Source organism: Dendrobates tinctorius, unplaced genomic scaffold, assembly GCF_039654945.1.
Source record: "Dendrobates tinctorius isolate UK_male_01 unplaced genomic scaffold, ASM3965494v1 ptg000366l, whole genome shotgun sequence".
Classification (NCBI taxonomy): Eukaryota; Metazoa; Chordata; class Amphibia; order Anura; family Dendrobatidae; genus Dendrobates; species Dendrobates tinctorius.
Genome location: NW_027362032.1, coordinates 2,173,763 through 2,245,851, shown reverse-complemented (window position 1 = coordinate 2,245,851; position 72,089 = coordinate 2,173,763). Strand labels below are relative to the sequence as shown.

Here is a 72,089-nt window from a genome sequence, read left to right as displayed (position 1 = left end):
GATTTTCTTGATTTTTTTTTCTCAGTTTGTCTCCCATAGTTGAGGTCTACCTATGATGTAAATTACAGACGCCTCTCATCTTTTTAAGTGGTGGAACTTTCACTATTGCTGACTGACTAAATACTTTTTTTCCCCACTGTATATACTAAATACCCTTAGCTTGTTGCTCAGAGATATTTAGTATAATTACTACACCTGGAAGATGGCTTCCAGCTAATTGCTGGGAGTCATCCTATATAAAAGACTCCCTCTCCCTTAGCGATTCGCCATGCAATGTGTAGAATCATTATCCGTCATCCCCTGGTCCCAGAGCAGCCAGTGTCTGTCCCGTGGTCCTGGTGTGGCAAGTCCTGTATCCATAATCCCCTGGATTCAGAAAGGCCAGGGCCTTAACCTAATTCCCGGAGTGGCCAGTCCTTGAAGCTTGTCCTTGAGTGGCCAGTGCCTGAACATTGTCATCTGCTCTGTGTTCGGCCAAACCCTGTTCCAGTATCATCGACCAGAGTGTCTTAACCTTGCCCTAATCAGTGTCAGTAACCATTCTGTAGAGGTACCAGAACTTACTAGTCTGAACAGAGACGTATCTATGTTCAGTGTCAGCGAACCTGACCTGTTATAAGCTCATTTTCTGCTCCACCAGTTGAGAGTTCTCCTTCCGTTCTCCCTCTGGTGGTGACAGGAGGTAGTGAGGTTGGTTTAATTGGTAGTGATCTGCCACCTGAGGAGGAGGATAACGATTGGATCTCTGGAGTATCAGACTGGATATAAGACAGCCGACGCCCTATCCTGGTGCTGGTGATTCAGTCTGCTTCTCAGGTTTTGGACTCAGCTCTGTTCCAGTCTTCTCAAGTTAAGTTTGTTTTTGCTAATGTTCACACTTGCTCTTGTTGGTCAATTCAGTTTTTTGTGTGGTCAGCCAGCCCGGCTGGGCTGTGCTGAATTTCCACTCTTATTTATCTGTATTTGCCAATTTTCTCTTTTTTGTCCCTTATTAGATTGGCCTCTTTTTGCTCTGTCACAGAATATTTCAGAGTGCTGATATAGTGGGAGAAGTCTAGTGACTTCAGGGTTAATTTTGCTATCAGATGTGTTGGACATTATTTTTGGTAGGGTTTTTGGCAGATTGCAGACAGTGTCTTTCCTTTCCTGTCCTTTCTAGTTAGTTTGGCCCCATCGTTTGCTCAGCCTATTTTCCTGCCTTTGTATGTGTTTTCATCTTGTTTCACCGTCAATACATGTGGGGGGCTGTCTTTCCTTTGGGGTCTGCTCTGGGGCAGTTAGTTTTCCTCTTTTCCTGCTTTAGGCTTATTTAGCTCTTCGGTTGTGATGAGGCATCTAGAACCAACGTAGGAACGCTCCACGACTGCTGCTAGTTGCGTGGTTAGAATCAGGGATCTGCAGTCTGCATAGTTACCAACCTCTCTGGTTTTCTGAGACTTAGCTTGTGTTGTTTTTTTTCCTCGGCGACCCTTTCATAACAGAATCACCAGCCATACCGCAGATTCTAGGGTACTCAAAAGCAGGAAGAAATTGTTTTAAAAAGGGGAAAAAAAAGAGAAAAGAGTGTCGGAATTTTTTTTTTTCCTCTTTTTCTCTGGGGCCGTAGGAGGATTTTTTTTTCTCCTAATGGAGATTAAGCAACTGTCTGATTGTGTGGAGCAACTTGCTGCTGAAGTACAGGGAATTTCCACCTACCTCATTCAGTCACGTGCTGCTGAGCCCAAGATCCCTACTCCTGATGTGTTTTCTGGGGATCGGTCTAAATTTCTGAATTTTAAGAATAATTGTAAAATATTTCTTGCCTTGAAGCCTAACTCATCGGGGAGCTCTGTGCAGCAGGTTAAAATTGTCATCTCCTTGCTGCGTGGCGATCCCCAGGATTGGGCATTTTCTCTGACACCTGAAAATCCTATTCTGACTAATGTGGATGCATTTTTTCAGGCCTTGGGGTTGTTGTATGATGAACCTAATTCCGTTGATCAAGCTGAGAGAACCTTGTTGGCATTAAACCAGGGTCAGGATCCTGCAGAGTTATACTGTCAAAAATTCTGAAAGTGGGCGGTCCTTACTACATGGAATGATAGTGCATTGGCAGCCCTCTTTCGGAAAGGTTTATCAGAGACCGTAAAAGATATTATGGTGGGATTTCCTGTTCCCTCTGGTCTGTATGGCTCTATGTCATTAGCCATTCAAGTTGATCGGCGTTTACGTGAACGTAAAACTACACGAGAGGCGCTGCCACCTTTTGAACAAATGTCAGAACCTATGCAATATGATGGGGTTTGGTCTAGAGCGCAACGTCAGGAGGTTAGAAGGCGTAATAAGCTGTGTTTTTTCTGTGGAGACGCTTCTCATAATATTTCTGTCTGCCCTAAATGAGAGAAACGTTTTGCACACACATTTGCTGTGGGCAGTGTACAACCTAAGTTCCTTTTGGCAATTACTCTGATCTGCTCCTTGTCCACGTTTTCCACTAAGGCTTTTGTGGATTTAGGAGCAGCTCTGAATCTGATGGATTTGGACTTTGCTAAACGTTGTGGTTTGTCCATGACACCTCTGCAGATGCCTATTCCTTTGAGGGGTATTGATGGCACTCCTTTGGCGGAGAATAAACCTCAGTTTTGGACCCAGGTGATAATGCGAGTTGCCCCAGACCACCAAGAAAATTGTAAATTTTTAGTGCTGCATAATTTGCTTGATACTATTGTTCTGGGTTTCCCCTGGTTGCAAACTCATAACCCAGTTTTGGATTGGAGATCTGTGTCTGTGGTGAGTTGGTGTTGTCAGTGTGTTCTTAGGGACGCTCCTGTGTTCTCCACCTCTCCTCAGTCTCATGATATTCCTGATTTATCTGGCTGATTTCTCTGATGTATTTAGTGAGAGTAAGTCTGCGTCTTTGCCCCCTCATAGGAGTTATGACTGTGCAATTGAGTTGATGCCTGGGTGTAAATTTCCCAAGGGTCGGCTTTTCAACTTATCTGTACCCGAACATGATGCTATGCGATCCTATATTAAGGAGTCACTGGAGAAGGGTCATATTAGACCATCTTCGTCACCTTTAGGCGCTGGGTTTTTTTGTGGCCAAGAAAGATGGTTCATTAAGACCGTGTATTGATTATCGTTCCCTTAACAAGATGACGGTTAAATATCAGTACCCGTTACCTCTGATGTCTGATTTATTCTCCAGAGTTAAGAGTGCCTGCTGGTTTACTAAGCTTGACCTCAGGGGGCGTATAATCTTATTCGCATCAAGCACGGGGATGAATGGAAGACGGCGTTTAACCCCTTACCTACAATTGACGTAATATTCCGTCCATGTGACCATGGACCTAATTACCATGGACGGAATATTACGTCACCATGATCAGCGGCGCCCACGTGGTGAGCGCCGCTGATCGCGGCCGGGTGTCAGCTAATTATCATAGCTGACACCCGGCACAATGTGTCAGGGGTGGTCACGGACCACCCCCGACACGTTAACCCCTTGCACACTGCGATCAAACGCGATCGCGGTGTACCGGGGGTTAAAGGGAAGCATCGGCAGGGAGGGGGCTCCCTCCGTGCTTCCCTGAGCCCCCCACAGCAGCGCAATGTGCAGCGCTGCTGCGGGGGGCTCCTTTCCTCCAGGCCCCCGAATCCAAGATGGCGACGGGGGCCTTTGGGGGCCTGAGGAAGCTGGCTTCCTCAGTGCCTGCAAAGCGCAGGCATGAGGAAGTCTGCAGCAATGCCTGTGACAGATCGCTGATCTGTCACAGTGATCTGTGATGTGACAGATCAGCGATTTGTCACAGGACAGTGATGTCCCACCTGGGACAAGGTAATAAAGTAAAAAAAAAAAAAAAAAAAAAAAAGTGTTAAAAATAATTTAAAAAAAATCGCTAAATAAATTAGTAAAAAAAAAAAAAATATTCCCCAATAAATCCATTTTTTCAAAATAAAAAAAAACAAAAACAATAAAAGTACACATATTTGGTATCGCCGCGTCCGTAACGACCCGCCCTATAAAACTGTCCCATTAGTTAACCCCTTTAGCGAACCCCTTAAAAAATAAAAATAAAAAATGAAGCAAAAAATAATGATTTATTATCATACCGCCAAACAAAAAGTGTAATAACGCGCGATCAAAAAGACACATATAAATATCCATGGTACCGCTGAAAACGACATCTTGTCCCGCAAAAAACGAGCCACCATACAGCGTCATCTGCAAAAAAATAAAAAAGTTATAGCTCGCAGAATAAAGCGATACAAAAATAATTATTTTTTATATAAAATTGTTTTCATTGCAAAAAACCGACAAAACATAAAAAAGCGACCTAAATGAGGTATCGCTGTAAGCGTACTGACCCGAAGAATAAAACCGCTTTATCAATTTTACCGCATGCGGAACGGTGTAAACGCACCCCCCCAAAAGAAATTCATGAAATGCTGGTTTTTGTTAATTCTGCGTCCCAAAAATCGGAATAAAAAGCGATCAAAAAATGTCACGTGCCTGAAAATGGCACCAATAAAAACGTCAAATCTTCCCGCAAAAAATAAGACCTCACATGACTCGGTGGGTCAAAATACGGAAAAATTATAGCTCTCAATATGTGGTGATGCAAAAACTATTTTTACAATAAAAAGCGTCTTTTAGCGTGCGACAGCTGCCAAACATAAAAACCGCCATAAATAGTAAATCAAACCCCCCGTTATCACCCCCTTAGTTAGGGAAAAATAATAAAACTAAAAGAAAATGTATTTATTTCCATTTTCCCGCTAGGGTTAGGGTTAGGGTAGGGTTAGGGTTAGGGCTAGGGTTAGGGCTAGGGTTAGGGCTAGGGCTCAGATTAGGGTTAGGGGTGTGTTGAGGTTAGGGTTGGAGTTATAATTGGGGGGTTTCCACTGTTTGGGCACATCAGGTGCTCTCCAAAGGCAACATGGCGTCTGATCTCAATTCCAGCCAATTCTGCGTTGAAAAAGTCAAATGGTGCTCCTTCCCTTCCAAGCTCTGCCATGCACCCAAACAGTGTTTTACCCCCACATGTAGGGTATCAGCCTACTCAGGACAAATTACAAAACAACTTTTGGGGTCCAATTTCTCCTGTTACCCTTAGGAAAATAAAAAATTGGGGGCAAAAATATAATTTTGCGGAAAAAAATGTTTTTTTTATTTTCACGCCCAGGCGTTATAAACTTCTGTGAAGCACTTGGGGGTTCAAAGTGCTCTCCACACATCTAGATAAGCTCCGTGGGGGGTCTAGTTTCCAAAATGGGGTCACTTGTGGGGAGTTTCAATAGTTTAGGTACATCAGGGGCTCTCCAAACGCACATGACACCCGCAGACCAATCCATCAAAGTCTGCATTCCAAAACATCACTACTTCCCTTCCGAGCCCTGACGTGTGCCCATACAGTAGTTTTCTCCCACATATGAGGTATCAGCGTACTCAGGCCAAATTGGACAACAACTTTTGGGGTCCAATTTCTCCTGTTACCCTTGGGAAAATAAAAAAATTGGGGACTAAAAGATGATGTTTGTTGAAAAAATACGATATTTTTATTTTCACGCCCGGTCGTTATAAACTTCTGTGAAGCACTGGGGGGTTCAAAGTGCTCACCACACATCTAGATAAGTTCATTAGGGGGTCTAGTTTCCAAAATGGGGTCACTTGTGGGGAGTTTCCACTGTTTAGGTACATCAGGGGCTCTCCAAAAGCAACATGACACCCGCAGACCATGCCATCAAAGTCTGCATTCCAAAACGTCACTACTTCCCTTCCGAGCCCTGATGTGTGCCCATACAGTAGTTTTCTCCCACATATGAGGTATCAGCGTACTCAGGACAAATTGGACAACAACTTTTGGGGTCCAATTTCTCCTGTTACCCTTGGGAAAATAAAAAAATTGGGGACTAATTGATCATGTTTGTGGAAAAAATACGATTTTTTTATTTTCATGCCTGGGCATTATAAACTTCTGTGAAGCACTGGGGGGTTCAAAGTGCTCACCACACATCTAGATAAGTTCCTTGGGGGGTCTAGTTTCCAAAATGGTGTCATTTGTGGGGGGTTTCTACTGTTTTGGTACATCAGGGGCTTTCCTAACGCGACATGGTGTCCGATCTCAATTCCAGCCAAAAACGTCAAATGGCGCTGCTTCCCTTCCGAGCTCTGCCATGCGCCCAAATAGTGGTTTACACCCACATGTGGGGTATCAGCGTACTCAGGATAAATTGCACAATATCTTTTAGGGTCCTGTTACTTTTGGAAAAATAAGAATTGAGGGTGAAAAGATCATTTTTGTGGAAAAAATATGATTTTTTAATTGTACTGCTGTACGTTATAAACTTCAGTGAAGCACTGGGGGGTTCAAAGTGCTCACCACACATCTAGATAAGTTCCTTGGGGGGTCTAGTTTCCAAAATGGTGTCATTTGTGGGGGGTTTCTAGTGTTTTGGTACATCAGGGGTTTTCCAATCGCGACATGGTGTCCGATCTCAATTCTAGCCAAAAACGTCAAATGGCGCTGCTTCCCTTCCGAGCTCTGCTATGCGCCCAAATAGTCATTTACACCCACATATGGGGTATTAGTGTACTCAGGACAAATTGCACAATAACTTTTAGGGTCCTGTTACCCTTGGAAAAATAAAAATTGGGGGTGAAAAGATCATTTTTGTGGAAAAAATATTATTTTTTAATTGTACCGCTGTACGTTATACACTTCTGTGAAGCCCTTGTGGGTTCAAAGTTCTCACCACATATCTGGATAAGTTCCTTGGGGGGGTCTAGTTTCCAAAATGGGGTCATTTGGGGGGTTTCCACTGTTTAGGTACATCAGGGGCTCTCCAAACCCGGCATGGCGTCCGATCTGAATTCCAGCCAATTTTGCATTGAAAAAGTCAAACGGCGCTCCTTCCCTACTGAGGTCTGCCATGCGCCGAAACAGTGGTTCCCCCCCACATATCAGGTATCAGCGTACTCAGGACAAATTGCACAATAACTTTTGCAGTCCAATTTCTCCTGTTACCCTTGGTAAAATAAAGAAAATTGAACCTGAAGTATTTTTTTTGTGAAAAAAGTTAAATGTTCATTTTTTTTTTAATATTCAAATATTCCTGTGACGCACCTAAAGGGTTAATAAACTTCTTGAATGTGGTTTTAAGCACTTTAAGGGGTGCATTGTTTAGAATGGTGTCACTTTTGGGTATTTTCTATCATATAGACCCCTCAAAGTGGCTTCAAATGTGAAGTGGTCCCTAAAAATAAAATGGTGCTGCAAAAATGAGAAATCGCTGGTCAATTTTTAACCCTTATAACTTCCTAAGAAAAAAAAATTTTGGTTCCAAAATTGTGCTCATGTAAAGTAAACATGTGGGAAATGTTATGTATTAAGTTTTTTGTGTGCCGTATCGCTGTGATTTAAGGGCATAAAAATTCAAAGTTGGAAAATTGCGAAATTTTCAAAATTTTCGCCAAATTTCCGTTTTTTTCACAAATAAACGAAAGTTATTTGAATGCAATTTTACCACTAACATGAAGTACAATATGTCACGAGAAAACAATGTCAGAATCACCGGGATCCATGGAAGCGTTCCAGAGTTATGACCTCATAAAGGGACAGTGGTCAGAATTGTAAAAATTGGCCCGGTAGTTAACGTGCAAACCACCCTTGGTAGTGAAGGGGTTAATACTCCGGAGGGACATTTTGAGTACCTGGTGATGCCTTTTGGGCTCTCTAATGCCCCTTCTGTCTTCCAGTCCTTTATGAATGATATTTTTCGAAACTTTGTAGATAAGTTTTTGATCATCTATCTGGATGATATTTTGATCTTTTCTAGTGATTGGGATTCCCATGTGGAACATGTCCGGACTGTGTTCCGGATTTTGAGGGAGAATTCCCTGTTTAAGGGATCGAATTGCCTCTTTGGTGTACAGAGGATTTCATTTTTGGGATTTATCTTATCTCCATCGATTATTGAAATGGACCCGGCCAAGGTACAGGCCATTTATGATTGGGTTCAGCCTACTTCTTTGAAGGCTCTCCAGAAGTTTTTGGGTTTTTCTAATTTCTATCGTAAATTTATAGGTAATTTTTCTAGTATTGTCAAACCACTGACTGAACTGACCAAGAAGGGTGCTGATGTGCTGAATTGGTCTCCTGAGGCTGTCTCAGCATTTCAGCAGCTTAAGCAGAGATTTACTTCAGCTCCAGTTCTATGGCAACCTGATGTCTCACTTCCATTTCAAGTGGAGGTAGACGCTTCCGAGATTGGTGCAGGAGCTGTTTTGTCCCAAAAAGACCCTGTGACTTCTAAGATGAATCCCTGTGCCTTCTTTTCTCAAAAGTTCTCCCCATCTGAACGCAACTATGACGTGGGGAATCGGGAATTGTTGGCCATGAAATGGGCATTTGAGGAGTGGAGACATTGGTTGGAGGGAGCTAGACATCAATTTGTGGTCCTCACCGATCACAAGAAACTGATTTATCTGGAGTCGGCTAAATGCTTGAATCCTAGACAGGCTAGATGGGCCTTGTTTTTCACACGTTTTAATTTTGTGGTCTCTTTTCTTCCGGGCACTAAGAATGTTAAGGCAGACGCCCTTTCTAGGAGTTTCTTTGCTGATTCTCTTAATGTGACTGAGCCTACTACTATCATAGGTGAGGGGGTAATTCTATCTACCATTTCGCCCGATTTGAGACGCGCCATGGAGGAATTTCAGGAGGATAAACCTGAGCGTTGCCCTATGGGAAGATTGTATGTTCCTGACCAGTGGAGAAAGAGAGTGATGTCTGAAGTCCATTGCTCCGCATTGGCTGGTCATCCAGGCATTTTTGGTACCAGAGATTTGGTGAGTCGGTCGTTTTGGTGGCCTGCCTTATCTCGTGATGTCAGGAATTTTGTACAGTCCTATGGGACTTGTTCTCGGTCTACACCCTGTTCTTGTTCTAGTGGGTTGTTGATGCCCCTCCCGGTGCCCAAGAGGCCATGGACCCATATCTCAATGGATTTTATTTCTGATCTTCCTGTCTCTCAGAGAATGACTGTTATCTGGGTGATTTGTGATAGATTTTCGACGATGGTCCATCTTGTACCACTCCCAAAGTTGCCATCTTCCTCTGAGTTGGAACCCTTGTTTTTACAACAGGTGGTTCGGTTACACGGGATTCCTGAGAACATTGTGTCCGATAGAGGGGTCCAGTTTGTTTCCAGATTCTGGAAAGCCTTTTGTTCCAATCTGGGAATTCAGTTATCCTTCTCCTCTGCGTTTCATCCCCAGACCAATGGGCAGACTGAGAGAACAAACCAGACCCTGGAGTCTTATTTAAGATGTTTTATATCTGCTGATCGAGATGATTGGGTCTCATTTTTGCCCTTGGCCGAATTTGCGCTGAACAATAGAGCTAGTTCTGCCACTTTGATGTCACCCTTTTTCTGTAATTTTGGGTTTCATCCTTGATTTTCTTCATGACAAGTGGAATCTTTGTCCTGCCCAGGTGTGGACACTGTGGTTGTGAGAATGCAGCAGATATGGGACCAAGTGGTGGATAAGTTGTCACTCTCTCAGGAAAAGGCCCAGCGTTTTTCCAACCGGCATAGGACCATTGGTCCCCGGTTTAAAGTGGGTGATATGGTTTGGTTGTCGTCTAAGAATATTCCTATGACAGTTGCATCTCCAAAATTTAAGCCAAGATTTATTGGACCTTATAAGATTTTGGAGATTCTTAATCCTGTTTCTTTTCGATTGGCTCTTCCAGTTACGTTCAAAATCCATAACGTATTTCACAAATCACTGTTGAAGAGGTTTGTTGAGCAAGTAGTTCCTGTGGCAGCACCTCCTGACCCTGTTTTCATTAAAGGCAATGTGGAATATGAGGTAGAGAAAATATTGGATTCTCGTTTGGTCAGACGGAGATTCCAGTATTTGGTCAAATGGAAGGGTTATGGCCAGGAGGATAATTCTTGGGTCTCTGCCTCGGATATTCATGCCAATAAATTGGTTCGTGCTTTTCACCGGGCCCATCCTGATCGGCCTGGTGGCGTGGATGAGGGTTCGGTGACCCCTCCTCAAGGGGGGTACTGTTATGAGCACATTTTCTGCTCCACCAGCTGGGAGTTCTCCTTCCGTTCTCCCTCTGGTGGTGACAGGAGGTGGTGAGGTTAGTTTAATTGGTAATGGTCTGTCACCTGACGAGGAGGATAATGATTGGATCTCTGGAGTATCAGACTGGATATAAGACAGCCGACGCCCTATCCTGTTGCTGGTGATTCAGTCTGCTTCTCAGGTCTTGGACTTCAGCTCTGCTCCATTCTTCTCAAGTTAAGTTTGCTTTTTGCTAACGTTCGCACTTACTCTTGTTGGTCAGCTCAGTTTTTGTGTGGTCAGCCAGCCCGGCTGGGCTGTGCTGAATCTCCACTCTTATTTATCTGTATTTGCCAATTTGCCTTTTATTAGATTGGCCTCTTTTTTTGCTCTGTCTCAGAATATTTCAGAGTGATGATCTAGTGGGAGAAGTCTAGTGACTTCAGGGTTAATTTTGTTATCAGACGTGTTGGACATTATTTTGGGTAGGGTTTTTTGGCAGATTGTAGACAGTATCTTTCCTTTCCTGTCCTTTCAAGTTAGTTTGGCCCCATCATTTGCTCAGCCTTTTTTTCTGCCTTTGTTTGTGTTTTCATCTTGCTTCACCGTCAATACTTGTGGGGGGCTGAGAAGAGAAGAAAAAGAACCACTGCAAATAGCACACACTGAACCAATACAAAAACAATGTTTTATTGATGCAGCAATACAATTAAAAACATAATAAAAACATATGAAGCATCCCACAATATATAACAGTGAAGTATGGCATATGACACTTATAGATTATGCTGTAATAACCTGTATATCAACCATGTGGTCCAACCTCACTGCAATTAATCACAACAACCACCCCATAAACCTGCTCATGGAGACCAAGGGCCCTAATATTGCAAAGTCACTGCATGAAATAATTCCATGCATGTGTCCCTAAATATTCACTGGTTAGGGCACACAGGCCATAATAAGCCAACAGCAATATGGCCAATGCCCACAATCCAATATTCAATTGTACCACACAAAAATTACTCCAGAGCAACCAATAATAAGGTCGCAGTGAAAATACAGCTATAACCAAGTGGGTGCTACACCCAGGATCATACCCCACGCGTATTGCCGCAACCCATGCGGCTTCATCAGGGGAGGGGGGGCTGTCTTTCCTTTGGGGTCTGCTCTGGGGGAGTTAGTTTTCCCTTTTCTTACTTTAGGCTTATTTAGTTCTCCGGTTGTAACGAGGCGTCCAGGACCGTCGTAGGCACGCTCCACGACTGCTGCTAGTTGTGTGTTAAGATCAGGGGATCTGCAATCTGCATAGTTACCAACCTCTCTGGTTTTCTGAGACTTAGCGTGTGTTGTTTTTCTCCTCGGTGACCCATTCATAACAGTAGGTCCAGGGAACAGGCCCTCACTCCTGTCCCTTCACTATAAAGCCTGGGCCTCATTATACAGCTGTCCAGGGGTCTAGTGAAGGCTTTTTAGCTCTTTCCTCAGTCTGTAGCTCCTGAGAACAGGCCCTCTCTCCTGTCCCTTCACTATAAAGCCTAGGCTTCATTATACAGCTGTACAGGGGTCTAGTGAAGGCTTTTTAGCTCTTTCCTCAGTCTGTAGCTCCTGAGAACAGGCCCTCTCTCCTGTCCCTTCACTATAAAGCCTAGGCCTCATTATACAGCTGTACAGGGGTCTAGTGAAGGCTTTTTAGCCTATTCCTCAGTCTGTAGCTCCTGGGCACAGACCCTCACTCCTGTCCCTTCACTATAAAGCCTGGACCTCATTATACAGCTGTACAGGGGTCTAGTGAAGGCTTTTTAGCTCTTTTCTCAGTCTGTAGCTCCTGAGCACAGGCCCTCACTCCTGTCCCTTCACTCTAAAGCCTGGACCTCATTATCAAGCTGTACAGGGGTCTAGTGAAGGCTTTTTAGCCCATTCCTCAGTCTGTAACTCCTGGGCACAGACTCTCACTCCTGTCCCTTCACTATAAAGCCTGGACCTCATTATACAGCTGTACAGGGGTCTAGTGAAGGCTTTTTAGCTCTTTGCTCAGTCTGTAGCTCCTGAGCACAGGCCCTCACTCCTGTCCCTTCACTCTAAAGCCTGGACCTCATTATCAATCTGTACAGGGGTCTAGTGAAGGCTTTTTAGCTTTTTCCTCAGTCTGTAGCTCCTGGGAACAGACCCTCACTCCTGTCCCTACACTATAAAGCCTGGGCCTCATTATACAGCTGTACAGGGGTCTAGTGAAGGCTTTTTAGCCCTTTCTTCAGACTGTAGCTCCTGGGAACAGGCCCTCACTCCTGTACAGGGGTCTAGTAGTGGGAATGTGGACAGAGCAGGAGACATTGCCGGACACACATCAGGGGATCAGCTGATGTTACTGAACCCCAGTAACACAGGAACAAGCGTTGATTGTGCAGATGCCACTTCTGAGCAGCAGCTGGTGGTGTTGGTGGCCAGGGAAAATACTAGAGACAGAGTGGAGCCAGAGGCCTAGTTGGAGCAAGTTTGAAATCAGCAGTAGTGTGAATGTAAAGGCAGCAGTAGACTTTGCCACCCACACAGCAGGGGAGCAGCTGGCGTTACTGAACCCTACTAACACAGGAGCATGTGTTTTTCTCTGTGCAGTTGGCACTTCTGAGCAGCAACTGGCAGTGTTGGAGCCCAGGGTGAATCATGGAGCAGGCTGAGGCCTAATTGCAGCAATTGAAAATCTGATGTAGTTTTAATGTAGAGGCAGCAGTAGACTTTGCCACCCACACAGCAGGGGAGCAGCTGGCGTTACTGAACCCTACTAACACAGGAGCATGTGTTTTTCTCTGTGCAGTCGGCACTTCTGAGCAGCAACTGGCAGTGTTGGAGCCCAGGGTGAATCATGGAGCAGGCTGAGGCCTAATTGCAGCAAGTTTTATATGTGATGTAGTTTGAATGTGGAGGGAGCAGCAGATATTGCCGTCCACACAGCAGGGGAGCAGCTGGCGTTACTGAACCCCACTAACACAGGAGCTAGTGTTTTTTTCTGTGCGGACGGCACTTCTGAGCAACAACTGGCGGTGTTGGAGCCCAGGGTCAATCATGGAGTAGGCTGAGGCCTAATTGCAGCAAGTTTTATATGTGATGTAGTTTGAATGTGGAGGCAGCAGGAGATATTGCCATCCACACAGCAGGGGAGCAGCTGGCGTTACTAAACCCCACTAAAACAGGAGCATGTGTGCGGACAGCACTTCTAAGCAACAACTGGCGGTGTTGGAGCCCAGGGATTACAGTTCAGGTGGTAGAAACATGAACACAACAGGAGACCTGGATACTGTTGCCAACCAATTATTTATTCTGGAAGAGGACTGGCAAATTCCTGCGAGATCCAGGCCTTGTTCATTTTCAGAAAAGTAAGCCGGTCAACATTATCGGAGGATAGTCGCGTGCGACGGTCTGTTAGTACACCACCTGCGGCACTAAAGACGCGTTCTGATAATACACTGGCAGCAGGGCAAGCCAGCACCTCCAATGCATACTGGCTAAGCTCTGGCCATGTATCTAGCTTAGAGACCCAAAACTTGAAGGGGGAAGAGCCGTCTGGGAGTACACTGACAGGGCAAGACATGTAGTCTGTCACCATCTGACAGAAACGTTGCCTCCTGCTTACTGGAGCCGTCTGTGATGGTATAGACATTTGTGGCGGGCACGCAAAACTTTGCCACATTTGGGCCATACTGGTCTTGCCTTGTGCTGAGGCACTGCCTCTGCTCCCTCTTTGTGCAGAGCTTCCTCCACTGCCTCCACGCACAGAGCTGCTTTGTAAAGCACTAGCAGCACTGCTCTCGGCTGGAATGGAGAACATGATGGAATGCACCAATGTCTCTTGGTACTCCCGCATTTTACGCTCCCGGTTCTACGGTGTTATGAGGCTTTGTAAGTTGTCCCTGTAGCGAGGATATAGGAGGGTGTACACCCAATAATCTGCCGTGTTGAGAAGTTGAGAATGTGGGCGATGCGCCGGTCGTTTCTCAGGCACTGCGGCATGAAATCAACCATGTGCTGCAGACTCCCAACTGCCCAAGAAACGCTGTTCCCTGCTTGAGGCGTCATCTCTGCCTGCTCTGCATCACCCCACCCTCGCTGTACAGTCATGGCCAAAAGTTTTGAGAATGACCCAAATATTATATTTTCACATGATCTGCTGCCCTCTGGTTTTTATGTGTGTTTGTCAGATGTTTTTATCACATACAGAAATATAATTGCAATCATATTATGAGTAACAAAAGGTTATATTGACAGTTAGAATGAGTTAATGCAGCAAGTCAATATTTGCAGTGTTGACCCTTCTTCTTCAGGACCTCTGCAATTCTCCCTGGCATGCTCTCAATCAACTTCTGGATCAAATCCTGACTGATAGCAGTCCATTCTTGCAAAATCAATGCTTTTATTTTGTCTGAATTTGAAGGTTTTTGTTTGTCCACCCATCTCTTGATGATTGACCACAAGTTCTCAATGGCATTAAGATCTGGGGAGTTTCCAGGCCATGGTCCCAAAATCTCTATGTTTTGTTCCCTGAGCCATTTAGTTATCACCTTTGCTTTATAGCAAGGTGCTCCATCATGTTGAAAAAGGCATTGTTGATCGCCAAACTGCTCTTGGACGGTTGGGAGATGTTGCTCTCGGAGGACATTCTGGTACCATTCTTTATTCATGGCTGTGTTTTTAGGCAAGACTGAGAGAGAGCCCATTACCTTGGCTGAGAAGCAACCCCACACATGAATGGTTTCAGGATGCTTTACAGTTGGCATGAGACAAGACTGGTGGTAGTGCTCACCTCGTCTTCTCCGAATAAGCCGTTTTCCAGATGTCCCAAACAATCGAAAAGGGGATTCATCAGAGAAAATGACTTTACCCCAGTCCTCAGCAGTCCACTCCCTGTACCTCTTGCAGAATATCAGTCTGTTCATGATATTTTTTCTGGAGAGAAGTGGCTTCTTTGCTGCCCTCCTTGAGACCAGGCCTTGCTCCAAGAGTCTCTGCCTCACAGTGCATGCAGATGCACTCACACCTGCCTACTGCCATTCCTGAGCAAGCTCTGCACTGCTGGTAGCCCGATCCCGCAGCTGAAACACTTTTAAGAGACGGTCCTGGCGCTTGCTGGTCTTTCTTGGGCGCCCTGGAGCCTTTTTGGCAACAAGGGAACCTCTCTCCTTGAAGTTCTTGATGATGCGATAGATTGTTGACTGAGGTGCAATCTTTCTAGCTGCGATACTCTTCCCTGTTAGGCCATTTTTGTGCAGTGCAATGATGACTGCACGTGTTTCTTTAGAGATAACCATGGTTAACAGAAGAGAAATTCTGGAGTATATGCAAATTGCCATTAGAAAAAATGAAGCAGTAGACTTTGTAAAAATTAATATTTGTGTCATTCTCAAAACTTTTGGCCATGACTGTACATACTGACTATAGCATTGTGTACCTCCCTCCTCTGGAGAGATGTCTTCCTCCTCCATTGTCTCCTCCTCATCCTCCTCACAAAGTGTCCCCTGCCTAGGCCTTTGTGAGGAACCACGTAGCGCAGACTGTCCAGAAGCAGATGGCATTTGTGACTCCTCATCCTCCACCTCTTCCAAAACCTCCTCCCTTAGTGCTTGCAGTGTTTTTTGAAGCAGGCAGATAAGGGGGACAGTCATATGGACTAGTGCATCATCTGCACTCGCCATCCACGTGGAATCATCGAAGGCACGCAAAACAAGGCAGATGTCCTTCATGGAGGCCCACTCAGTGGTGCTGAAGTGTGACCGGCGCACAGTGCGACTTGTTTGCGCCTGATGCATCTGGTACTCCATTACTGCTGCCTGCTGCTCACACAACCGCTCCAATATATGTAACGCTGAATTCCACCTGGTGGGTAGGTCACATATGATGCGATGTTCCGGAAGGCGTAATCGGCGCTGCTGAGCTGCAATGCGCGATCTTGCCATGCTGGAACACCGCAAGTGAGCGCACTCTATGCGGACCTTGGGCAGCAGTGCATCAAGATCCGGATAGTCCCTCAGAAAGCTCTGCAAGACCAAGTTGAGCACATGTGCCAGACATGGGATATGAGTGAGGTTGCCTAGGCCCAGAGCTGCCACCAGATTTCGGCCATTGTCACACACTACCAAGCCTGGCTGGAGATTCGCTGGCACAAACCACACGTCGCTCTCCTGCTTGATGGCATTCCAGAGCTCCTGCGCTGTGTGGCTTCGATTCCCCAAATTAATTTCAGGACGGCCTATTGACGTTTGGCCACGGCTGTGCTCATATCGGTCGTAACAGGCTCCTGCAGCGCTGATTCAGAGGAACTGGAGTATGAGGAGGAGTCAATGTGTACAGACTGGATTCCTGCAATCCTTGGAGTTGACAGAACACATACAGCGCCACTCTCAAGATCTGTACCCGGCTCCACAACATTGACCCAATGGGCAGTGAGGGAAAGGTATCGTCCCTGTCCATGGTTACTGGTCCACGCATCGGTGGTCAGGTGGACCTTGCTACTGACGGCGTTTAGTAGCGCATGTTTAATTTTTCCCTCCACATGCTTTTGCAGGGCAGGGACGGCTTGCCTGCTGAAATAAAAGCGGCTGGGCATGGTGTATTGTGGGACTGCCAATGCCATGAAGTTCCGGACGGTGTCTGTCTCCACCTGCCTGAATGACAGCATTTCAAGGGCCAGTAGTTTGGCAATGCCAGCAATCTGAGCCTGTGCTCGGGGATGGTTTGCCGAGTATGGCCACCTTTTTCTCCCATGCCTGTGCTACCGATGGCTATAGAGTGGCCTGGGAGTATGAGGATGAATGGGGACGTGGTGCTGTGGGTGGAATATCACTGGGTCTCTGGACAACAGTGCCAGAGGTTCTTCCATTCCATGGCGATCCTGTGAGGAAGCCGAACCAGCTGTGTGTGAGCTGGAGGAAGAGGCTACAACACGAGCTGAAGAGGTGGTAGGTGGTGCTGTAGGTTGGCCTACGTCTTCAGTGTGTCTTTGTAACTCCACCACGTGCTTGGTCCGCACATGTTTCCACATATTTGTGGTATTGAAGTTGCTGACACTTTCCCTCTTTTTACTTTCTGGTGACACAGCTTGCATTTGACAAAACAAATGTCATCTGCAACTGTGTCAAAAAAGGACCAGGCACTGCAAGTCTTGGGAGCGCCCGTTTTGGCTTTTGGAAGAGGAATGCTCCTAACGGGTGCTGAAGTGGAGGCTACAGGCAACCAAGTCTGCCCCTCCCTCTCCCTCCTGTTTTGGCCGTTCGGGGAATCTCTTCCTCAGAGCTGCTCCCACCACCTTCCTGTTCCTCACGCCATGATGGGTCAAGGACCTCATCATCTACACTCCCCTCTTCAAACACCTGCTTCTCTTGGGTAGTCTCAGCAGCACTGTACGCACCAGAAAGTGGCACCTGAGTCTCATCATCTGATGCGTACTGAGGTGTGCTGAAAATAGGCACGGGCCCACCTGCCTCTTCAGATTCAGAGGGACAAAGCAGTTGCGCATCACTGCATACTCCCTCTTCTTCACATTCTTGAATGCTGCTTGGCTGGCCCCCTCTTCCAAGCCAACAGATTCAGGGAACAGAAGTAGAGACTGAGATGGCTCCTGTACAGGGTTCTGACTGCCTGGGCAATTTGGCAGGTGGTGAAGAGACAGATGGTTGCTCTTCAGTGCTCTGGCCCTGAGAGGATGTGGAAGTCATTGAAGTCGAGGCGTTAGCTGCCATCCATCCAACAATGGCTTCAATTTGTTTGTCCCGCAGCAGTGGGGTACGGCGAGGTCCTACAAAGCTGCGCATAAAGGACTGTTGCCTGGTAAAACTGGGGGATGCTCTCACTGGTGCCCGCAGCAGGCACAGAATCCCCACGTCCTCTCCCTGCTGAATCCCCACGTCCTCTCCCTGCTGCAACTCCACGACCATGTGCCTTACTCCCTGCCTTCTTCATCTTGGTAGACTGATAAAGATAGGCAGAAAAGTACAAAGGGTGCTTAGTGTGCTTATTCCTGAACAGCTGCTAACAGGTATAAGAAACACTAATTTTATAAAGTGTGTGGACTACACTTTAATATGAGCTAATGTGGCCTACACAACTGTCAAGTGGACTGTTTGGTGAACTTTATTTTGTTTTTTTTCAAAAAAACAAAAAGGATGTGACCAAAGATGTGAAAGCGATAGTATCACAAACTTTTTGGAGCTATTACAATGCAGGAAGGTAACCTACAATGCAATAACTGAGGCTCCAAAAAATAGGGTAATACTAATCTGGCCGTGGCTGCAGGGCACAAGCCAGAAAAAAAGCTCCTCTATGTACTCCTATATAGTGTTTGCAACCAACCAATGTAGATGGATACGGATGGATGCACACTAATAGGAGAATTAATGAAAAATGAGCTGCAATAAAAGAAAAATATGTGTGAGGCATTGACGCACGCTGAGCGGCCTACAACCAGACGTGGCTGCAGGACACACTACAGCGTGAGCTGCACTCACACAGAGACCTCTCAGACAGCCATGAGCAGTGCAGATAACTGGGCACTAGCACTGAAAGGCTGCAGAAAGGCTCCGCTGTCTACTCCTATAGTGTTTGCAACCAATGTATATGGATACGGATGGATGAACACTAACAGGAGAATTAATGAAAAATGAGCAGCAATAAAAGAAAAATATGTATGAGGCAGTGACGCACGCTGAGTGGCCTACAACCAGACGTGGCTGCAGGACACACTACACAGCGTGAGCTGCACTCACACAGACCTCGCAGACAGCTGTGAACAGCACTGCAAGGCAAAAGAAAGCTACACTGATTGATAATGTAGCCTGGGTAAAGCACAATATTATTTAGAAAATCGCTATCGCTAACTGTCCCTCAGAGTCTTGAACAGCAGCCTGTTCCTAACTGAATTCACAGCAGAGTGAACCCGAAATGGAGGCGGCGGCTTTTATAGTGCATCATGACATCATTTCAGCAGCCAATCACAGCCATTCCATTAGTTAACATGCCTACATGCCTAACAGGATGTGCCCACACTCCTGAGGATTGCCATTGGCTGAATCAAATCAAACTGGCTCATAGCATTATGGGAACTTCCGATTCCGGTATTCAATATGCAAAAAGTATCGGAACTCAGTATCGGAATTCCGATACCGCGAATATCGGCCGATACCCGATATTTGCGGTATCGGAATGCTCAACACTATTAAGCAGGCTTAATGTCACCTTTAAATAGCAAGATGACATTAACCCATTATTATTAATCCATGAGCCACCGCTAAAGGCAATGGGAATAGAGAGGCTAAGTGCCAGAAAAGGCGTATCTTTTAGATGTGCCTTTTCTGGGGTAGCTGTGGGCAGACTTTTGTAGCCGGGGGGGCACAAAAACAATGGTCCCTCTCTAGGCTATTAAGATCTGCCCTCACTCACTGGCTTTCCCTCTCTGGCAGTGAAAATACCGTGGCAGCCAACGCAATTTTTTTCAATGAATTAACCCCTTAATTTAACACCTACACTGTGTGCAGTATTATTAGGCAAATGAGTATTTTGATCACATCATCCTTTTTGTACATGTTGTCCTACTCCAAGCTGTATAAGCTTGAAAGCCAACTGCCAATTATGTAAATCGGGTGGTTTGCATCTCTAATGAGGAGGGGTGTGGTCTAATGACATCAACACCCTATATAAGGTGTGCTTAATTATTAGGCAACTTCCCTTCCTTTGGCAAAATGGGTCAGAAGAGAGATTTGATGGACTCTGAAAAGTCAAAACTTGTGAGATGTCTTGCAGAGGGATGCAGCAGTCTTGAAATTGCCAAACTTTTGAAGCATGATCACCAAACAATCACGCGTTTCATGGCAAATATCCAACAGGGTCGCAAGAAGCGTGTTGATAAAAAAAAGGCGCAAAATAACTGCCCATGAATTGAGGAAAATCAAGCGTGAAGCTGCCAAGATGCCATTTGCCACCAGTTTTGCCATATTTCAGAGCTGCAACGTTACTCGAGTAGCAAAAAGCACAAGGTGTGCCATACTTAGGGACATGGCCAAGGTAAGGAAGGCTGAAAAACGACCACCTTTCAACAAGAAACATAAGATAAAACATCAAGATTGGGCCAAGAAATATCTTAAGACTGATTTTTCTAAGGTTTTATGGACTGATGAAATGAGAGTGACTCTTGATGGGCCAGATGGATGGGCCCGAGGCTGGATCAGTAAAGGCCAGAGAGCTCCACTCCGAGTCAGACGCCAGCAAGGTGGAGGTGGGGTACTGGTATGGGCTGGTATCATCAAAGATAAACTTGTGGGACCTTTTTGGGTTGATGATGGAGTGAAGCTCAACTCCCAGACCTACTGCCAGTTTCTGAAAGACACCTTCTTCAAGCAGTGGTACAGGAAGAAGTCGGTATCGTTCAAGAAAAACATGATTTTCATGCAGGACAATGCTCCATCACATGCATCCAAATACTCCACAGTGTGGCTGCCCAGTAAAGGTCTAAAAGACGAAAAAATAATGACATGGCCCCCTTGTTCCCCTGATCTGAACCCCATAGAGAACTTGTAGTCCCTCATAAAATGTGAGATCTACAGGGAGGGAAAAAAGTACACCTCTCAGAACGGTGTCTGGGAGGCTGTGGTGGCTGCTGCACGCAATGTTGATCGTAAACAGATCAAGCAACTGACAGAATCTATGGGTGGAAGGCTTTTGAGTCATCGTAAAGAAAGGTGGCTATATTGGTCACTGATTTTTTTTTGTTTTATTTTTGAATGTCAGAAATGTTTATTTCTAAATTTTGTGTTGTTATATTGGTTTAAATAAGTAAGCTAGATGGGTATATATTAGGTTTTTATTTTATTAAGTTGCATAAATTGCAATGGCGTATCAGCGCCGTGAATTCACGGCGCTGTGGAAAGTGTATAGAGCCTCCCAGAGTCGGATTTTCTCCGGGGTCTCGGCTGCTGGGGGTAGCCGAGACCCCAGAGAACATGATTCAGGTCGGATTTACCGACCACGCTTTTGTGATTGCCATTATTAACCGTATAACGGCGACTGCAAAAAAAGTCGCGATTTTGCTTTCACTTTCTCGCTCCTCTGATGTGATCACACATTAGAGAAAAGAGAAATACGATCCCCGATCCCCCCCACGGTACCTCCCGGTGGTCCGCGGGCCCTCCTGCCTCCTCCGGTGGGCGCCGCCATCTTGATCCGGGAAGAAAATGGTGGGCGCATATGCAATGCGCCCGCCGAATCTGCCGGCCGGCAGATTCCATTCATTCATTCAATGTACATTTTGATCACTGTGATAAACCCTGTCACAATGATCAAAATAAAAAAATAGTAAGCAACCCCCCCCTTTATCACCCCCTTAGGAAGGGAAATATAATGAAATAAAGAAAATATATTTATTTTCATTTTTCCATTAGGGTTAGGATAAGGATTAGAATTAGGGTTAGAATTAGGGCTAGAGTTGGGATTAGGGTTAGGATTAGGGTTGGGATTAAAGTTAGGGTTGGGATTAGGGTTAGGGGTGTGTTGGGGTTAGAGATGGAGCTAGAATTGAGGGTTTTCCACTAATTAGGCACATTAGGGGTCTCCAAACGCGACATGGCACCACCATTGATTCCAGCCAATCTTGCGTTCAAAAGTCAAATGATGCTCCCTCCCGTCCGAGCCCAGATGTGTGCCTAAACAGTGGTTTACCACAACATAGGGGCATCAGCGTGCTCAGGACAAATTGCACACCAACTTTGGGGGTCTATTTTTTCCTGTTCCCCTTGGGAAAATGAAAAAATAGTAGGCTAAAAAATAATTTTTGAGAATTTTTTTTTTATTTTCACGGCTCTGCGTTATAAACTTCTGTGAAGCACTTGGGAGTTCAAAGTGCTCATCACACATCTAGATAAGCTCCTTTGGGGGTCTAGTTTCCAAAATGGGGTCACTTGTGGGGGGTTTATACTGTTTAGGCACATCAGGGGCTCTGCAAACGCAACATGATGCCCGGAGAACATTCCATCAAAGTCTGCATTCCAAAATGGCGCTCCTTCCCTTCCGAGCTCTCCCATGCACCCAAACAGTGGTTTCCCCCCCCACATATGGGCTATCAGCATGTTCAGGACAAATTGCACAACTTTTGTGGTCCAATTTCTCCTGTTACCCTTGGAAAAATAAAAAATAGTGGGCTAAAAAAATCTTTTCTGAGGAAAAAAAAGATTTTTTATTTTCATGGCCCTGCGTTTATAAACTTCTATGAAGCACTTGGGGGTTCAAAGTGCTCACCACACATCTAGATAAGCTCATTTGGGGGGGTCTAGTGTCCAAAATGGGGTCACTTGTGGGGGGTTTCTGCTGTTTAGGCACATCAAGGGCTCTGCAAATGCAATATGATGCCCGCAGAATATTCCATCAAAGTATGCATTCCAAAATGGCACTCTTTCCCTTCCCTTCCGAGCTCTCCCATGCATCTAGACAGTGGTTCCCCCCACATATGGGGTATCGGTGTACTCAGGACAAATTGCACAACAACTTTTGTGGTCCAATTTCTCCTGTTAGCTTTGTGAAAATAAAAAATAGTGGGCTAAAACATCATTTTTCAGGGAAAAAAATGATTTTTTATTTTCACTGCTCTGCGTTATAAACTTCTGTGAAGCACTTGGGGGTTTAATGTGCTCACCACACATCTAGATTAGCTCCTTGGGGGGGTCTAATTTCAAAATGGTGTCACATGTGGAGTTTTTTCACTGTTTAGGCACATCAGGAACTCTCCAAATGCGACATGGCGTCCGATCTCAATTCCAGCCAATTCTCCATTACAAAGGTCAAACGGTGCTCCTTCCCTTCTGAGGTCTGCCGTGCACCCAAACAGTGGTTTGCCCCCACATATGGGGTATGGGTGTATTCAGGAAAAATTGCACAATAACTTCTGGGGTATAATTTCTCCTGTTACCCTTGGGAAAATAAAAATTTGGGGGTGAAAAGATCATTTTTGTGGAAAAAAAATTATTTTTTATTTTCACGGCTCTACGTTATAAGCTTCTGTGAAGCATTTGGAGGTTCAAAGTGCTCATCACACATCTACATAAGTTCCCTAAGGGGTCTAGTTTCCATAATGGGGTCACATGTTGGGGGTTTCCACTGTTTAGACACATCAGAGGCTCTCCAAATGCAACATGGTGTCCGATCTCAATTCCAGCCAATTCTGTATTGAAAAAGTCAAACGGCGCTACTTCCCTTCCGAGCTCTGCCGTGAACCCAAAAAGTGGTTTTAACCCCACATATGGGGTATCTGCGTATTCAGGAGAAATTGCACAACAAATATTGTGGTTCACTTTCTCTTTTAACCCCTTCACTACCAAGGGTGGTTTGCACGTTAACTCCCGGGCCAATTTTTACAATTCTGACCATTGTACCTTTATGAGGTCATAACTCTGGAACGCTTCCATGGATCCTGGTGATTCTGACATTGTTTTCTCGTGACATATTGTACTTCATGTTAGTGGTAAAATTGCATTCAAATAACTTGCGTTTATTTGTGAAAAAAACAGAAATTTGGCGAAAATTTTGAAAATTTCGCAATTTTCCAACTTTGAATTTTTATGCCCTTAAATCACAGCGATACGGCACACAAAAAACTTAATACATAACATTTCCCACATGTTTACTTTACATCAGCACAATTTTGGAACCAAAATTTTTTTTTGTTAGGAAGTTATGAGGGTTAAAAATTGACCAGCGATTTCTCATTTTTGCAACACCATTTTATTTTTAGGGACCACTTCACATTTGAAGCCACTTTGAGGGGTCTATATGATAGAAAATACCCAAAAGTGACACCATTCTAAAAACTGCACCCCTTAAGGTGCTTAAAACCACATTCAAGAAGTTTATTAACCCTTTAGGTGCGTCACAGGAATTTTTTGAATATTAAGAAAAAATGAACATTTAACTTTTTTTCACAAAAAAAATACTTCAGGTTCAATTTTCTTTATTTTACCAAGGTCAACAGGAGAAATTGGACTGCAAAAGTTATTGTGCAATTTGTCCTGAGTACGCTGATACCTGATATGTGGGGGGGAACCACTGTTTCGGCGCATGGCAGACCTCAGTAGGGAAGGAGCGTCGTTTGACTTTTTCAATGCAAAATTGGCTGGAATTCAGATCGGACGCCATGTCGCGTTTGGAGAGCCCCTGATGTACCTAAACAGTGGAAACCCCCCCAAGTGACCCCATTTTGGAAACTAGACCCCCCAAGGAACTTATCTAGATATGTGGTGAGAACTTTGAACCCACAAGGGCTTCAAAGAAGTTTATAACGTACAGCGGTACAATTAAAAAATCATATTTTTTCCACAAAAATGATCTTTTCACCCCCAATTTTTATTTTTCCAAGGGTAACAGGACCCTAAAAGTTATTGTGCAATTTGTCCTGAGTACGCTGATACCCCATATGTGGGTGTAAATGACTATTTGGGCGCATAGCAGAGCTCGGAAGGGAAGCAGCGCCATTTGACGTTTTTGGCTAGAATTGAGATCGGACACCATGTCGCGATTGGAAAACCCCTGATGTACCAAAACAGTGGAAAACCCCACAAATGACACCATTTTGGAATCTAGACCCCCCAAGGAACTTATCTAGATGTGTGGTGAGAACTTTGAACCCCCACGGGCTTCACAGAAGTTTATAACGTACAGCAGTACAATTAAAAAATCATATTTTTTCCACAAAAATGATCTTTTCACCCTCAATTCTTATTTTTCCAAAAGTAACAGGACCCTAAAAGATATTGTGCAATTTATCCTGAGTACGCTGATACCCCACATGTGGGTGTAAACCACTATTTGGGCGCATGGCAGAGCTCGGAAGGGAAGCAGCGCCATTTGACGTTTTTGGCTGGAATTGAGATCGGACACCATGTCGCGTTAGGAAAGCCCCTGATGTACCAAAACAGTAGAAACCCCCCACAAATGACACCATTTTGGAAACTAGACCCCCCAAGGAACTTATCTAGATGTGTGGTGAGCACTTTGAACCCCCCAGTGCTTCACTGAAGTTTATAACGTCCGGGCGTGAAAATAAAAAAATCGTATTTTTTCCACAAACATCATCTTTTAGTCCCCATTTTTTTATTTTCCCAAGGGTAACAGGAGAAATTGGACCCCAAAAGTTGTTGTCCAATTTGTCCTGAGTACGCTGACACCCCATATGTGGGAGAAAACTACTGTATGGGGACACGTCGGGGCTCGGAAGGGAAGTAGTGACGTTTTGGAATGCAGAGTTTGATGGATTGGTCTGTGGGTGTCATGTGCGTTTGGAGAGCCCCTGATGTACCTAAACTATTGAAACTCCCCACAAGTGTCCCCATTTTGGAAACTAGACCCCCCACGGAGCTTATCTAGATGTGTGGAGAGCACTTTGAACCCCCAAGTGCTTCACAGAAATTTATAACGCCTGGGCGTGAAAATAAAAAAAACATTTTTTTCCGCAAAATTATATTTTTGCCCCCAATCTTTTATTTTCCTAAGGGTAACAGGAGAAATTGGACCCCAAAAGTTGTTTTGTAATTTGTCCTGAGTAGGCTGATACCCTACATGTGGGGGTAAAACACTGTTTGGGCGCATGGCAGAGCTTGGAAGGGAAGGAGCACCATTTGACTTTTTCAACGCAGAATTGGCTGGAATTGAGATCAGACGCCATGTTGCCTTTGGAGAGCACCTGATGTGCCCAAACAGTGGAAACCCCCCAATTATAACTCCAACCCTAACCTCAACACACCCCTAACCCTAATCTGAGCCCTAGCCCTAACCCTAGCCCTAGCCCTAACCCTAACCCTAGCGGGAAAATGGAAATAAATACATTTTCTTTTAGTTTTATTATTTTTCCCTAACTAAGGGGGTGATAACGGGGGGTTTGATTTACGATTTATGGCGGTTTTTATGTTTGGCGGCTGTCGCACGCTAAAAGACGCTTTTTATTGTAAAAATAGTTTTTGCCTCACCACATATTGTGAGCTATAATTTTTCCGTATTTTGACCCACTGAGTCATGTGAGGTCTTATTTTTTGCGGGACGAGTTGACGTTTTTATTGCTACCATTTTCGGGCATGTGACATTTTTTGATCGCTTTTTATTCTGATTTTTGGGACGCAGAATGAACAAAAACCAGCGTTTCATGAATTTCTTTTGGGGGGTGCGTTTACACCGTTCCGCGTGCGGTAAAATTGATAAAGCGTTTTTATTCTTCGGGTCAGTACGGTTACAGCGATACCTCATTTAGGTCTTTTTTTATGTTTTGTCGGTTTTTTGCAATGAAAACAATTTTATATAAAAAATAATTATTTTTGCATCCCTTTATTCTGCGAGCTATAACTTTTTTATTTTTTTGCAGATGATGCTGTATGGCGGCTCGTTTTTTGCGGGATAAGATGACGTTTTCAGCGGTACCATGGATATTTATATGCGTCTTTTTGATCGCGCGTTATTGCACTTTTTGTTCGTGGTATGATAATAAATCATTATTTTTTGCTTCGTTTTTTATTTTTATTTTTTAAGGGGTTCGCTAAAGGGGTTAACTAATGGGACAGTTTTATAGGGCAGGTCATTACGGACGCGGCGATACCAAATATGTGTACTTTTATTGTTTTTGTTTTTTTTTATTTTGAAAAAATGGATTTATTGGGGAATATTTTTTTTTTCAGCGATCTGTCACAGGCACTGCTGCAGACTTCCTCATGCCTGCACTTTGAGGAAGTCAGCTCCCTGCAGGCCCCCGGAGGTCCCCGTCGCCATCTTGGATCCGGGGGCCTGTAGGGAAAGAGACCCCGCAGCAGTGCTGCACATTGCGCTGCCGTGGGGAGCTCAGGGAAGCACGGAGGGAGCCCCCTCCCTGCCGATGCTTCCCTTTAACCCCCGGTACACCGCGATCGCGTTTGATCGCGGTGTGCAAGGGGTTAACGTGTCGGGGGCGGTCCGTGACCGCCCCTGACACATTGTGCCGGGTGTCAGCTATGATAATTAGCTGACACCCGGCCGCGATCAGCGGCGCTCACCACGTGGGCGCCGCTGATCGCTGGGACGTAATATTCCGTCCATGGTAGTTAGGTCCAGGGTCACATGGACGGAATATTACGTCCTTTGTAGGTAAGGGGTTAACACTTGTGAAAATAAAAATAATTGGTTCTGAAGTAAATTTTTTGCAAAGAAAAGTTAAATGTTAATTTTTTCCTTCCACTTTGCTTCAGTTCCTGTGAAGCACGTAAAGGGTTAATAAACTTCTTGAATGTGGTTTTGAGCACCTTGCGGGGTCCAGTTATTAGAATGGTGTCACTTTTGGGTATTTTGTGCCATATAAACCCCTCAAAATGACTTTAAATATGATGTGGTCCCTAAAAAAAAAGGTTTTGTAAATTTTATTGTAAAAATGAGAAATCGCTGGTCAACTTTTAACCCTTATAACTTCCTAACAGAAAAAAAATTTGGTTCCAAAATCGTACTGATGTAAAGTAGATATCTCTCTGATTTAAGGCCATAAAAATTTAAAGTTTGAAAATTGCAACATTTTCAAAATTTTCTCCATATTGCCGTTTTTTTCATAAACACAAGTCATATCGAAGAAATTTTACCACTAACATGAAGTACAATGTGTCACGAAAAAACTCTCTCAGATACAGTGGGATCCGTTAAAGCGTTCCAGAGTTCTGACCTCAAAGTGACACTGGTCAGAATTGTAAAAATTGGCATGTTCATAAAGCTGCAAAATGAAGGGGTTAAAGCATGTAAAAAACCTTTGCCTCAATGACACCTCAGCTTTGGTTGGGTGTTAGTAGTCCTTTGGTGTGACAAATATGTCAAGGTCTAAACACCTGGCTTGGAAACAATTTATTTCAGGCCGTGTACCCACGTAAGCGTTTTTACCGACAAAGACGCTTGAAAGAAGCATCCCATTCATTTTAATGAGTTCTGCACTTTTTGTGCATATTGATGCGATTTTTTCAGCAAAAAAAACGCATGGCGGTAAAAAAACGCAGCATGCTCATTAATTTCACTGAAAAATCCGCATTTCTAACTATTTTCTATGAGACTGGGGATGCTCCGGAAAAAAACACGCGTTTTCTGGAAAGGAGCCTGGTTTTCAGTCAGGATTTTTCTGCATACGTGGGTACATAGCCTCAATGTTAACCCTATGGGTAAGTTCACACGGGGTTTTTTGCTGCTTTTTTTATGCAGCAAACCTTGTTTCTTGGCAGGAAAGAAGCAGCATTTTTGGTGCATTTTTTCAAAGCCTATTCAAGTCAATGGGTGAAAAACGCAGCAAAAACGCTGAAAGAAATGACATGCAAAGCACAAAATCCTGATGACACAAAGAACCAATGTGCGTGTATGAGATTTCTGAAATCTCGTAGGCTTTGCTGGTAATGGAAAAAGCAGCTGAAAATTAGCATAAAAAGCAACAAAAAAGCCCTGTGTGAACTTACCCTATAATTTTAAAAACGCAAACGGACGGCATACAGACCCGAGTGTTCAGCTGCATAGAAATACATGCAGCTGCACACTCCGGTCCCGAGTGCCGGCGGCAGGGTCGGGTATTCAGGTGCGAGTTTCTCATAGGTGTGACCTTGTCTAAGGGCAGAGACACACTGCCATATTTCTCGTGTGAGAATCGCACCGTAAAACTTGCACTGGCTGTCGGCTCTCCTGACCGAAACTGGACATAGTAATCTATCATGCGGTCATGCTGGGGTCAGGATCGGTGCCGGCCAGTCCGATGCGATTATCGCACGAGTTATAGGGCCGTGTGACTGCAGCCTAAGGCTACATGCACACATTCAGTATTTGTAAGTCAAAACCAGGAGTGGGTGATAAATACAGAACCTAGATCATTCATCTTAGCAGCATATATAATGGTATACAGTTGTCCCCTTATGCTATGAGGTCAAGTAACTTTTCAAAGTGGATTATGATCCATGTAGGCCTGGACACTTCTTTATCTGCTCAATACATTTATTGTGTCCTGCTGTCTTAACTTAGTTTGATTGATTGCTAACGAGTGAGGGGAGAAAAAAAAAAAGGAAGATCTTAGACCTGGCCTGCTATATATTCAGACATAGCAGTTGGGCAGGAGACAGGTAAGACAAATAAATCTATTCGCTGTACATTTGGATTACAACAAATATATACCATGTGCATTTGTACAATTTATATCCTAGCTGCTGCATTCACTCACATACACCGCCCTTGCATTAACTCTTTACACGCCATCCATATCAGCCCTTCTCTTCTTTCCTCTCCTATGTATATCACTCATGCTCTTTTCACATTGCTAAACAGCACAGATCCATTCACTCACACCATCCAACACACAAGACGCTCTCACAAATCACTTAACCATCTGCTCACTCTTTCAATCCTCCTTCTCCTAGTCGCAGGAGATATCTATCCCAACCCCGGCCCCTCATGTTATAGTAAGTCAAACCCCTCAACTGCTACACTCAGAAACCCCTCTAATCTTATTAATGTTCCCTGCATGCCTTCTATCTCTTTTAATTGTGCCCTATGGAATTCTCGCTTAGTGTGTAATAAACTCTCCTTCATCCATGACTTCTTCCTTTCTGATTCTCTTAACCTTCTGGCTCTTACTGAAACCTGGATTCAGCAGTCAGACACTACCGCTGCTGCTGCTCTTTCATATGGTGGATTACACTTCTCTCATACCCCAAGATTGGACAACAGAGCAGGTGGAGGCGTTGGTCTGCTCCTATCACCCAAATGTACCTTTCAGGTTATCCCTCAAGCACCCTCACTTGTCTTACCTTCTTTTGAGGTCCATGCTGTCAGACTCTACGTCCCCTTCTCCATGCAAGTGGCGGTGGTGTATTGTCCTCCGGGCTCCTCCCATCTGTTTCAGGATCACTTTGCCACCTGGATTCCACAATATCTCTCCTGTGACATCCCCACCCTCATCATGGGAGACTTCAACATTCCCATTGCCCTTCCCCTCCCACCATCTGCTTCTCACCTTTTATCTCTAACCTCCTCTTTCGGCCTCTCACAACATACTAACTCCCCCGCACATAAAGACAGAAACTCCCTCGACTTGGTCTTCTCCCGGCTTTGCTCAGTGGATGATTTCACAAACTCCCCTCTCCCGCTCTCTGACCACAACCTTCTATCATTCTCTATCAAGAACTGCCATCCCGCTCAGGTCACCCCCACTGTCCATACTTATAGAAACATACAGGCCATTAACACCCAGAAACTTATGAAGAACTTGCAGTCATCATTGGCCCCTATCTCGTGTGATGTAAGAACCTCACATAAGCCCCAGGACAGCGAGTCTCGACACCGCTGAAGTGGAGCCGGCATGCCAGCGGAGTATGAGTGTTTTTATTTTAATGAGGCCAAACATGAGGAATGAGTTCACTGAGAAAAAAAAAAGATATATAAAGTATTTTTTGGACTATAAGATGCATCTAGGTCTTAGAGCAGGAAATTAGGAAAAAAATTAGAGCAAAAAATGTGGTCAATTCTGTACTTAATATCACCTATCGTGGTATATATGGTCCCCTCACCTTCATCCTGATACACATGGCCCCCTCATCCCTATCCTGGTATGACCCCATCCCTATCTTGGCAGGAATGATCGCCCTCATCCCTATACTAGTATGCATGGTCCCATCCCTATCGTGGCATTCAGGGACTCCATCTCATCGTATTATGCATGGCCCCTCTCCTTATCCTAGTATGCCTACTATGCAGGACCCCCATCTCATCCTTGTATGTAGGGCCCCATCCTGGTATACATGGCCCTATCAGAAAACATAAAAAAAAATTGCACTTACCTACCCGGTGCTCCCTCACAGCGTCCTGCTCCGGTGCCAGCAACTGCTTTATGCTTGTAAGCAGCACATAACAGGGACGTCATGCACTGCTCACAAGCAGAGCACAGGTGCTGGAGTACTCACCGTCGTTGTTCATGGGAGATCGCGGTCAGTATTCATTGCTCTTCAGTAGCGCACAGTGTCAACCACCGGCGGTCACGTGTGCCGCTACTTAAGAGAAATGAATATTCACTGGATTCATCATTCATTCATCAGGAGACTATTTAATATTGAACTATATTAAAGAGGGACTAGACGAAGAAAACCCTAAAATCATGTATCATGTTATCCAAAACAAAAAACTAGCCACATATTGGCAGATCCCAGACCTCAAACTATATACTTCGTAAGTTTATAAGGCTGGTTTCACATTAGCGCTTTTGCACGCAGCGCATCGTGCGCATGCGCCATACGCCCCTATGTTTAACATGTAGGGTGCATGGTCTAGCACTTCCACGCATTCATGTGCGAATTTGTGCAGGTGTGCGCCTAGACGCGTTAGACGCTACATGTTGCATTTTTTGTTCCATCCAACCTCGTAAAAAAACACATGCAATCATGTGCGCATGGAATGCACCAAAAAACACATTAGTCTATGAGGTCGCAGGCGTGCGCATGGACATGCGCCCACCTGCGCTTTTGAGCGCATGCGATTTTTGATTAAACAATGTCTAGACACTTGTTTAAACCACCCCCTACACAAGAAACATTGTTTGGGGGGTAGTTTTTCAGCAAAAATTGAATGAGCCATGGCGGAACACCTTAGTTCAGATCTCCAGAGTGCTACCACTGACTCACTTCACCGCACTACCGACTTCTGCTGCATACCACAGCACGGCCACCTACATTCCAAGCACTACACCACCCCAAGTCCGAGTGCTGCTGGAGACTCCAACGCCACCACCATGGCAAGCGCTGCTTCTGTCTGGACCATCACAACTGCTTGGAGCACTGCCACCGCCACCACTCCTCCAGCCTGGACCAGCACTGCTGCCACCACTCCTCCAGCCTGGACCAGCACTGCCGCCGCCACTCCTCCAGCCTGGACCAGCACTGCCATCGCCACTCCTCCAGCCTGGACAAGCACTGCAGCCACCAATCTGCCTGCAAGGAGCAGCACTGCCACCACAAATCCTCCTGCAAGGACCAGGACTGGGAACTCAACCACTGAACAGCAGCAGCATCAACGTGGGGAACCACATTTGATTTTTGCTCCCACGCAGCCAAGGTCACCAAGCTCCAGGCAGTGAGAAACATCAAGTCGTTCACCCAGCGCTAGGCGGTCAGAAACATCAAGGCGGTCAGCCAGCTCCAGAGGGTCCAGGCAGGACACACAGACACAAGAGACACAAAAAAAGAAAAAAAAAAACTTTAACTGTCCCTCCCCCTCACCTCCCACTGTGTCTCAACCTGCCTCAAGTTCCATCCCTGAGCTCCTTTCCGCCCCACCTTTTGTTTCACCTTCCCCTAGAACCCCTTCCTCGCCTTCCAGCCGTTTCTCGTCTCAGCACAATGTGGAACCATCTTCCTCCATACGTTGCTCCAAATAAAAAAAATTTTTTGTTAAAAATAAATTTATGGTTTACCATAATGTTTGATTAATGTCTTTCGCCGCCTACACACACCGCGTCGTACTGTTTTTGCCACTACATAGCTCCATTAATGACATGTTTCTTGTGTTAATCCTGGAGATATGTGTAGTCAAAACCACAAATATATGACTTGTACTTTCACCTCCAGTCTCTTCAGTCTGCTAATATTGCACAGACTGAATAGAGGATGGTGTTGAGTGCAAGGCACTATTGTTACCTTGCCAGGTATCAAAGAGTGAAATGAGGATTGGTGTTTTTACCATCCTCATTTCACTCTTTGTGACACAAGGCCAGGGGATTCTAGCTATACCTTGTAATGAAATACATCCTCTATTCATGTGTGGTGAATAAACTGAGATGATGGAGAAAATACACGTCATATGCACAATACCCTGGCCTTGTATCATAAGTATTTATCACACCTGGGCAGGTGAATACACATGAGTTAACCTGCAGCGTTGCTTCAGTCTGCATTATCTATTGCACGCAGACTGGAGCGATGCTGGAGTTTAAATCATGTGTATTCAACTGCCCAGGTGTGATAACTTCACCATGACACCAGGCCTGGGGATTGTAGAACTTGTATAAACTTTATCATCGTTATAGTCTGCGTTCATACTAAAGCCACAGTGGAGATCCTATATTAATATTTATTCTCACATGGTCAGGTGTCATAAACAGTGAAGGATGCTATTGCATCCATAAATCACTATTTGTAACATCAGGCCATGTGATACAAATATGTATTATCTCCACTGTCGCTGCACATTGAACACAACCTGTAGAGCTAATACACGTCATACAACTTAATACAGCTTGAAGAAGCTGCAGCGTAAGGTGCGTAGGGGCGGCAGGCTGGGGCAGCACTCTACCTCATGTAAGTTAATTACAGCACCTTAAATTGTTTGACTTCTCTATGCATCTCACACTTTTGATGGTGGGTAATCCCCACTATGCTGTGCACTCCTTGTTCATGCTATTTATGCTAATAGGCTAATCTTGAACTTTATATTTATGGTAGTGGGCTAATCCCCGCTCTTGTGTGCACTCTTTACTTATGCTAATTTTGCTAATGAGCGAGTTATATACTGTATGTAGTATAGCACTGATGCACTTTTTTTTTTTAGCACTAGAACACTTTATCCCGTTTTCCACTTGTGGTTAAATTGCCTATAGTAGGTTATAAAATTAAACAGGGTTTTTTTCTGTCATTTTTTCTTGTGGTTTAGTAAGATTTTTTACTGATTGTCTACATCTGTTAAGGTGCAGTTGTTGTTACTTATGCCCATATATGCCTGCATTAGCAGTGATGCTGTTTTTTAATTCTTTTGTAATACAATTTATTTGGTTTTGCAAAAACTCTGTATCCCTAGTTCCTGCATAATTGTCTCGACAAAGCGAATTCGGTGTATTATGTTGAATTTTGAGTTGTGCTATAAATTTTGGTTCCTATGATTGGGGAATTTTTTTGTGTTTAACGTCATACAACTTGTGTGTATGTAGTCACCTGGCCAGGAGTGCTAGTAAATTAATGATGCACAAAACACAGCATCATGAATTCACAAGTACACCTGGGTAGGTGACTATTGTGTTGGAGTGTATAAAAAAAAAAAAGAGTGCACTCAGAACCGGTATCCAAACAAGTTTTTTATTAACATACACACTTTTTTACACCAATTGATCTTGCTATTCCACACGTCCTACATCAGAGATAAAGTAGGCTGCAAATTGGTCCCTCATTTGGTCAACTTCAACTGATGACCTGAGAGGGTGCTGAGTGAATTCAGGCAGTGGGATTGCAGCTGGTTCTTCGAGTTCAAAGTTAGGGTGCTCTTTAGCCATAACAAAATTATGAAGAACCACACAGGCCTTCACCACCTCATCCACTGTTTCCAGCTTTAGATTAATGGCTGTGCTCATAATGCACCATCTGGAGACAATACCAAAAGCGCACTCTAGTTTTTCGGGCCCTGGTCAGTTTGTAATTAAAGATTTTTTTTTAGTGTGGTCCAAGTCACGACTGGCGTAGGGTTTCAGCAGGTTTTGGCACATTTGGAATGCCTCATCCCCAACCATTACAAATGGCTGTGGCAGACCTTTGGTGTGGGGAAGTGGCCGTGGCATGGGGAAATTAAAATGGTTGCCAATCTACGGCCCATGTCAGAGTTCTTAAAAGCCTGAGTCATTCCCCCGGCCAAATGCCCCACCGCAACAAACAGACAGTCTGCATCCGCAATGGCCATGAGTACTGTTGAAAAGTACTTTCTATATAGTACTCAGAGCCTGTTCTTTTGGGTTTTATTATCCGGATGTTTCCCATCCACAGCTCCCAAACAGTTGGGGAAATTGCAGACTGTCCAGAATCTTTCAGCGATTTCCATCCACTTTTCCGCAGTGGGCAGGGGCATAAATTCTGGACAGAGAACATCCCACAAAGGTGTCTGCAACTATTCCCAACAAGGTGGATATTCCAATCCGGTACTGGAAGTGGAGTGAAGATAGGCTCTCTCCAGTACCAGGAATCTGCGAAACAGAGAAAGAACAAAAATTAATATTTACACTGTGTTCCAAATTATTATGCAAAAAATATTTCCTCATATGTTCTCTAAATTCACCTATATGAATTGCAGTCATTGTTATTTTCCAGTCATCTACTATTCTAGTATAATTGCAATGTTTCTGAACAAACAGCCTATGAAACCAGTATATTTTTAAAAATAATAAACACTCAAAATGCATGTTCCAATTATGCACAGCCGATTTTTCAACTTTTTTATTTTTATTTTGAACAAAAAAATGGTCAATTGTGAAATTATCGCATTATCAGCTTATTACAAAATGAAATCAAACAGTTTTCAAGTCAAAACTTTATTCTCGGTGATGTTACATTTGCACATAGGACCCCTTGTTCGAAAGAAGCTTCTGAAACTCTCTCGTCCATTGAATGTCAGTTTTTGGATGGTTTGTGCTTCAATTGTTTTGCCTGTGGACAGAATACCCTCCCAGAGCTGTTGCTTAGATGTGAACTGCCTCCCGCCATCATAGACACTCTTTTTGATGATTCTCCAGAGGTTCTCAATGGGGTTGAGGGCAGGGGAAGATGGTGGCCACACCATAAGTTTGTCCTCTTTTATGCCCATAGCAGCCAGAGATGCAGATGTGTTATTTGCAGCATGAGACGGTGCATTATCATGCATGAAAATGATCTTGCTGCCGAAAGCTCGGTTCTTCCTCTTGAACCATGGCAGGAAGTGCTGCTTTAGAAACTCCACATAGATTATGGAGTTCATCTTTACCCCTTCAGGGATCCTAAAGGGGCCGACAATCTCTCTCCCCATGATTCCAGCCCAAAACATTACTCCACCTCCTCCTTGTTGGCGCCTTAGCCGTGTTTTCATGGGGTGTCCATCAACCAGCTATCCTCCACTCCATCCATCTGGAACATCGAGCGTTGCACAGCACTCATCGGTGAACAAAACAGTTTGGAAGTCAGTCTTCATGTATCGTTTGGCCCACTAGAGCCGTTTCTGCTTGTGTGCAGTGGATAGAGGTGGTCGACAGGATGGCTTACGCACAGCTGCAAACCTCTGAAGGACCCTGCATCTTGTTGTTCAAGGGATGTTGGAGGCACCAGCAGCTTCAAAAACTTGTCTGCTGCTATGACAAGGCATTTTTGCAGCTGCTCTTTAAACCTGACGCAATTGCCTGTTGGAAAGAGTCCTCAATTTTTCCTTATCAGCAGGCACACGTGTGTGCTGGGAATAAGCTACATACTTCTTGATTGTGAGATGATCACGATGAAGTGTCTTGGCAATGTTGATTGTAGTCATGCCTTGACCTAAATACTCCACAATTTGTTGCTTCTCAGCAGCCGACACATCCTTTTTCTTTCCCATTTTGGCAAAAAATGTAGGCTTGCTTAATAATGTGGAACAGCCTTCTTAAGTAGCCTTTCCTTTATTTGGACACACCTGCCAAACTAATTTCCACAGGCATCTGCAATTGCTTTCAGTGATATAAAGAGCCCTGACACACATCGCCATCAATGAGTTTAATTGACAAACAAAAAAATTCTAACCTTATCACTCCTAAACTCTTTTTGCATAATAATTTGGAACACAGTTTAGGTCTAGGCTTTTTAAAACAATAACATAAAAAAGCATTAGTACCTGGCATAACAATAATTCAGCAGGCTTTTGTTTAATACATGGCAGAACAAAAACAATTATGCAGGCATTGGTTTGTAAATATTACGTACCGTAATGTTACCAGGAGCCGTTCCTCAGGAAGAATCGTACGACGGAGCTGTGTGTCCTGTCTCCGAATGGCTTCTTGAACACGATCAAGCAAATTCATGAAGCTTTCTTGGGACATCCGGGTATAGTCAGTAAATTTCTCTGGGTTTCGCTGGAGTTCGCTGTAGAGGGTGTGGTGCGCTCCACGGCTCTCCCGGAGTTCAATACTCGGATGTATCCACAAACGCCGCCGCTGCCGTCTTCGCTGTGTCTCTCTCTCTCCCTTTGTTGCTGGCAAGCAAATGCAAAAGCCTGAGCCAGCGTGATGTCCAAATCCAAGTTAAAGTGAAAACTCTTCCAACGCAGATCCATGTTCACAAAGGAAAAAGCAAGCAAATCTGAAGAATTTAGCTGTAAACAGTGTCTATATAAAAAATTCCCAGGTCATGTGTCCCATTGGTGGAGTATGTTTCAAGAATTTTTCCAGGATTTTCCCCCTGTGAAATGGGACATCTAGACAACGCATCTGCATAAAAAATGCAAACGCATGCAAAAACGCATGAAATCGCATACAAACGCTGCATTTTTGTCGTCATGCGCACACTGATGCGTCGAAAAAAAAAAAATCGCTGCGTTTACATGCGTTTGCAAGCATTTTTTCATTGCGTTTCAAGTGCGCCCGAAACGCTGAGCAAAAAGGCGCAAATGTGAAACTAGCCTTAGCCACTCCAGTCCCAGGAATAGATAGTATATGAAAATACCGTATAAACCCCTCAGAGAACACAACTTTCAGAGATAATTTCCATATTCATACTAAATAATGGCACAGATCTCCCAGACATTATGACTGCACATAACCCTAGTCTTTATACCGATATTGCACTCATTCCCTGACAGACCGCAGCATGGCCATTAGTTAGAAGCTGCAAATGATCCTTGGAGCAGGTAAGTTTTCCCTGAGTGGTACATATTGGGCCGTCTGAAGACTGAGTTTAGTCTGGACAATTTGTCTGCACTACTAATTAACAGCTGTTACATTACCAAACTAGGGCAGTCCCTATAGGAGAAAACACAAGAATTATACTGTATTGTCACATACTATCTATTCCTGACACTGGAGGGGCTTATAAACTTACACAGTATATAGTCTGAGGTCTGGGATCTGCCAATATGTGGCTAGTTTTCTGACTGTTTCGGATAACATGATTTTAGTTTTTTTTTTGTCTAGTCTCCCTTGAATATAGGTCAATATTAAATAGTCTCCTGATAAGTCATCTTTTTATTGAGGACGATGAAACCCGTAGAAATGAGAGGCTTGGAGAGTGAGTATATATACATCACCTCACCCTATATACTGAGATGTGGGGTACATGTTTTTTCTATTAGTCACCTATTGACTAACCTTCAGGGGGTGAATTATGGGTAAAGTTTTACATTTGGAATTAATCAAGTTTAGTTTTATCCTTTGTCAGCAAACATGAGGAATGACAAGAGACAACCCATTTAAGAAGATTCAATTTTGGTTAAAACTATTCCAAGACTATGAACATAAAAAGTCTTCTCCCCTATGTGACATCTCTGATGTTTATTAACAGGTGATTTCCAAGTAAAATATTTCCCACATTAAGAAAATGAAAAAGGCTTCTCCTCTCTGTGACTGCTCTGATGGCGATCAAGAAGCACTTTCTGGTTAAAATATTTCCCACATTAACATGAAAAAGGCCTCTCTGTGTGAGTTCTCTGATGCTTAACACAATCTGATTTCTTGCTAAAACATTTCCCACATTCTGAACATGAAAAAGGCTTCTCACCTGTGTGATTTCTATGGTGATTAACCAAATCTGATTTCCGGTAAAAACATTTCCCACATTCTGAACATGAAAAAGGCTTCTCCCCTGTGTGACTAATATGGTGATAAACCAACTGTGATTTCCGGTTAAAACATTTCCCACATTCTGAACATGAAAAAGGCTTCTCCCCTGTGTGACTTCTATGGTGATAAACCAATTGTGATTTCCGGTTAAAACATTTCCCACATTCTGAACAGAAATAAGGCTTCTCTCCTGTGTGGGTTCTTTGGTGTTCATCAAGATCCCTTTTCTGGCTAAAACATTTCCCACATTCTGAACAGGAAAACGGCTTCTCCCCTGTGTGAGTTCTCTGGTGCTTAACCAAATCTGATTTCTGGCTAAAGCATTTCCCACATTCTGAACAGGAAAAAAGCTTCTCACCTGTGTGAGTTCTATTGTGATTAACCAAATTTGATTTCCAGTTAAAACATTTCCCACATTCTGAACAGGAAAAAGGCTTCAACCCCGTGTGACTGCTCTGATGTCTAACAAGAATCGCTTTGCGGCTAAAACATTTTCCACATTCTGAACAGGAAAAAGGCTTCTCCCCTGTGTGAATTTTTCGGTGCCTAACCAATTGTGATTTATCGATAAAACATTTCCCACATTCAGAACATGAAAAAGGCTTCTCCCCTGTGTGAGATCTCTGGTGAATAACAAGACCCCTTTTCTGGTTAAAACATTTCCCACATTCTGAACATGAAAAAGGCTTCTCCCCTGTGTGAGTTCTTTGGTGTTTAACAAGATTCCCTTTATGGTTAAAACATTTCCCACATTCTGAACAGGAAAATGACTTCTTTGCTTTAAGAGCAGTTTGTTTTTTAATGCCTCTTTTGTGACTTTGATTTTCCTTAGGAGTCAGTAATGAAACAGAAGATGGGACCTGTTTCATAGGATCAGATAACAGATCTTTGCTGTGAATGGATGATGATATATCTGGAATAATAGCAATCACTTCGGTTGTATCTTGTAGGATCTCAAGATCATCAGATTTAAAAATTGAAGATGTCAGCAGTCCCTCTGATCTCCTGGTACAGTCATCTGCTAAGATAAAAAAAAAATTAATAAAATATCCTTGAGTTTTCTATTTTTGAACATTTCTACTTAAAGTGTCCTTAAAAATGGCAAGCTATGTAAAAAACTTTATTTACCAAGACAATGACAGTTCACAGTCTAATAGAAAACCTTGTTGGATGAGCCAGTAGTGTGTGGTCAACTGTTTGCTCATTCTGCCTCCCAAATATTGAATAAAAAGAAACCAATCAATGTTATGTAGGCGAAAATAATACCAATTCTCATCTCACAAAAAATAAGTCCCCACTCAGGTCCATCATCTGTCAATGGAAAAACAGATAAGGCAGGTTAGAGTTAATGCTATAGTTAGGGTGAGTGTTTGGGCTAAAGTTAGGGTTAGTTATGCTAAAGTTAGGGTTACTGTTAGGCTAAAGTAATGGTTAGGGTTTATTCTAAACTTGTGATTAGGCTAAAGAATTAGGCTTTTCTCAATTGTCTCCCCAATAATTTGGTCACGTCAGAGTTTTCTATTTCTGTAAAAAAAAAAAAAAACAAATAAAATGGCCGGTCAGTATTATAGCGCAGAGGAGGCTTATGCACTTTTATGTTCTGACAGCGAAGAAAGTGCAGTGTCAGATGGAGATGAGGATTTCGAGGGCTTTAGTAGCAGCGACAGTGATAGCTCAGAAATGAGCAGTGATTCTGGTCCATCCTCACACACAAGGACCAGTACAACAAGAAGGACAAATAGCGCTTCTGGAGAAATGTCTCCAACTCAGGGAACAATGCCCAGTACTAGCGCTGTCCCTAGTGCTCGTGAATTGGCGCACACCAATGTCCAAGGGGCTTTGCCTCTTGATGTAGCATTTCCCAGATGGGAGGCTTCGGATTCGGCTACTCCATTCATCCCTAATTTTAAAGCCATTCCTGGTATAAATGTGGAGGTGGAACATTTTGGACCAATTAATTTTTTAAATTTGTTTCTGACAGATATCTTGCTAGAGCATGTTGTCCTACAAACAAATTTATATGGGTCCCAATTCATCAGCCAGAATCCACGATCTTATTATGCTAGGCCAAATTTATGGACACCAACAAATGTCCTAGAAGTGAAAACATTTTTAAGACTTACATTCGCTATGGGGCTTGTTAAAAAAATGAGCATTCGGTCCTATTGGTCAAACTGCCCTGTTTAAGCCACCACTATGTTTTCTGCCATTCTTCCTAGGACCCGTTATGAGATGCTCATGAGATTTTGGCATTTTAATGACAATAGTCAATGCCTGCCCAGAAATGTCCCAGAACATGACAGACTATTCAAAATCAGACCCATCATCGAAGACTTGACAGAAAAGTTCTTAAAGCTCTACACCCCAACAGAAAACATTTCCATTGATGAGTCCCTTGTGACTGCACCTCAAGCAATTTATTCCTTCTAAGAGGGCAAGATTCAGAATAAAGCTCTATAAAATGTGCGAGAGTTCAACCGGATACACATCAGCTCTTCACATTTATGAGGGGAAAGATAGACAACTAAACCCACCAGGAGGCCCTACTTATCTGGGGACATCTGGAAAAATCGTTTGGGAGCTGATAACTTCATTTTTACAAGAAGGCTACAATCTGTATGTTGACAACTACTACACCAGCATACCTTTATTTAAAAGTCTGGTTGAACATAACATAGGGGCTTGTGGGACCATTCGCAAAAACCGTCAGGGGTTTCCACAATCACTGGTCAACAAAAAGTTCTGAAAGGGGCCGTCATGGGCTTTACGCAATGGAGAGCTGCTTGCCCTTAAGTATAAGGATAAAAAAGATATTTTTATCCTGCGCTCGATCCACACAGATGCCACAAGGGCCACTGCAGACCAACAGGGATCCACTACTCCAAAACCTGTGCCCATCATTGCCAGCCTTATGCCTCCATGACTGCTTTACAATCTTCCACACAGAACCACGTTTTTCAACTGTTTTGACATTCAAGCATTTGGATTATTCAGTGACAGACACATTTGAGTAGAGCTGACTTAATTTCCGGGGGTAGGTGGGGGGAGGTCTCCAGAGACACAAGCTGGGCACAATATATTGGGCACTACAATGAAATTTTTGCAATTTTTGCTCTGAAACTTCTACTACGTGTTTCTGGAAATCATCCATGTAGTGAAAATGGTCACTATATCCATAGATGAATTCCCAGAGGGGTGTCATTTCCAAAATGGGGTCACTTCAGGGGGGATTCTGTTGTTCTGGCACTTAGCGGCTCTCCAAAGTGCCATAACAGCAGAATTCCCCCTGAAGTGACCCCATTTTGGAAATGACACCCCTCTGCGAATTCATCTATGGGTGTAGTGACCATTTACCTATCTACCTATTTTCCAATGTAATATCTGGGGTTAAAACAACATTTTAGTCGTAAAAATGTACCATATTATTCGGACTATCAGACGCACTTTTTCCCAAATATTTTTTGGGAGAAATGGGGGTGCGCCTTATAGTAGGAATATACTTACAAATGCTGCAGTGGTGCTCTGTGCTGCATGGAGGGCTCCGCCGGCATTTTGTCAAAGCCCAGAGGGCCCTGCAGCTCCATTGCTGCGATGTGGTGGTCTCCATAAAAATGGCCGCTGTGGGCGACTCATGCTCAGATTCAGATCTCGTCCCGAGATCTGAATCTGAGCATGCACCTCCCCCAGCTACCATTCTCCAAGAGGCCACCGCATCGCAGCAGTGGAGCTGCAGGGGCCTCCAACTTTGACAAAATGGCGGCGGAGCCCTCCGCACAGCATTGAGTGCCGCTGCTCCAGCATAGAGTGCTGCTGCCGCCCCAGCACAAAGCACCGCTGCCGCACCAGCCTGGGATGGGATTTTCCGGAGCCAACGCACCAGCCTGGACCACCGAACAACCTATGTGACCACTCTTGCACCTGTGCTGATCCCTGGTAAGCTGAATTCGGACTGGAAGACGGACCCCCATTTGGCACTTTTTTCCCCCTATTTTCCTTTTGAAAATTTGGGGTGCATCTTATGGTCCAAAAAATACAGTAATAATTTTTTCTTCACTGCCCAATGGTATAATTTTCTATGGAACAGCTGTGGTGTCAGTATGCTCACTGCACCACTAGAATTCATTCAGGGAAGTATTTGGTAAAATGCAGTCACTTTTGGGGGCTTATGCTGTTCTGGCGCCTCAGGGGCTCTGACAATGTGACATGTCACCCACAAACAATTCCAGCAAAATCTGCTCTCCAATACGGCGCTCCTTCCTTTCCAAGCTCTGCCATGCGCCCAAACAGTGGTTTCCCTTTTTATTTCCACGGCTCTACATTATGAACTTCTGTGAAGCACCTGTGGGTTCAAAATGCTCAATACACATCTGGATAAGATCTCTAAGGGGTCTAGTTTCCAAATTGGGGTCACTTGTTGGGAGTTTCCACTGTTTAGGCACATCAGGGGCTCTGCAAATGCGACATGGCAATCGCTAATTATTCCAGCATATTTTACATTACAAAAAATGAGAATTTGCAAAACAAAATGTATCGTCCATTTTCTCCTGTTACCCCTGCGAAAGTAAAAAAAAAAATTAGGTGTAAAGGAAAATTTTTGTGAAAGAAAAGTAAATGATTATTTTTTCCTTCCACTTCCATTCATTCCTGTGAAGCACCTGAAGGGTTAATAAACTTCTTGAATGTGGTTTTGAGCACCTGGAGGGGTGCAGTTTTTAGAATGGTGTCACTTTTGGGTATTTTCTATCATATAGACCCCTCAAAGTGACTTCAAATGTGATGTGGTCAGTAAAAATAAAATGGTGTTGTGAAAATGAGAAATTGCTGATCAACTTTTAACCCTTATAACTTCCTAACAAAAAAAATTGATATAGTTGATATAGAGGCTACTGTGCAGGCGCCGCCATCACCGGTGACATTTTAATGGATGTAATTTTTTTCTAAGCCTCCCAATAGCCACAATATTATAGGCATTATCACCAATAATATCAATGCTATTATATGCATTATGTAATAATGGGGGCAGGTCAGTGAGGGATCAGCGACCTGTCATGAGCCAATACAGAGGAATATGTAATCAGAGCACCACATAAAGCCCCGCCCACAGCCCCGCCCCAGAGCACGAGAATCTCATTAACTGAAAACTACAAATACAGATTACACAACAGTAAACCAGAGTTGCCCTCATTTATGGTGGATCATTGGAGCTACTATGGATCCTGAGCAGAAGATCAGAGAAAATAATATTGCTCCCCATTTCAGGAGAGATTGTGCAGTAATCTGAATTCCTTAGGATCAAAAACAATGTAATTGGTTGTAAGTTCTATAGAAAAGGGATTTCACTGCCCAAAGTTATTTGAACAGTTTAGGGTGGAGGAGAATGTTTTGGTCTAGAGGCAAAATGGTGATCATGGTAATACGGCCGGACTACACCACCGATAAAGCAGCCACAGCCGGTGACTGAGAGGAATCTGTGACTTCTCTGCTTTCAGTGGTTACTACTCACCTGGGTAGTCATATGTGGGAATCTCCTCTTTACACCGCTCATCATCTCTCACATATGTCTCTGTAGTATTAATATGGGTCAGATCTTCACCCTGAAACAAATATTGTAAAAGTCACCGACAGATGGAGAAGTCCCATCTATGATCAGCTCTAATCCTGCCATCTCCACCGCTCTCATTACACAAGTACAAAACATATAATACTGGTGGATAAAACAAGACTGAGCACAAGACCTTCACAGCCGTCTACACATCACAGGGGAGATCTCCTGACACCTTCTCTCCATCTACCTGATGATCCTGAGGAGCACTGGGATCTTCTTGCTTACAGTCCTGTGGAAGAAGAGGACGGGGACATCTCTCTGGTGTTGTCCTCTTAGTGGATAGATCTGGAGGAAACACATACAGGGACTGAATTCATTCTCTACATACAGATAATTATAGGCCGTGTGTATTTAGTCCTGTCTATTACCTGGAGATGTGAGGGGCTGGGGAACCTCCATTATGACGTCCTTGTACAGATCTCTGTGTCCTTCTAAATACTCCCACTCCTCCATGGAGAAATAGACAGCGACATCCTGACACCTTATAGGAACCTGACACATACAATGATACAGTCATCCCCCCGATCCCTTCATAGTGTTACTGTATAATGTCCCAGCATTCCCAGCAGTGTCACCTCTCCAGTCAGCAGCTCAATCATCTTGTAGGTGACTTCTAGGATCTTCTGGTCATTGATGTCCTCATGGATCAGGGGGTGAGGTGGAGGCCCCGTGATCGGGCTCAGGGGTCTTCCACATCCCTGAGACATAGGGTCCTGACAGCGATCACTAGAGGTCTTCTTTACCACTGTGTAATCCTGGTTATGGAGAGACACATTAATAAATCTCACTACAGACATTTCCAGAGTCCTCACCTCTCCAGTTCTGTCCATCTGTTATTCCCATAGATAAGAATGATGGAATGTGACGTCATCAGAATCTCTCACCTCTCCAGTGAGACGGAAGAGGATCTCTAGGGTGAGGTGTAATATCCTCTCCGCCATCTTGTCTCTGTCCATATCCATCCTTGATGGGTAAATCAGGAAAATTCTCTTCTGTAGAAGATCTTCACTGAGAGGATCCGATATTGTAGAGACCTGAATGAGAAGATGATCCGATGTAACATCATAAGAATCCTGTGTAATAATACAATTACTGGAGATAATAAGGGAAACATATGAGATTTATTATCTTACAGGGTTTAGTTTTCTCCCCTGACATCTACTAATAAAACCTATATATTTAGGCCACAGACAACAAGCAGTTTCCTCCTCGGAGTCGGCAGCTGAACACGTTCCTCATAGACTCATCTTCCATAACGCTAATTCTCGTCTCATTACCGACACTGGAATCGGCATTAGCAATACTGCAGGAGATATTCATTACACGCGACAGGAGAAATAACTCCTTCATGATGAGAACGACATCTTCATCTCCTACTGCGGCTCTAGAGACAGATTTGGCCAGAGTCGGTCACTGACTCCATCCCCACCGGCCGTCTATATGAAGGTTTCCTGTCTTCCCCGCACTGGAATCTTCTATCACGTTAGATCTCAGCTCTGAGTCACACACAGTTTGAGGCTTTTAGAAAAGATTTTTAGTTTCCACAATCACAACGGACAGAAATGATCTGATCCCAAAGTCTCCATGTACAGTGATTTATGGGGTTTATTTCTGGCCTTAGGCTTTCCTATATTACAAGAAAAACTCCAGAAAAAGTCGATATTAAAATGTTTCTAAAGAAAATTGGCGCCAACAATTCTTGTAAAAATAAAAAATAAACAAAAGCAAAAAAGCAGAAGACACCAGGGCTGTGGAGTCGGAGTCGTGGAGTCGGAGTTAGTTTTGGTTGGAGTCGGAGTCGGTAGAAATGTACCGACTCCAGCTTTAAAAAAAATGTATTAATATTTCATAATTGAACTTTCATATGAATTTTATAAATGTTACTCAAATATATATGTTCTATCAAACTATGAACAACAGTGATAAGCAGTTCTGCTGGAGATAGAGACATTTCTTACTTCTTGTGTGTCACTGTTCTCCACTGCCCTTATCTAATCTTATACTTGGTTAACCTCATGCTGCCCCAACCCCCCTACTTACAATGTATGAAACTGAAAGTGAAAATGTGTTGCAAATTCTTAGTAGTAAAGCTCCTCCTCTAGACTAGATCATACTAGGTGTGCGTCTTCCAAGCATCTCACAGCTGCCTGCTACTCAGAAGAGGAAGACTGTAAGAAGTATTATCCTTTCAACAAACTTTGCATCAGTTAACTGTGAGTACATGAGGAATAATAACAGTATTACTGACCACTATATCAGTTGTACGACCTGGCAATAATTTTGTACAATTGTTTTTAGGAAAAACAATTGTCATTTGGATTGTGAATGCAGAATTAAAAACCTGAGAATGTCAAAGAAGCATCACATTAAATCAGCTGTATTTGAACATTTCACCATCACTCAAGATAGAAAACATTATGTCTGTCAGTGTATGACAAATGATCCAGACGAAAACAAATGCTGTGAAGCCAAGATGAGTGCATATTCAGGCAAAGCTAAAAATGCTCCTACCAGAGCTTCTAATCTAAAAAGACATTTACAGCGCTTTCATCCAGAAGTACTGAAAGCAGTGGATGAGAAAGACTGCATCCAAACCAATGCACCAGTGCCCAGCTCTTCCAGCCAAACAAAGGAGCAGAGAACTTTACAGCCATCAGTTGCAAGATATTTTGTCAGTGACAAAGTTACTGTGACAATGACAGTAGATACATTTAAAAAACAGATCATAGAGCTTGTTGTAAAGGATAGTGTGCCTATTTCATTATTTTCACGACCAGCTTTTATTTGTCTGAATGGGGAAATGGCCCGCAAGCTTGGTGTTTCTCTGGAGAGAGAGACTATTAGAAAATTAGTAATCGAAGAAGCTTTTAAACAAAAGGAAGAACTTAAAAAAACTCTCAAGGGACGCTTTCTGTTTCTTAAAATGGATGCCTGCACATGTCACAGAGTGAACTATTTTGCCATCAATGTCCGATTTGTTTGTGACAAAAATGAAATAGTTACCAAGACATTGGCAGTAAAAGACACCAAAGCTCATCACACCAGTGAGTTTCTCCAGGTCTTGGTGGAAAAGGTTCTGCAAGACTATGAGCTTAAAAAAGAGCAAGTTCTTTCTGTCGTAACTGACAATGCTTCAAATATGATAAGTACTATTAAGCTATTGAATGAGTGTAATGATGGTGACCAGCAGCTAGAAGAACATTCTGGGTCCACAGACACAGAAATGTTTGAAATAGAGGAACACAGTATTGTAACTGAGGAGCAAACTGAAGTTGCTTCAGATGAACAGCAACATGATAGTTTAGATGATCTTGTTGAAACTGTGTCAATACGTTCTTTCATTCATCTCATGCGCTGTGTTGTGCATACTCTACAGATGGCTATAAGAGACAGTCTGCAAGAAGGACATGCTGCTGCACTGATTGGCAAGGTGAGAAAATTGGATACTGTTGCCAGAACCCCTAAAGTTGACTCAATTTTGAAGAGACGTGCTGGAAAAGGGGCAATTATTGATCAAGCCACACGATGGGGCAGTACTTACTTAATGATTCAGCGCTTGGTTGAACTGAAAACCTTTCTTGTAGACATGGCTAACCCTCAACTGACGCTAAATGAAAGTCAGTGGAATCAGGTGACTGAGCTGGAAAAATTGCTACAGCACCCATTTACAGTGACTAAAAAATTACAAGCAGAGGACTTAACTCCAGGTATTTTCTTAATGGAGTGGAAGAACCTGATGTTTCGCCTGCCCCAAAGAGGAGGGTTAATTGCAAGTGGCATTGCTACATCAATGAAACGGAGAGAGGAGCTACTATTACAAAATAACATTCTTTTGGCAGCTGTTTATGTAGACCCAATGCATCGGATTCTTCTAGATGATCAACAGCTAAGCAAAGGAAAAGAAGCTCTGTTTGAAATAGCAGTAAGGATGAAAGGGTTGCAGAACAGTCAGGAGGAACAAGAAGAATTTGGTCGTCCTGCCACATCTTCACCCTCATCATCAACTGATGAAGAATTTAATTTCGAAAAATATTTGGATCACAAGGACCGTGCAAAGCGTTCCTGCATAGAAGAAGAGTCATCCCCATCAAGGAACACAGCCAGTACATTTCAGCAGAATTTTTCATGTGCACTAAAAGAAATTGAGAAATTTGACCGTTCATCAAAAATAACAGTGCAACAAGCGATTCCTCTGTATCCTGACATTGTCAGAGATGTTGCCCGAGTGGTTACTGCTTTGCCACCAACACAAGTTAGTGTAGAGAGGTTGTTCTCTGCTCTCAAAATAATTAGATCAGATTTGAGGGCATCCATGAAGGAGGATCTGACAGAGGCAATACTTTTTCTGAGGACAAATTTATAGATTTCTTCTTATTAACTGCATAAAAGTGTTTATTGCATATTTACTTACAGTTTAGAAAAGTTTATAAAAGTTATTTGCTATATTCTAATTGTATTCTAATAAATGTAGTTTTTGCTCTAAGTGGTCTGATTACTTATATGATGGTGAGAAACTGAATAAGCACGATGTTTAATATTTTACAACAGTAAATTTGTTGTTATGAATTGGCCATTTATGAAGGAGTCGGAGTCGGAGCCGGAGTCGGAGTCGGAGCCTGATAAAATCCAGGAGTCTGAGTCGGAGTCGCAACTGTGGCTTACCGACTCCACAGCCCTGGTAAAGGTACAAAAAACACAACACTTGGTAAAGTACACAGGTGGTATAAAGGTAAAAAAACACAACACTGTTATTACCCTCAATTGGTGTAAAGGTATCAAAACTAAAAGAGGAAAAATTGCTAAAGTTTTTCAAAGGAACCTTGGTAAAAAAAAAAAAAAAATTATACCTTGTCATCTTGCCAGTCGACTCTTCCTTCTGGTGACAGAAAATAATCCACAAATGTGTCCCTCATTCTTGCCACTGAGCCAGTACTCCGAACACTTGTCTGCTGATAATCCCACAAGGTGGTTTGGCAAACATTTTCTTCCATGGAAACAGGTTCCTTTGAATGTACAAATTTGTGCAGGATGACACACGCCTTCACCACCTCATCCACAGTCTCAGTTTTAATTTTTATGGCCGTAAACAGCACTCTCCATTTTGCAGTTAAAATCCCAAAAGCGCACTCCACCACTCTGCGCACTCTTGTCAATCGATAGTGAAATATTTTTTTGCGGTGTGTCAATCCACGACTACCATATGGCTTGAGAAGATGTTTGGAGAGTTGAAATGCGTCATCACCAACACACACAAATGGCATTGGTGGGCCTGTTGTTCCAGGGAGTGGTCTTGGAGGTGGGAAATCAAAATTGTCTCCATACAAACGACGGCCCATTGCGGACATCTTGAATCAAATCAAATCAATCAAATCAAATTTATTATCGCCAAGTACATATTACATATATACAAGGAATTCTTTGTGGCAAAGAGGCAACATAATATATAACAACAGATACAACAAGTAACATCTAACAAGACAGATACAGTATATAGTCTACACATGACGATTTAATTGTTGAACAGAGAGTGGATAGAAGCTGTTCATATGGCGGTTGGTGCTGCATTTGGGGACTCTGAAGCGACCTCCTGAAGGGAGTAGTTGGAATGAGGAGTGTCCCGGGTGAGAGGGATCGGATGAAATTTTCAATGCGTGGGATCGAATACTCTTATGATAAAAATCCTGGATTTTAGGCAGGGGGGAACCTATAATTCTCTCTGCTGTTCTGAAAGTCCTTTGTAAGCGGAGTTTGTCATGCGCAGTGGCTCCCCCATACCAGACTATCAGAGAGGAACAAATCACAGATCTGATGACAGCATTAAAGAATAAGATCAGCAGATTCTTAGACAAACCATATCTTTTCAGCTGACGCAGGAAGAACATCCTCTGTTGTGCTTTTCTTATAACAGCATCCACGTTTTTCCCCCATTTAAGATCATGAGAGATGATAACACCAAGGAATTTGGTCTCTGTGACCCTAAGAACCACTTCGTCATGGATGTAGATTGGAAGTATCTCATGTTGATCTTTCCTAAAATCCACAACCATCTCAGCAGTTTTTTTAGTGTTGAGTACAAGATTATTGGCTTTACACCAGTCACATATTCTTTCCACCTCACTCCGATACAAGTCTTCAGCATTTCCCCTGATGAGACCAATCAGTGTCATATCATCGGAAAATTTCAAGACTTTTACCGAGTCTGCTGAAGAGATGCAATCATTCGTATAGAGAGAAAACAGTAACGGGGACAAAACACACCCCTGAGGTGCCCCGATGTTTGTGACCAAGGTGTCCGAAGTGAATGGTCCAACTTTTACACTCTGTATCCTGGCTGTCAGGAAGTTATAAATTCACAAGCATAAGTTAAGAGGGACTCCAAGAGCTACCATTTTCTTATGAAGTAAATTCGGATCAATGGTATTGAACGCTGAGCTAAAGTCCATGAAAAGAATCCGGACATATGAGTGCCGTTCATCTGTATGATCCAAAATGTACTTCAGTGCCAGATTGACAGTGTCGTTTGCTGAACGATTCTCCTTATAGGCAAACTGAAGCGGGTCCCATGGCTTCTGCGTGAATTTTATCAGGTGGGACATCATAATTCTTTCGAAGACTTTCATAGCTACAGATGTGAGTGCTACTGGTCTATAGTCGTTCAACTCAGAGGATCCCACTTTCTTGGGGACAGGGATAATTGTGGAATTTTTCCAACACTGAGGTACAACGCACTCTTTCAGTGACATATTGTATATATTTGTCAGTATAGGGGCAAGCTGGGTAGCACATACTTTCAGACACATTGGAGATACACCATCAGGGCCAGGTGCCTTTTTGACCTTAAGTCCCTTCAGGATGCGTATCACCTCTGCCTCGGAGATCACTACTTGGGTGTTGCACAATGAATGATCACCTGAGAATCATTTGATCGACCATACGCACCAATGTCCACAGCAATAAATTTGCATTTGGAGTCTGCAATGGCCATCAGTACAATGGAGAAGAATTTCTTGTAGTTGAAAAATTCTGATCCAGATCCAATGGGTTTCACAATCCTGATATGCTTCCCATCCACGGCACCAACGCAAATTGGAAACTGGCAGATTTCTTGAAAGCTGTCCGCAATCTCCAGCCACCTCTCCTGTGTTGGCTCTGGGATGTACTCCTGGTGTAGACAATCCCACAAAGCCCGGCAGGTCTGTTGGGTAATTCCAGATATTGGTGAAATCCCAAGGCGGAACTGGTAATGGAGGGAGGTGAAGGATTCTCCAGTTGCCAGGAATCTGGTAAAAAAAGGGAAAAAAGTAAAATTAATACAAACTACAAGCCATAACATAACAATAAAAGCCTGCAGAATCTGAAAACATGTAAAAAATAGATCACTTACCGAAGGGTCACCATCAAACGCTCCGCTCTGCGTCTCTTTTGCGTTGGAGATGCAGGATTCGCAGTCTTCTTTTCTCCCTCTGGAGAGCAATAATTGCCAACCGATTGCAGTGAAAATCAAATTCCACACAGAAGCTGTTAATATTCGCAATAACTCCTTCCATCGCTGCCACTAGCTCTAAAACCTTTCAAAGATATTGTATTACAACACCATAGATATATTTCTCCCTAGTTTCCAGGAGCCAATCACATTTGGGAGCATTTTCCAAGAGCCAATCATATCTGGGAGCATCCCATTTTGGAGGTGTGGAAAAACGGATCCATCAGAAAACGGATCCAACGGATGCCAGCGGATGGTACGGATCCGTACAAAAATCAGTCTAGTGGATCCGTCAAAAAACGGATCCGTACCATCCGCTTGCATCAGTTTTGACACATTTTTAGCGGATCCGCCATTTTCACTTTTTGGCGGATTTTGACTGATCTGGAAAAACTGATGCGTGAAACAGGCCTTAGGGATCGTGACACTGTGGAAGAGGTGATAAAAATCTTGGAGGATATGCATGGTGACGCCACGGAGCTAAGGCACCTCAGCATGCCTTTTTTCTAGCGGGTCCAAGGGAAAAGTGAGACCATAGCTTAGTATGTTACTTCATGCTATGCACTGACGGTCCATATCACCAAAAATACCCAAGATGGGAACTGAAGGCTGGGTCCCTTGGACGAAGTGATGCGGGACCAACTTGTTGCTGGACTGAAGGATCCCTCTCTGAAGCAGACTGTAATGCAGCTGCTCTGCATGTATGTACAGACTCCACTAGGGGGTGTTGGTGAGAGAAGAGAGGTCGCACCTGCAGCACAGTGCAGCTGCACAGCGCCACCAGGTGGCGATAGAGAGTGGTCAAAACGAGCCAAGTCAGTAAAGGTCAGTAAGGGTGGTGTTTAAAGGGGAAAACAGAACTCATGGTCAAATACAAGCTGAGGGTCTAAACTAGATGGAAGCAGAAGTACCAGAGATGTGAGACAGAGAGCGATGTCAGAGTTCAAGCTGAGTCATACACAGAGGGGAATACACCCCAGAATAACACTAAGTCTGGTATAGAGAACAGTCAGGCACAAGTAAGGGAAGGCAGAGGTAATAAGAACACTGGGGTATAACTGGAAGGCTGCTCAAGCCAAGGATCAAAGCTATCACTGACACGAGCTTCCTGCAAGAACACCACAAAATAGCCACCCCCAAACCAAAGAGAGGCAGAAATAGTTATCCCCGCCATGAAGAGGAAAAGAAGAAAGCAAAACCCGACCTGGGTCAGTACAAAGATCTTAAAGGAGCACCCATGCCTGAATTCCGGTCTGGGCTTTATTGAGGTCGGGGCCAAAGTTAGAGTCTTGGAGAGAAAGGCTCCAGTTCTCACCCTCGTGGTCTGGAGTCATGAAGGGGTCATGTCTGAGTCAACACGTACTGAGTCCGACTGGGTACGGGAGATATGTTAAGAGATTTGGGACATTCGAGGTGAGCTGTGCAGCAACAAGGGGACCCTTGCCGCCAATCCTCTAGCTGATAACCAGACCTCACGTGAGGGGAGGTCAGAGCGGGAAAGTCGCTCCTTTCAGAACACATCATGTCGCGTACGTAGCCCATCGGCGGAACGCAAGCGCGAGTGTTGAACCTGTGGTGGAAGGGGACACATTTCAAGACACTGTCCGAATCAAGAAAGGAGGAGATGGGGTGTCCATTAAACTAATGCAACCCACGGTTGTGGAGAATATTGTGGGGTTTCGAGACTCAGAGGGAGAAAAGAATTCTGAGGATATTGTCTCTGAGAGACCCATTGTCTGGGCTGAATTCAATGGGCAACGCATTCACTGTTTGATGGACACGGAGGCATATTTCTCGAAGTTGCTTGCTCCAGAAAAGAACACGGCATCCGAATGGTGGCATCTAATCAACTGCCTATCCCAGGAGCAGGAGTAGTGTGGATGTCTGTCCGGGTGTGCGGGAAGGATCTGGGCTGAGAAGGAATAGTGTTGACAAAGGGGTCCGGAGGCGGAGGACCCACTATTACCCTGGGCATGAATGTGCTAAAAGAAGTGGGCAATTCTTAGCTGAGGGCCCAGATAAACAATTGGACCCGTGCCACACATGACCTGGCAAGAAAGAAGGTGTTCCAGCAACTAGTGCGAGTCAGCAAAATTCAGAAGTTACCTGTTGCCTCCCATTTTGATACAGGAAAGATCTGAATATTTTTCTGCTGCCTCCTAGTATCTCGGCGAAGTACTGATACCAACAGAATCCACAGTGACACTATCAGTGGGACAGACTGTACTCACTATGCTATTACAGGCCCATGTATCCTTAGAGGATGTGGACATCCATATTGAGCCTATAGAGGGAGCCTATAGAGGGAGAAGAAGCGATCTCTGGATTATTGGTTGCCTGCACCCTGGCCAACGTGCAACAGTGACGAGTACCTGTGCGCTGTAAAAATTTAAGAGGAGCTATTCTACAGTTGGTGCCCTGATAAGAAGTGGCCCAAGTCTGTATAATGCTGGAAGATCTCCCCAGAGCTGAAGCTATAGGTCTGACACCTGTGGGAAGAGACCCATGGACCTTTGCGGTGTCGCATGATAGTCAGGAAAACCGAAGCGAACCACTGGCTGGACTTAACCCCTTGGAACAGATGGAGGCCAGCCTCACAGAGTTAGATAAGTTGTGCAGGCTGAACAGTTATTACAGAGATATTGAGATGTGTTGGCACAGCATCAAGATGCCTTAGGGTGCATCCATGCTATTCCTCATGCGATCCCTACAATTACCACTGCTCCCATTCAAGAGAGGTATCGGCAGGTCCCACCTCAGATGTACCAGGAGGAGAAAGAACTGTTGGCCCACATGCTGTGCAATGGTGTGATCTGTGAGAGTCAGAGTCCCTCCGCGGCCCCCCATTGTGTTCGTTCGGAAAAAGAATGGTAGCCTGCATGAGCCTCTGCATGGACTACTGGAGGCTGAAAGATTGTACTTCTAACCCTTGCCCAGAATTGAGGAGTCCCTATCTGTGTTAGGAAAAGCCAAATATTTTTCCTCACTTTATTTAGCCAGTGGCTACTGGCAAGTCCTGGTGGCTGAGAAGAACTGCCAGAAAACAGCATTTGTCCTCCCTATGGGCCTGTTCGAGTACAACCTGATGCCTTTCGGACTGACGAATGTACTAGGAACCTTTCAGCGGTTTATGGAAAAATGCTCGGCAGGAAATTTGAAGCCACATTGATCTGTCTGGATGACAATCATTTATTCTGCCACGTTTGAAGAGCATCTTCACCGGCTGGAGTAGCTTAGCAAATTGGCCCACGCCTACCGACCTGAGAGAACTGTGAGCATTCCTAGTGCTGGCCGGCTACTACTGCAGGTTCATAAGGGACTTCGCCAAGATTGCGGTACCACTCAATGAATTGTTGCGGGGCATGGCTGGGGGAGCCAAATGTCAATCCATTCAATGGGGACCATGACAAGAGGAATCATTTCAGGCATTAACTTCTCACAGCTCTTCATGCTGTACACCGATGGAAGTCTATAAGGACTGGGGGCACTATTGGCAGAGTTACAATAAGGAAGAGAGCAGGTGATTATGTATGCCAGAAGGTAACAGAGACAAATAAGAATCCGGACAATTACAATTCGTTCAAACTGAAGATGCTGGCGCTGGTATGGACCATGACTGAGAAATTCACAGTATAAATACAGTATTTGTTGTGGTTAGAAATACACGTGTGGATGGACAACAACCCACTGGCCCACCTAGAAAATGAGAAGCTGGGAGCGCTAGAACAGCGTTCGGCCGCTAGGATGTCTAAATACCAGTACAAGATGTCCTAGCAGTCCCAGAATACTCAAGCAGACCACTTGTCCCGAATCACCCAAGCCGGACTGAAGACAGACATAGATGAAGAGCTTGAGGCACATCCTGGATTTTAGGCAGTTTGCTGCGACTGTAGTAACCACTCAGGAGTCTAGAGCAGAGCCCAGACCCATTCAAATTCTTGTCCGTTCAAGGGACTAAAGGATAGTCCGATTCGGAGCTGACAAGGCTGAAGAAGTGGGTCGCTCTGGTGCAAAGGCCTGATCAGGAAGCTAGCGCTGCTTCAGCCTCAAGTACCCTGCAGATCTTGGGCCAGTGGGAAAGGCTCTGCCTGAAAGATGGCCTGCTGTGTGGAAAGATTCAACTCCCTTGAGAATTTGATGTTACCTGGCAAGTAGTGGCCTCCAGAAGCGCTGATAGTACAGCTGGCTAAAGATGCTCATGAGAGGGGTGCCCACTTCAGTGTAGAGAAGACCCTTTAGGGCCCTGCAACAACTGGTCTATGGCCTCAACTGCGGCAGAAGGTCGAAGGAGTTTGACAAATATGTCACTGTTGTAAGCTGAACAAACCCCGGAACAGAGGGCTAATATTCAGGCAATCTGAACCTCTGCACCTTTAGAGGTCCTGATGATCGACTATCTGATGATTGGAACTTCATACAATGGCTACGGGTATTGATTGGTGAGGACTGATCACTTCATCTAGTTCATAGTGGTGACTCCCACCCTGGATCAGACAGCCGAAGTTAGAGCCATAGCCATCTGTCAGAACTTCATTGCATATATGGATGCCAGAAGCGAATTCATTCCAACCAAGGGACCTGCTTCCAGGGGCGAGTGATGGCTGAACTATATTCTAAGGAAATGACAAATCCAGAACCTGGTTGACCAGAAGTTTTGGGAAGTTGAATATTCAAATCGATCCCCAGTGTCAGGAGGACAACTTCAGCCAGGGGACTGTGTATTGGTGGAGGCCAAACGACCTGGGAACAAGTTGGATCATCGTTGGGAGGCGCTACCCTACCGAGTGGTGAGGAAGACTCACCCGAATAACTCAGTCTACAAGATTTTTCCTGAAGGAGATGATGTCGTAGCACCTCAGGTGTTGCACAGGAATAAGCTGCGACCCTGCTCTTCTGAAACAGAAGACAATAACGAGGCATGGCTCCCAACAGAAGTGACTGAGGTCACGCAAAGCGGAGTCTTAGAGGAAGAGAAAGAATGACTTGCATGGCCAATGAGTTCACTAGAGATGTCATTGCTGCTCTCGAGTGGGAGAGAAAACTAACTTGGAGTCAGTTTGCCACCTCCAGCGGCTGAGTCTCCAGGTACCCCAGACGCACCTCTACAGGAAGAGTTCAGGTGGACTGATCTGGCCAATGACGGAATTCCCCGTCTGGTCTCACATACATCAGAATACCAAGGAGTTCAACTGTTGGCCGAACTCGGCCTACCTGTGGGGAAACTCCGAACTCGAAAGAATTAGGCTATGTACACACGTTTCGGAATTGCCACAGAAATTTCCGCGGGAATTCCATTCCACTGGAAATATGCGAGAAAACCGCATTTTAATTCCCGCCTATTTCCCACAGAAAAACTAGCGATTAGCAAGCGTAATTAGCTTGCAAAATGTTTGCGTTTTCCAAGCGATCTGTAGCATCGCTTGGAAAACTGATTGACAGGTTGGTCACACTCTTCAAACATAGTGTTTGACTACTGTGACCAACTTTTTACTATTGAGGCTGCCTATGCGGCATCAGTAGTAGAAAGATCTAATGTTTAAAATAATTTAAAAAAAATCAATCGTGTTTTTCTCACCTTCCGATGTCCCGCGAAGCGTCCCGGTCATCGCGATGCTCCCGGCAGGTCCCGTTCCCAGTGATGCATTGCGCCAATGACCTTTGATGATATCGCTGTCTCGCAAGACCGCTACGGAATCGTAAGACCGCGACGTCAAAGGTCATTGGCGCAATGCATTACTGGGAACGGGACCTGCCGGGAGCATCACTGAGGCCTGCTGAAGCTGCGAGGGACAGCAGAAGGTGAGCATGTGACGATCTTTTTATTTTAATTCTATTTTTTACAGGGACATGGTATCCAGTGCCTGGAGGAGAATCTCCTCTCCTCCAGACCATGGGTACCATCCGCAAATGTTCTGCTTACTTTTCGCATGGTGGGCACAGCCACATGCAGAACAATGCATTCCTATGTGTGAGGATTTTCCCGCGATTCCGAACAAAGAATGAGCATGCTGCATATTTTTCCACGATGCAATTCCACCGCGGAAAAAACCACAGCATTAGCACAGCATGTGTGGAATGCCATAGGATTGCATGGGATGCTCTTTTTTGCGTTTTAGCGTCAAAATCGCGCTTTTAAAATCACCACAAAAAGGCAAAAAAAACGCTACATGTGAACACAGCCTTACACTCACCCGAGGACTGGCAAGCAAAAAGGGGGAGGAATGTAACAAGAAGCCACAACATATCTGGAGACTCTTGCAGGAGGTGCCATTGATGAGAACAGGCTGCCATCTGCTGGTCATCTGAAATCAAGTGGAACCAAAGTATGCTAGAAGGTTTGCAAGTGGAGTGACCTCATATGCTGGACTGGATCAGGTGACCCACAGGAAAAACTTCTCTGCTATAAAAGCTCTGCGCACCCATACATGAGGAGATTTGGCACCAGGGAAGAGAGTGGGGCAGACATGCTCCAGAAACACCGCTGAGACCAGCGTTGCAGACCTCAGGGGGAGTCTACGCCACCCAGGTGTTGTTCACCACATGGCAAGGTCTGGATTCCCCAGAAGATATCCCCAAGAATGGCTTACACTGGTCAGATACAGAAGCTGCGCCCTGCGCTGGTCAATTCTGAGGCTCGACTATGCCTGTCAAGAGCTGAAGCCCAGTCCTCTTCGCCTTGAGCCTGAGAGACTTCCGCCGATGGTCAAGCCGAGGAGAGCCGTGTGGAGAATGCGACAGGAGAGTCACGGCTGGGATTGAAGAGGAACGGTGCAAGTAAGCAGGGCCATCACTTCCAGTTATCGACAATGGTCAGCTGGGATTAGGAGTACAGGTTGGGAGGGGGACGGTTGGTGCGTGGGAGGCTCAATGGGCTTTAATAGACTGCATCAGGAAGAGACTTGCAACCTAGCGGGAAAACCCGGGGACCCCCACTAGGGCCAGAGCTTTGAGTGAGAACACACGTGGTGACTCCCAAGTCTAGGTGCACCACCTTTGTGAAAAGGACACAAGTGTTAAATAGTAAAAGACTTTCTTGTTTATTCTAATCCTGTTATTCCTTCTACTGAAAAATTGCACAGCTACTAACACTAACTGATAGTTACTGCTGTATATAAATAGCATTATATCACCCCCTGGCTGTTTCCACCTCGTGATCTCTGCTCGTTGCATCCAGACACCTGCATTACAATGTCATTTGACATCATCAGAATCTCTCACCTCTCCAGTGAGACGGAAGAGGATCTCTAGGGTGAGGTGTAACATCCTCTCTGCCATCTTGTCTCTGTCCATATCCATCCTTGATGGGTCAAGGCAGATTGTGTTGTAGATGTCAATGTGAAAGATAATATTTATCAGGGACCTGAATGGAAGGATGGTGAGATTATGTAAAATCATACAAAATACTATGGAAAAAACCCCCAACAACTTACTGCGTTGATGATGCTAGCTGACAGCAATAACCTTATATGTAAAGTTCAGACTGTAACATCATTACAGGCGCCTCTTCATGGTCTTCCCTCTTCTTCCATGCAAGGACACCGGTTTGCTCTCCCTCCATGCAGGGACGCCGGCATATTCACCACCCCAGTCACGCAGAGTGGTCCCCGGCATGTTCCCTGTTTCCTGGCCTGTGTCTGCGCACCGCACCTCTCAGTGCGCGCTCCCCTGTTCTTAAGGGGGCAGCTGTTCCACATAGTAAAATGCCTCCAGACAACAGCTGGGAGGCATTTAGTTTAAGACTACACCTGCAAGAAGGATCCCAACCAATAGCTGGGAGACATCTTGTTTTAAAGGCACCTTCCCCAATAGGGTGATGTCAAGCACTACAGTGAATTATTAGTAAGCGAGGGGGTCTCTGAGGGAAATTGTGAGTTCCCCTGGTACTGATGTGGCCAATGTCCTGAACCCGTAGTCCCTGGTCCTGGTGAGGCCAGTTCCTGAACCTTGTCCTTGGTCCTAGTGCAGCCAGTGCCTGAACCTTGTCCACATCCTGTGAATGGCCAGTTCCTGAATCAGTATCCGAGACCTGTGTGTCTGAATGTGTGATATTAGAGTACCCCGTATACCCAGACTGCTACAACCAGTCTCCGAATTAGGCCGGGGAGTGTGATGTGAGAAACTCGCACGAGGCTCTCGCATCAATACCCGGCACTGCCACTGGCACTTGCGACTGGAGTGTACGGCTGTATGTATTTCTATGCAGCCGCACATTCCGGTTCCGAGTGCCGGCAGCAGTGTCGGGTATTGATGTGAGACTCATGCAAATTTCTCACATCACACTCGCTAGTGTAACTCCAGCCTTAGTCTGTGTCAGTAACCGTTCTATAGAGGATCCAGAACTTACTAGTCTGAAAGGAGCCCTAGTCCTATCCGTGTCTGCATATCTGACCCTTGGGGTAAGCAGCTGCAGTACCGTGGTACCTGGTGGCTACCTGCAGCCAAGACTTACTCCACCATCAGGAGCTCCAGTGAACACCTGGTATACCGCTACACCCCTCCTAGATAAGCCCGGCACAGTGGGCCCACGAACCACGTGCACCATCTGCGTGCATAACACAGACATTAAGTATCTTTCTCATTTCAGTTGGGATCACAAAAAAAGTTAAAAATGATTATAGAGTAAGGGAATATTGAACAATACAATTCAATACACGGCCTATTGGTTTCTGCTGGAAATCCAAAGAGAAAGCGGGACAAACTATGTATAGCCGCCACGGCAAAATTCCTGACATGCCTGTTGTGAGTTCATTTTCCCCTTTACCACTGAGGCCCGATGAACTCCCTCTTCTAGTAAAGAAAGATAGTGAGCCTGATTATCAGGCATCTGGGTCTAATGATGATGATTGGCTGAGTGGAGTTTCTGACTGGATATAAGGCTGTCCACGCCCGTCTGCTCTGCGGGTGATTTCTCTGTGGATCCTTGGATACCAGTCTGAATTCCTGCTCTCCAAGAGCTAAGTTTTCTGCTCTGCCGTTTGCATTTGTACGTTGTTTTTGTTTTGCTGGATTTCTGTCATTCCCTGCTGCGGTGATCTGAATTCCTTTAGCTCTGTCTTCAGAAAATACCTGAGTGCTGATATAGTTTTTGAAGCCTAGCTGCTTCAGGGCCTTTTTCCATATCAGCCTGTTGGCTTATGTCTTTTCAGGGTTTTTGCAGATTGCAGACAGCAGCTGTCCTATCCTGTCCTATTTTAGTGAGTTTGGGCCCCATTGTTTGCTCAGCCTATCTTTCTATCTGTGTGTGTGTTTTTTCATCTTGCTTCACCGTCATTATATGTTGGGGGCTGCCTTTTACTTTGGGGTCTGCTCTGGGGCAGTTTAGTTTTCCTTTTCTGTCTTTAGGCTATTTAGTTTCTCCGGCTGTGATCGAGGGGTCTAGGGCACCGTAGGAACCCCCCACGGCTACTGCTAGTTGTTGTTAGGTTCAGGGGTCTGCAATCTGATAGTTGCTAACTTCTCCGGTTTTCTGGACTTAGCTGCTATTTTTGTGTCTGCCTCCTACGGTGACTCATTCATAACAGAATCACCCGCCGAACCGCAGATCCTAGGGTACTCAATAGCAGGAAAGAATTGTAAAAAAAAAAAAAAAAAAGTGTGTATATTTTTTCCTCTATATCTCTGAGGCCGTAGGGGGGGGGGATTTTTTTTTCTCTCAATGGAGATAAAGCAATTGTCTGATCGTGTGGAGCAGCTCGCTGCGGAAGTGCGGGGAATTTCCGCCTACCTTGCTCATTCTCATACTGCTGAACCAAAGATTCCTACACCTGATGTATTTTTTGGGGATCGGTCTAAATTTTTGAATTTCAAAAATAATTGTAAATTATTTTTTGCCTTGAAGCCTAACTCGTCAGGGAGCTCCGCGCAGCAGGTTAAAATTGTCATCTCTTTGCTGCGTGACGATCCCCAGGATTGGGCGTTTTCTTTGAAACCTGATGATCCTATTCTGACTAATGTGAATGCATTTTTTCAAGCCTTGGGGTTGTTGTATGACGAACCTAATGCCATTGATCAGGCTGAAAAGACCCTGCTGGCATTGAACCAGGGTCAAGATTCTGCAGAATCGTACTGTCAAAAATTCCGAAAGTGGGCGGTACTTACTACCTGGAATGATAATGCCTTGGCTGCTCTCTTTCGGAAGGGTTTGTCAGAAGCCGTAAAAGATACTATGGTGGGATTTCCTGTTCCCTCTGGTCTTGACGATTCTATGTCATTAGCCATTCAGATTGATCGGCGTTTGCGCGAACGCAAAACTGCACGAGTGGTGTTGCCACTTGTTGAACGAGTGTCTGAGCCTATGCAATGTGAGTTTTGTCCAGAGAGCAGCGTCAGGAGTTCAGAAGGCGTAATAAGTTGTGTTTTTTATGTGGAGATGCCTCGCATATTATTTCTGTCTGTCCTAAACGAGAGAAACGCTTTGCACACACGTTTTCTGTTGGTGGTGTTCAACCTAAGTTTCTTCTGGCTATTACTCTGATCTGCTCCCTGTCCACATTTTCCGCCAAGGCTTTTGTGGATTCGGGAGCAGCTCTAAACCTAATGGACTTGGATTTTGCTAAACGTTGTGGATTTCCGATGACACCTCTGCAGACGCCTATTCCTTTGAGGGGGATTGATGCTACTCCTTTGGCAAAAAATAAACCTCAGTTTTGGACCCAGGTGGTAATGCGGGTCGCCCCAGACCATCAAGAAAATTGCAGATTTTTGGTGTTGCATAATCTGCATGATACCATTGTTCTGGGGTTTCCCTGGTTGCAAATTCATAATCCAGTTTTGGATTGGAAATATGTGTCTGTGGTGAGTTGGGGTTGTCGGTGTGCCTTTAGTGAGGCTCTGGTGTTTTCCACCTCTCCTCAGTCGCATGATGTTCCTGATTATTTGGTGGACTTTTATGATGTATTTAGTGAGAATGAGTCTGCGTCTCTGCCTCCTCATAGAAGTTATGACTGTGCAATTGAACTGAGCCCGGGGTGTAAATTCCCCAAGGGTCGGCTCTTCAATTTATCTGTACCCGAGCACGAGGCTATGCGATCCTATATTAAGGAGGCGTTGGAGAAGGGTCATATTAGACCATCCTCGTCACCCTTAGGTGCCGGTTATTTTTTTGTAGCCAAAAAAGATGGATCATTAAGACCTTGTATTGATTATCGTGCCCTCAACAAAATTACTGTTAAATATCAGTATCCGTTACCCCTGATTTCGTATCTATTCTCTAGAGTTAAAGGTGCTTGTTGGTTTACCAAGCTTGACCTCAGGGGGGCGTATAATCTTATTCGCATTAAGCATGGGGATGAATGGAAGACGGCGTTTAATACTCCGGAGGGACATTTTGAGTACCTGGTGATGCCTTTTGGGCTCACTAATGCCCCTTCTGTCTTCCAGTGCTTCATGAACGATATTTTCCGAGATTTTGTCGATAAATTTTTGATTATCTAGCTGGATGATATTTTGATCTTCTCCAAGGATTGGGATTCTCATGTGGAACATATTCGGACTGTGTTCCGGATCTTGAGGGAGAATTCCCTGTATGTCAAAGGATCTAAATGCCTTTTTGGAGTACAGAGGATTTCTTTTTTGGGATTTATTTTGTCTCCGTCAACTATTGAAATGGACCCGCGCAAGGTACAGGCCATTCACGATTGGGTTCAGCCCACTTCTTTGAAGGCCCTTCAGAAGTTTTTGGGTTTTGCTAATTTTTATTGGAAATTTATAGCAAAATGTTCTAGTATTGCCAAGCCATTGACTGATTTGACTAAGAAGGGTGCTGATGTGTTAAATTGGTCTCCAGAGGCTGTTTCTTCCTTTCAGGAGCTGAAGCGAAGATTCACCTCCGCCCCGGTTTTGCGGCAACCTGATGTCTCACTTCCGTTCCAGGTAGAGGTGGATGCTTCTGAGATTGGTGCAGGAGCTGTTTTGTCCCAAAAGGATCCTGTAACATCTAAAATGAATCCCTGTGCTTTCTTTTCCCGAAAGTTCTCTCCATCTGAACGTAACTATGATGTGGGGAATCGGGAACTGTTGGCCATGAAATGGGCATTTGAGGAGTGGAGACATTGGTTGGAGGGAGCTAAGCATCAAGTCGTGGTCCTCACTGACCACAAGAATTTGATTTACCTAGAGTCGGCTAAGCGCTTGAACCCTAGACAGGTGGGCCTTGTTTTTTACATGTTTTGATTTTGTGGTTTCTTTTCTTCCTGGAACTAAGAATGTCAAGGCAGACACCCTCTCTAGGAGCTTCTTTGCTGATTCTCCTGTGGTGACCAAACCTGCTACCATCTTAGGCGAAGGGGTAGTTCTTTCTGCCATCTCGCCCGATTTGAGACGTGCTCTAGAAGAGTTCCAGGAGGACAAACCTGAGCGTTGTCCCAGTGGAAAGTTGTATGTTCCTGACCAGTGGAAGAGGAGAGTGATGTCTGAAGTTCATTGCTCTGCTTTGGCTGGTCATCCAGGTATTTTTGGTACTAGAGATTTGGTGAGTCGGTCTTTTTGGTGGCCCTCCTTGTCTCGTGATGTCAGGAATTTTGTGCAGTCCTGTGGGACTTGCTCCCGGTCTAAATCGTCTTCACGCTCTGGTGGGTTGTTGATGCCTTTGCCTGTCCCCAAGAGGCCATGGACCCATATTTCAATGGATTTTATCTCCGATATGCCTGTCTCTCAGAGAATGACTGTTATTTGGGTGATTTGTGATAGATTCTCTAAGATCGTCCATCTTGTACCACTCCCTAAGTTGCCGTCTTCCTCTGAGTTGGTACCCCTGTTTTTGCAACAGGTGGTTCGCTTGCACGGGATTCCTGAGAACATTGTATCTGACAGAGGGGTTCAGTTTGTGTCTAGATTTTGGAGAACTTTCTGTTCCAAGCTGGGAATTCAGTTGTCCTTCTCCTCTGCTTTTCACCCTCAAACCAATGGGCAGACAGAGAGAACAAACCAGACCTTGGAGTCATATTTGAGATGTTTTATTTCCGCTGATCAGGATGATTGGGTTTCATTTTTGCCCTTGGCCGAATTTGCTTTAATTAATAGAGCTAGTTCTGCCACTTTGATGTCACCTTTTTTTTGTAACTTTGGGTTTCATCCTCGATTTTCTTCAGGGCAGGTGGAGCCCTCTGCCTGCCCAGGTGTTGACACTGTGGTGGAGAGAATGCACCAGATCTGGGACCAAGTGGTAGATAAGTTATCTCTCTCCCAGGAAAAGGCCCAGTGGTTTTCCAACCGACATAGGACCATTGGTCCCCAGTTTAAGGTTGGTGATATGGTGTGGTTATCATCAAAAAATATTGCTATGAAGGTGGCTTCTCCTAAGTTTAAGCCTAGATTTATTGGACCTTACAAGATTTTGGAGATTATTAATCCAGTCTCTTTTCGTTTGGCTCTTCCTGTCACATTTAAAATCCATAATGTGTTCCATAAGTCTTTGTTGAAGAGGTTTGTTGAACCTGTTGTTCCTGGGGTGGCACCTCCAGACCTTGTATTGGTTGAAGGTAACATGGAATATGAGGTAGAGAAGGTACTGGATTCCCGTCTGGCTAGACGGAGACTCCAGTATTTGGTTAAGTGGAAGGGTTATGGTCAGGAGGATAATTCCTGGGTCTCTGCCTCTGATATTCATGCCAAAAGATTGGTGCGTGCCTTTCATCGGGCTCACCCTGATCGCCCTGGTGGCGTGGTTGAGGGTTCGGTGACCCCTCCTCAAGGGGGAGGTACTGTTGTGAGTTCATTTTCCCCTTTACCACTGAGGCCCGATGAACTCCCTCTTCTAGTAAAGAAAGATAGTGAGCCTGATTATCAGGCATCTGGGTCTAATGATGATGATTGGCTGAGTGGAGTTTCTGACTGGATATAAGGCTGTCCACGCCCGTCTGCCCTGCGGGTGATTTCTCTGTGGATCCTTGGATACCAGTCTGAATTCCTGCTCTCCAAAAGCTAAGTTTTCTACTCTGCCGTTTGCATTTGTACGTTGTTTTTGTTTTGCTGGATTTCTGTCATTCCCTGCTGGGGTGATCTGAATTCCTTTAGCTCTGTCTTCAGAAAATACCTTAGTGCTGATATAGTTTTTGAAGCCTAGCTGCTTCAGGGCCTTTTTCCATATCAGCCTGTTGGCTTATGTCTTTTCAGGGTTTTTGCAGATTGCAGACAGCAGCTGTCCTATCCTGTCCTGTTTAGTTAGTTTGGGCCCCATTGTTTGCTCAGCCTATCTTTCTATCTGTGTGTGTGTTTTTTCTTCTTGCTTCACCGTCATTATATGTTGGGGGCTGCCTTTTACTTTGGGGTCTGCTCTGGGGCAGTTTAGTTTTCCTTTTCCGTCTTTAGGCTATTTAGTTTCTCCGGCTGTGATCGAGGGGTCTAGGGCACCGTAGGAACCCCCCACGGCTACTGCTAGTTGTGTTGTTAGGTTCAGGGGTCTGCAATCTGATAGTTGCCAACTTCTCCGGTTTTCTGGACTTAGCTGCTATTTTTGTGTCTGCCTCCTACGGTGACTCAATCATAACAGTGAGCCTGATTATCAGGCATCTGGGTCTAATGATGATGATTGGCTGAGTGGAGTTTCTGACTGGATATAAGGCTGTCCACGCCCGTCTGCTCTGTGGGTGATTTCTCTGTGGATCCTTGGATACCAGTCTGAATTCCTGCTCTCCAAGAGCTAAGTTTTCTGCTCTGCCGTTTGCATTTGTACGTTGTTTTTGTTTTGCTGGATTTCTGTCATTCCCTGCTGGGGTGATCTGAATTCCTTTAGCTCTGTCTTCAGAAAATACCTGAGTGCTGATATAGTTTTTGAAGCCTAGCTGCTTCAGGGCCTTTTTCCATATCAGCCTGTTGGCTTATGTCTTTTCAGGGTTTTTGCAGATTGCAGACAGCAGCTGTCCTATCCTGTCCTATTTTAGTGAGTTTGGGCCCCATTGTTTGCTCAGCCTATCTTTCTATCTGTGTGTGTTTTTTCATCTTGCTTCACCGTCATTATATGTTGGGGGCTGCCTTTTACTTTGGGGTCTGCTCTGGGGCAGTTTAGTTTTCCTTTTCTGTCTTTAGGCTATTTAGTTTCTCCGGCTGTGATCGAGGGGTCTAGGGCACCGTAGGAACCCCCCATGGCTACTGCTAGTTGTTGTTAGGTTCAGGGGTCTGCAATCTGATAGTTGCCAACTTCTCTGGTTTTCTGGACTTAGCTGCTATTTTTGTGTCTGCCTCCTACGGTGACTCATTCATAACACATGCCCATAACTGCACCCCAGACTCATTTACCATTTTTTCCTACCCTGCCAGGAGCATATGTGAGAAGGAGGCATGAAGGCAGAGACATTCAGCAGACTGCCCAGGATGACAGGACATAGACCTAAATCTGTGACTGTTCTGCTGTATTCGGGATGGTTGGGACTTATGGATTTATTGTTCATTCCTTCATAGTTGGAGCAGCCAGAAATTTTTCATTTTTACATAAGGTTCACTATATGAGGTTTTGCCTTTTGAGTGAGACGAGCTATAGTTTATTTTTTAAAGGCCATTGTGCTAAACACGTCTGTTAGGCTGTGTTCACACATAACCTGCAACGTTTAGGCTTTCACGCACTTCTTCTATATGGATGTAAGAATTCCCTGGACTTTCCTTTGTGCTTGTTTGCCCTGATCCAAGATGGAGTCTTGTATCTCGCCCTGTCATGGTACTTCCTGGTTATTATTAGCGGTCTTACCCCACTCTTCGGTCACTTAGAACATTTCCATATTGTGCTGAATTTTCCTTAATATTGCAGAAAGTGTACTGCCAGTTCTGCTTTACCTGCATTATTCCATATTGTGCTGTGTTACTGTGGCAGGAAGGGCTCTGTCTAGTTTTGTCACTCTTGTGCAATATACTAATTTACATCAACTTTGGTCTCAGTCTCATTGTCCCACGCAATCAGATTCCGTAGTACCCATATAATTATTACAATGGACGTGGGAAGGATGCCTAAGCTAAATGTTATTTTTTTTACTATTTTGTGCTGTGTGACTACCTGGATTAAAAGTATAATTATTCAAAAATTGAAAATTGTTAATTTTTTTTTACATTTTAGTCAAAATGGCTAATTTTTTTTCATAAATAAAAGCAAAACATATTAACCTAAATTTAACGTTAAAAAAATGCAATGATTCATGAAAAAACAATCTTAAAACCACGGAAATCTGTGGAAACGTTTCCGTGTTTTGCCACATTCTGTAAATTGACATGTTAGATTTGAAAATTTTGGCTTGGTCAAAAAGCGGAAAAAGAAACTGCAATAAATCATTATTCTAATTGTTCTTTGTTATTTTATAGAAAGAAAAAAATCTCTGACTTTAATTTCAACTCTAGAATGCAAGTACATAGGAATACACTGGTATATAGAAATGTATCTCTGTGTACCAGTACAAGAAGTTGTGTGTTTGAATCACCAGGGCCCAGACTTGAAGAAAAGTGAAGAATGAGCTAATTACAGCACAGACATACCGGTATCCCCCAGAGTCATAGAAGGAACTACTGAGCACTAACCACAGTGAGCTGGAAGGAGGAGGCGGCAACTTACAGACACAGAGTGAAAGGCGGGACGTTACCCTGAACACCCGGGACAGCGCCCCCAAATTGGGACTGTGCTGATAGATGGTTGGAAGTAACGAATAATGGGGAATCTCCAGCACCGACTTCCACCCGCAGAGCCGCACTCCACATAGAGAATAATGGAGCCTCCAGCACCGGCCTCCACCCGCAGAGCCGCACTCCACATAGAGAATAATGGAGCGTCCAGCACCGACCTCCACCCACAGAGCCACACTCCACATAGAGAATAATGGAGCCTCCGGCACCGACCTCCACCCGCAGAGCCGCACTCCACATAGAGAATAATGGAGCCTCCAACACCGACCTCCACCTGCAGAGCCGCACTCCACATAGAGAATAATGGAGCCTCCAGCACCGACCTCCACCTGCAGAGCCGCACTCCACATACAAAATAATGGAGCCTCCGGCACCGACCTCCACCCGCAGAGCCGCACTCCACATAGAGAATAATGGAGCCTCCAACACCGACCTCCAACCGCAGAGCCACACTCCACATAGAGAATAATGGAGCCTCCAGCACCGACCTCCACCTGCAGAGCCGCACTCCACATAGAGAATAATGGAGCCTCCAGCACCGACCTCCACCCGCAGCCCGCACTACACAGAGAATAATGGAGCCTCCAACACCGACCTCCACCCGCGGAGCCACACTCCACATAGAGAATAATGGAGCCTCCAGCACCGGCCTCCACCTGCAGAGCCGCACTCCACATACAAAATAATGGAGCCTCCAGCACCGACCTCCACCCGCAGAGCCGCACTCCACATAGAGAATAATGGGGTCTCCAGCACTGACCTCCACCCGCAGAGCCGCACTCCACATAGAGAATAATGGGGCCTCCAGCACTGACCTCCACCTGCAGAGCCGCACTCCACATAGAGAATAATGGAGCCTCCGGCACCAACTTCCAGTCGCAGAGCCACACTCCACATAGAGAATAATGGAGCCTCCAGCACCAACCTCCACCCGCAGAGCCGCACTCCACATAGAGAATAATGGAGCCTCCAGCACCGACCTCCACCCGCAGAGCCGCACTCCACATAGAGAATAATGGAGCCTCCAGCACCGACCTCCACACACAGAGCCGCACTCCACATAGAGAATAATGGAGCCTCCAGCACCGACCTCCACCCACAGAGCCGCACTCCACATAGAGAATAATGGAGCTTCCGACACCGACCTCCACCCGCAGAGCCACACTCCACAAAGAGAATAATGGAGCCTCCAGCACCGACCTCCACCCACAGAGCCTCACTCCAGATAGAGAATATTGGAGCCTCCGGCACCGACCTCCACCCGCAGAGCCACACTCCACATAGAGAATAATGGAGCCTCCAGCACCGACCTCCACCCGCAGAGCCGCACTCCACATAGAGAAAGGAGCCTCCAGCACCGGCCTCCACCCGCAGAGCCGCACTCCACATGGAGAATAATGGAGCCTCCAGCACCGACCTCCACCCGCAGAGCCGCACTCCACATGGAGAATAATGGAGCCTCCAGCACCGACCTCCACCCGCAGAGCCACACTCCACATAGAGAATAATGGAGCCTCCAGCACCGACCTCCACGCGCAGAGCCGCACTCCACATGGAGAATAATGGAGCCTCCAGCACCGACCTCCACCCGCAGAGCCGCACTCCACATGGAGAATAATGGAGCCTCCAGCACCGACCTCCACCCGCAGAGCCACACTCCACATAGAGAATAATGGAGCCTCCAGCACCGACCTCTACCCACAGAGCCGCACACCACATAGAGAATAATCGAGCCTCCAGCACCGACCTCCACCCGCAGAGCCGCACTCCACATAGAGATTAATGGGGCCTCCAGCACCGACCTCCACCCGCAGAGCCGCACTCCACATAGAGAATAATGGAGCCTCCAGCACCGACCTCCACCCGCAGAGCCGCACTCCACATAGAGAATAATGGAGCCTCCAGCACCGACCTCCACCCGCAGAGCCGCACTCCACATAGAGAATAATGGAGCCTCCAGCACCGACCTCCACCCGCAGAGCCGCACTCCACATAGAGAATAATGGAGCCTCCGGCACCGACCTCCACCCGCAGAGCCGCACTCCACATAGAGAATAATGGAGCCTCCGGCACCGACCTCCACCCGCAGAGCCGCACTCCACATAGAGAATAATGGAGCCTCCAGCACCGACCTCCACCCGCAGAGCCGCACTCCACATAGAGAATAATGGAGCCTCCAGCACCGACCTCCACCCGCAGAGCCGCACTCCACATAGAGAATAATGGAGCCTCCAGCACCGACCTCCACCCGCAGAGCCGCACTCCACATAGAGAATAATGGAGCCTCCGGCACCGACCTCCACCCGCAGAGCCGCACTCCACATAGAGAATAATGGAGCCTCCGGCACCGACCTCCACCCGCAGAGCCGCACTCCACATAGAGAATAATGGAGCCTCCGGCACCGACCTCCACCCGCAGAGCCGCACTCCACATAGAGAATAATGGAGCCTCCAGCACCGTCCTCCACCCGCAGAGCCGCACTCCACATAGAGAATAATGGAGCCTCCAGCACCGACCTCCACCCGCAGAGCCGCACTCCACATAGAGAATAATGGAGCCTCCGGCACCGACCTCCACCCGCAGAGCCGCACTCCACATAGAGAATAATGGAGCCTCCGGCACCGACCTCCACCCGCAGAGCCGCACTCCACATAGAGAATAATGGAGCCTCCAGCACCGACCTCCACCCGCAGAGCCGCACTCCACATAGAGAATAATGGAGCCTCCAGCACCGACCTCCACCCGCAGAGCCGCACTCCACATAGAGAATAATGGGGTCTCCAGCACCGACCTCCACCCGCAGAGCCGCACTCCACATAGAGAATAATGGGGCCTCCAGCACCGACCTCCACCCGCAGAGCCGCACTCCACATAGAGAATAATGGAGCCTCCAGCACCGACCTCCACCCGCAGAGCCGCACTCCACATAGAGAATAATGGAGCCTCCGGCACCGACCTCCACCCGCAGAGCCGCACTCCACATAGAGAATAATGGAGCCTCCGGCACCGACCTCCACCCGCAGAGCCGCACTCCACATAGAGAATAATGGAGCCTCCAGCACCGTCCTCTAGCATCCGCCGTCTATCCCAGCCACAATGGCGCCCCTTCCCTCCCGAGCCTGTGGGGTATCGGCACTCAGGAGACACGGCGCACTGTGCGGCCTCAGCGCTCCTGTCACCTTTAGGACAATGATACATTGGGGGGAAAGTCACATTTCTGTGAGGAAAACAGTAAAATTGTCATTTCTTCCTTCCACATTGCTGAAATTCCTGTCACACTGTCCGAATTCAGATATTGTCCTGTCAGAAAGGAGAAGACAGGGAGTGAAAGGGTTAATGGGACTCACAGGAGGAACCGGCCCAGAAAGCAGAAGGTGCAGGAGGGTCCGCCACATATATGACTGCTCTGTGCACACAGGACCTGTGATGAGGTCACAGGAGGGGAGGAGTCAGGGGTCACATGATCAGGGGCCTCAGTGTGTGCAGGACTCTGCTGTGCTGGTTGTCATGGTGCTGGATGAGGGGAAGTTTCTGTGTGGGGTCAGGAGGGGTTTACAGGGTGGATGTAGCAGAGCCGCGTGTGTACGAGGTGTACGAGGTGTACGGAGCGGAGCTGCGTGTGTACGAGGTGTACGGAGCGGAGCCGCATGTGTACGAGGTGTACGGAGGGGAGTTGTGTGTGTACGGAGCGGAGCCGCGTGTGTACGAGGTGTACGGAGCGGAGCCGCGTGTGTACAAGGTGTACGGAGCGGAGCCGCGTGTGTACGAGGT

General features: G+C 45.1%; 1 protein-coding gene across 1 annotated transcript; it reads right to left on the bottom strand.

The window, feature by feature from the left end:
- Positions 1-38,255: 38,255 nt before the first annotated feature.
- LOC141075637 (uncharacterized) lies at positions 38,256-57,324 on the bottom strand. Its single transcript, XM_073562743.1, has 8 exons — positions 57,294-57,324; positions 45,369-45,457; positions 45,120-45,269; positions 44,811-44,990; positions 44,604-44,727; positions 44,423-44,520; positions 44,134-44,224; positions 38,256-39,648 (listed from the first exon to the last, which is right to left on the bottom strand). The coding sequence occupies exons 1-8, from the start codon at positions 57,322-57,324 to the stop codon at positions 38,465-38,467; spliced, it is 1,947 nt and encodes a 648-aa protein (XP_073418844.1). The 3' UTR covers positions 38,256-38,464.
- Between the last annotated feature and the right edge of the window lie 14,765 nt (positions 57,325-72,089).

Coding starts and splice junctions, on each gene's coding strand:
- LOC141075637 (XM_073562743.1), bottom strand. CDS start 57,324: ATGACCGGGACGCTTCGCGGGACATCGGAAG. Junction 44,728..44,810: donor TTGAGCTGCTGACTGGAGAG/GTGACACTGCTG, acceptor TGTATGTGTCAG/GTTCCTATAAGGTGTCAGGA. Junction 39,649..44,133: donor TCCCACATATGACTACCCAG/GTGAGTAGTAAC, acceptor TTATCTTAGCAG/ATGACTGTACCAGGAGATCA.